Raw genomic sequence first — 72,089 nt, 5'->3', positions numbered from 1 at the left:
TGGACTTTGAGGGTGGAGGGAGACAGCCTTCACTTGAGCCCTTGCTGCAAAAAGGAAAGCATGACCCTGATCAGGCACCTCTGGGGGTCTTCTTGATGAGAAGATGAGAAGAACACCACTCGATGAACCGGTTTAACACATGAGCATGTCTCGCAGACAGTGATCATACCAAAGTGATGGCGTCAACTACCTCTTGGGGGAGGGACCAGACATGAAGTTTCCAGAGGTCTGGACATGGGGGCCATAGGATGCCCCATCTCTGAGTCAGTCGATCCTTCCTCAGGGAGGGAACCAGGTCCGAGGGGGCCAATACGTTGCCACAAGTAAGACCTGCTCCTCATCCTCCCTGAGTTTGCACAGTGTCTATGTGAGAAGGCTCGCCAGGGGAAATGCATGCAACTGTAATTGAGAGGTCTCCGGAGAAACATCAAGTCTACCTAAGTCTCAAAATCAGCTGGACCATCCTGGGATGGAGTCGGCACTCTCCCTGGAGCACAGCTTGAGACAGATCAGCAGCCATATGGTTGAGCAGGCCCGGAATGTAAATGTCCATAGGAGGAGGTGGCGGGTGAGTTGTGACATGCGACGAGAGTGCAGACCACCTTACCGGTTGATGTACCCAAAATTAACAGCTGTTTTGACGCTCGGACACTTCAAAATTTTCTCTTCTCTTCTTAATCCACCTCCACCACCTCCTCCATCGACTCTTACAGCGGACAACCTTTTCTTCACAAACGACAGTTTTTTTCACAAATAAGACAAAAACCATTAGTGACCAATTCTCCACACCACAGACTGAGGATAACTTCACAATGACTGATGCACAATCTTTCTCCTCCTTCTCTCCACTCTCAGAGATGGACGTTTCCAAACTTATCCTGTCCAATCATCCTACTACTTGTCCACTTGATCCGATCCCCTCTCACCTCCTTCAAGTGATCTCTTCTTCAGTCATACCTTCATTACTCACATGATCAACTTCTCTCTTCATTCTGGAACATTTCCTGCAGCATTTAAGCAGGCTCGGGTAAGCTGACTGCTTAAGAAACTATCTCTAAATCCAGAACACTCCTGTGGTTGAAGTCCTACCTCTCTGATAGATCCTTCAGCGTGTCTCGGAGGGGTGATGTTTCTGAGTCACAACATTTTGCTACTGGGGTTCCTCAAGGTTCCCAGTGGCAGTGGCGTTGGGCTTGCGGCCATCATGGGCAGCGGTGCTGGGCCGGCGACCATTCTGCGCAGTGGCGCTGGGCTGGCGGCCATCTTGTGCAGCAGCGCTGGCTCGGCAGATGTGTCAGCCATTTTAGCTAGTGCTGTTGAGGGGCATAACCCACTTACGCCCTTCTGGTTTTGAAAAATACTGTAGGCTCTTGTATTGTTCAGAGCTATAAGGGCGTAAGTGTACTTGCGCCCTTCTGGCTCCAAACAATGTGTAGGCCATACATGTGTTTTTTAGAGCCAGAAGGGTGTAAGTGGACATACGCCCCTCTGGCTCCAAACAATGCTCAAACTTTTGTGTTAGGTCTTTGTTGTTTTGTTGCTTTTTTCAATACAGTTTGATTTCTGATGTGTCTTTTTGGCACAACTAGATAGAGCTCATCAAGACCTTTAATTTGATATATACTGTAGAACTCATTTTTGCCCAAAATGCCACTTACGCCCCTCTGGTTCCAAGCCCTCGATATGAGGATTTCCAGTCAGGATTTAGACCGTATCATAGTACTGAGACTGCTCTCCTTAGAGTTACAAATGATCTGCTCTTATCATCGGATCATGGGTGTATCTCTCTATTAGTTTTATTGGATCTTAGTGCAGCGTTTGACACAATTGACCACAACATTATTTTGCATAGACTTGAACACTTTGTTGGCATCAATGGAAGTGCATTAGCATGGTTTAAATCATACTTATATGACTGTCATCAGTTCGTAGCAGTGAACGAAGAGGTATCATATCAATCACAAGCGCAGTATGGAGTACCTCAAGGCTCAATACTAAGGCCGCTTCTCTTCACGCTTTATATGTTACCCTTGGGAGATATCATCAGGAAACATGGTGTTAGCTTTCACTGTTATGCTGATGATACTCAGCATAGTCAACATAAAAAACTGGATGACGAGTAATTTCTTACTGCTAAATTCTGAAAAAACAGAGGTATTAATTATAGGACCTAAAACCTCTGCTTGTAATAACCTAGAACACTGCCTAAGACTTGATGGTTGCTCTGTCAATTCTTCGTCATCAGTTAGGAACCTAGGTGTGCTATCTGATCGCAATATTTCCTTAGAAAGCCACGTTTCTAGCATTTGTAAAACTGCATTTTTCCATCTCAAAAGTATATCTAAATTACGGCCTATACTCTCAATGTCAAATGCAGAAATGCTAATCCATGCATTGATGACCTCAAGGTTAGATTATTGTAATGCTTTATTGGGTGGTTGTTCTGCACGCTTAATAAACAAACTACAGCTAGTCCAAAATGCAGCATCAAGAGTTCTTACTAGAACCAGGAAGTATGACCATATTAGCCCGGTCCTGTCAACACTGCACTGGCTCCCTATCAAACATCGTATAGATTTTAAAATATTGCTTATTATTTATAAAGCCCTGAATGGTTTAGCACCTCAGTATCTGAATGAGCTCCTTTTACATTATAACCCTTTAGGTCCGCTACGTTCTCAAAACTCAGGCAATTTGATAATACCTAGAATATTAAAATCAACTGCAAGCGGCAGATCTTTTTCCTATTTGGTGCCTAAACTCTGGAATAACCTAACCTAACATTGTTCGGGAGGCAGACACACTCTTGCAGTTTAAATCTAGATTAAAGACCCATCTCTTTAATCTGGCTTACACATAACATACTAATATGCTTTTAATATCCAAATCAGTTAAAGGATTTTTAGGCTGCATTAATTAGGTAAACCGGAACCAGAAACACTTCACATAACACCCGATGTACTTGCTACATCATTAGAAGAATGGCATCTACGCTAATATTTGTCTGTTTCTCTCTTATTCCGAGGTCACCGTAGCCACCAGATCCAGTCTGTATCCAGATCAGAGGGTCACTGCAGTCACCCGGATCCAGTACGTATCCAGACCAGATGGTGGATCAGCACCTACAAAGGACCTCTACTGCCCTGAAAGACAGCGGAGACCAGGACAACTAGAGCCCCAGATACAGATCCCCTGTAAAGACCTTGTCTCAGAGGACCACCAGGACAAGACCACAGGAAACAGATGATTCTTCTGCACAATCTGACTTTGCTGCAGCCTGGAATTGAACTACTGGTTTTGTCTGGTCAGAGGAGAACTGCCCCCCCCCCAACTGAGCCTGGTTTCTACCAAAAGTTTTTTTGTCTCCATTCTGTCACCGATGGAGTTTCGGTTCCTTGCCACTGTCGCCTCTGGCTTGCTTAGTTGGGGTCACTTCATCTACAGCGATATCGTTGACTTGATTGCAAACAAATGCACAGACACTATTTAACTGAACAGAGATGACATCACTGAATTCAATGATGAACTGCCTTTAACTATCATTTTTTTTGTTTAACTATTAACTATTTATTTTGTTTAAAGCGCTATATAAATAAAGGTGACTTGACTTGACTTAAATGGCCAGTGACTACAGTTAGGAATGGCCTGCTTCTAGAGTAAGGAATGGTTGGAGGCTTGAGTGAGGAATGATCGAGGGCTAGAGTAAGGAATGGCCCGCGTCTTGAGTGAGGAATAGCTGAGGGCTTGAGTGAGGAATGGCTGGTGGCTAGAGTTAGGAACAACCTGTGGCTAGAGTGAGGATGCTCCTACTGTTTTATTTATTAACTGTAAAACTTTTAGATAGACCATAGAAACATGCAATTTCACTTAACAGGCTTACACAACAAGTTTACCATTTTGTTGAGACACCAGCAATGATACAGAATTTTCACACACAAAAAAAGAAATATATATATATGTGGCTGTTACTATGACTGTGTGTGTGTGTGTGTGTGTGTGTGTGTGTGTGTGTGTGTATATATATATATATATATATATATATATATATATATATATATATATATATATATATATATATATATATATATAACACACACAGTCATAATAACAGCCATGTTTTGGTTCCCTGGGAAACAAAATATTTCAGAATGTCAGCATACTTACCTTCAATCCACTTAAACAAATTAATGTTCAAGGGAGTTTGAATATAATTAAACATTTTGCATCAAAGATGTTTCATGTCATGATGATGTGTTTTTATTGTATTTATTTATGTATTTTAAATGTTATTATGTGTAATTAAATGAGGTAGCCTGCATGTGGATGGATTAAATTTATGGATATAAATAAATAAGATGTGTGTGTGTGTGTGTGTGTTTGTATAATAATACTCTGTTCAGTCTAATAAAAGATTAGAGAATGTCCTAATAGTTTTTATTTATTTATTTGTAAACTATTGTTATTATCATTATGAAATCATCTTTGTTTTCCACACTGATTCAAGCCATGGATGATTGACTCCCTCTGGTGTTTTCAGTTCTCCCCAAATGTTCTTCTTAGGAATTTTTCTTTGCTTGCAGGCTTGAATATTTATTTATTTATATTTTTAGAGAGGTACAGTTTATGATCACTCTGGAGTCCTAAAAACAGTTCAGTTATAAAGCAGGTGTCCCAATATCTGAGAGTTCCCTTATTTCCTGTTGTCTTCCACATGATCACAGGATGCAGGTCGAGTCAGTTCAGCTTTCCATCCTTTTCACCACATGTTATAAGATTTATATTTATTTACATAATGATTTAAACAAGTAATAAACAAAAATAACCACAAGAGCACACAAAGATACTTTTTGTTTCTGTAAACTGAGATGCTTGTGCTGTTGACTCATCACCCAAATGGACAGTGTGACGGCAGACTAGCATTGTGTCAAGGAGAATTTGTGCTTGGATTGTCTTTAGGAGAAATGCTGTACTGGAGAAAGGTCAAATACTAAGATGAGTCAAGTCAGCTAGTCAATAATGACACTGTTTGATTTAAATAAGCTTTTCTATATTTATGCACACACTGAAATTCTACCAGAGGATGGTCAAGTTCTGAATCGCTGTTAACTTCTGTTATATTCAAGAAATATAAGGAATACGTTTTCTGAATATTTATATTCAATATGAATGCATTCACTTAGCTCATTCACCATCATACAATTTTGTTTTAACTATCATGTAATAATGTGAGGGTTGGAATCTTAAAGGGAATTACTCACATCATTTTACCATTGTTTGAAATAAAAATGAAACTCCTTTAAACCAGTCAGTGAAATGACCTTTCATTCGAAGCATATTGTCTTTGTAGTTTACATAGAAATTCAAATGGTTTGCTTGGTTGAATGACTACATTTCTTACTTTTTCTGCAAATAAATTGATTAAAAAATAACTGTATTTACAATCAGATTTTTTATTTCCCATAACTCAAAACAGTTGTCATGTTAGGTCATATACTGAAGAAAAATAATAACCGCTCCATTGCAGTTATGCTTAAAAAAAAATCAAACTTCATTCTGATTATGACTTCTATGATGTAAGCATTAGCTTAACTTTATTTTTTAAACATTTTTTCTTTATTGATTATGTCCAATGTTATGTTATGAAATTCAGGGTCCACTTAATATATGCCTAAACTATTCAAGAAAGCACTTAACTTTGAAACTGTTATATATTTATACTATTATTATTATTTAGTGTATTTTTATTATGAGAGTGCTTAAATATGGACTCTGGTTAGTAAGAGTGTAAGTAATAATTTAGTGGTCATGTATAATCAGCAAATTGTATATTAAATACCGTAATATATAAATTATCTGTTGAAATGTTCCGTGAAGGCGACGTTTGATGACAAAATAATAACATCATGGACGCTGATAACACTTACCCACTTCGATATCTGTGCTCTGTGTGATGCTAAGGTTTTGGTTTGTGTGGACCAATTGCGCCTCTCTGCGGAGCATGTCGTGAACACCAAAAAAAAATCATCATGGCATCTAAATACCTCGCTTAAACACAGCATTCAGTTTTAATTATATTATTAAATTTCAATAATATAACTACTTCTTTCGTTTAGGGAGTTTCTACCGTTTAGGGAGTTTTTTTTTTTTTTGTATCGTTATTTTCAGCATGAAAACTTGACTATTCTTAAACTGGTCCTCCGAAGTGAACAACATTTCTAGTCCTTTCAACGGGCTCTGTCTCCATCTTGTGGCAAGTATATTGGTGAAATGTGATTTGGCCCATTTCACATTGAAAATGCGCTCATTTTGTAACACATTTGAGATGGTGGTTGAATCTAATCTGTATCTTCTATTGGCAATAAAATACCAAATGACTTCCTTCAAATGTTAGTCCTGCTTATTAAGGCGTTGAGAACCCTCATTTGGAGATGTGGATGATAAGAAATGATTCATGTTGAAGTTCAAAAAAATGGTAACAGTTATCTGGATCCATGGACACCTAAGTGCACACTTCCTGAAATATCCCATTTGGAGGCGTGAAAGGGTTATTATCCACGCGTTAACTTCAGCACACATTCAGAATCGTTTTATGAGCGTTTGCGAATCCCTTACCTTTGATTTTTTTTTCTTCGCTAAAATACTCCTCAACCGAGACTAAATCGAGATAATATCCTACAAGGTTTTTTTTTTTTTTTTTTTTTTTTTTTTTACACAGAAAGTGTTTTTTCTTTACCACCCGAGGCATATGTCGTGTACTCAGGAAATTCCATGGAACCTTTATTTTTGTTAGATTATACGCAAGATATTTGGTGGTTTATCCTTTTAAGTTTAAAAAAGGGAAAGATAAAAATACGTGATGCAGTTTAGTATATATATATATATATATATATATATATATATATATATATATATATATATATATATATATATATATATATATATATATATATATATATATATATATGCTACAATTTGCCAATTGCCGCATCGCATGTTGCCTATTTTGCAATAGATAGATAGATAGAAACCAGTTCGCATCTGCTTTATTAAATGCATGTTTAGCATTTAAATAATAATTGTACATTTCCATTTGCAGAGAAAAAAAAATAACAACAACACGTAGGGCCATTCACTTGTGCTGGACAGGAAATAAGAAAGTATCTATGAAATAGTTTTGAAGTTGTAACGCTACAGACTTTCCAGAACAGACAATAATCATTCTCTTTCAACGTCAAGAAAAGGGGGAGTTTATGAGAGGGTTAAAGGAATGAGAGAACTGTTGTTAGCACTGCTATATCAAGGAAGAAGGACTCCCTGTTATCTGTGAATGGGTTTGCCTTCTTTTCCAGAATAGATATAGCACGAATTTTTAATTCGTTTTTCTTTGAGAGACAACAATGCTGCGTTTGAAAGCGGGACACAATTTGGGTTTTGTGAGGGATTCCTTTCTCCTCTTGCGGGCCCAGCTGTCCATATGGAATAGAACGTGTACAACAAGCACCACAATGGCACCAACTGACAGGCGCTACGAAAAAAAACAAAAAAACAAGGATATATCTCCCTGACTCAGGGATGCACTGGTCCAGATAAAGGACCTGAATAGCACCAAAAATGCGCACTGTCTTTCTCCCTCTGTCCACCCGGAGATACACTCCCCCTGTTAATATGCACGCCTCTAACATTCACAACAACCGACCCTAAGCTTTGTTAGGTTTTGTGTCATGTACTGTATATTGTGCTACTATAGACTGCTCAAAAGTGCCTCGCCACATTGTTGACCACCAGTTCAACATAACTGTGGCCACGATTTTTTTTTCTTCATCTGAGCGCAGTTCTGCTACAGTTCTTCTTTTTCGGTCTTTCTCTGACGTTAAATATACCGTCACAAATTTCTTATAATCGACAACAGGTGCACGTACAATTCTGTAATTTTCACACCACCTTCTCCTTATAAAACAAAAACAATAGCGGTTTTGCAATAACTATAAAAAATATTAGTTAAACATTATATAGAGTTCTGTAAAAACATAAATTAATAAAAAAGCAAAATATCAAAAATCCACAATCAAACCAACTGTAGAAAGCATAAGGGGAAAAGATCGAGCCGCTTAAAGATTAATTCTGTAAATAATTAGCACAATGATTCTATTCCACCGTTTGTTTAATGAAAGCTAAGTTTACTCTCGCATCTAATGTAAAATATATTTTAAAAACTAACCATTTCGGATTTTGTACTGAACCATAATATTGACCCAAGACAGTGATTTACGATAATCCTCACCAGGAAAGCAACCAAAGAGAGCTATTGCTATTGCCTATTTAAAAAACAAAACAAAACAAAAAATTCCTGTAGTAATTTTGACTTTTATGTCTTAGCTGCCATCCGACTCGAATGCGGCGGTGCACATCAGTTCAAGCAAATAACTTCTTTGACACAAAGTGTGGAAAAGCGTAACAACACATTTGTTTAGTTGACAATGAAATATTCTAAAATGGCATTGTAAATAGTAAAATTACATAATATTAATCTAACAAAACTTTGTCACGTGTGTTTTCTCTCTTAATGTGCCGTTTTAACACCCGAGATGTCAGCCGCGGAGCCTGAAAAGGAGAGAGCGCCTGAATGAAAAGCTGCTTAGCTGAAGAAGCCCTCTTCTATTAAGTGAGTGGATTTTTACCCCCATTTCACAAGTGACTTTAGCCTTCTTATTGCTGAAGTGTTCGTACAGATAAATTCGGAAAAATGAAACCAATTGTGCTGCTGATGAAGTGAAAAGAGGGACAGGCTGTCCAAAGCAACATTTGCGCAAACACAATGGATTTACAAATTAGCATATTTATATTATTTGTATTTATTCGTTCTATTAGTTTATTATAAAGTGTTTGTATTCATGGGAGATGGCGAAGTAACGATCCATATTTTGCAAAACGTGTCCGAAATCACTGAGACCAAACGCAAAACAAATCGGAATTTCTGAAACACATCATTTTATTAAAAGTCTTAATAAAAAGAATTGTAGACCTCCCTCGCCAGCGCGCGGTGTTACTGAAATGAACATGAGGGATGTTTATCGACAACTGATGTTCCATTTTCCCTAAATATCGGAGACATTTAGGCTATAGCTTACTGAACGGTCAAACATAATATTGCAAACAGTTATCACAAAATATTTACATAGAAAACAAACCAGTGTAATAAGCTAAAGATTGCCAATGTTTATTCATGGCCATAAATATATTCGGTCCATTGTAAAAGAAAGAAATAAAATTTTCTATAATCATAAAGTGGTTTTGCACGTGCTTAGAACACGAAGGACAAAAGGAAAACATTTCTACAACACACAAACATACTTTACAAAAATTCACAAGAGCTTTAACATTCTTAAATTTGGGGAGAGGCTTGACCCGGTTTTCTTAACGAAAACATGTAAACATGGCGCACACGTCAATCCCCAAAATAAATTGGTGAGGAAAGGGTCAAGCTGCAAAAATAAAAAGTCTTGTATTTTTTTGTTTGGAAAGCTCCCTACCACGGTCTTTAAAATGCAGCCCTGCATTCGCAAGTCAGGATTTGTTCACCAAGTCCACTGTTGCGTTTGCACCAAGTGATGTGCTGTTGGAAACTGTGGCGTGGTGGCGGCGCTGTAATGCGCGTTATATTGCATGTGCTGGAGAGACTGGGCGCTATACGCGGAGAACGGAATTCCAGCCTGAAAAGTAGCTGCCAAGTCCTGAGCTTTTAGCGTATGGCAGGGCTTGCCATCTCTGACTAACACAGGCACGGCCACCCGCCTAGGAGAAGGGAGATGGGTCACTTCCATACCTTTCTCCGCCCGGGCTCTCTTCATTTTGTATCGATGGTTCTGGAACCAGATTTTCACTTGGGTTGGAGTCAGGCGGATCAAACTGGCGAGATGCTCCCTCTCCGGGGCTGACAGATACCTCTGTTGTCTAAACCGGCGCTCGAGTTCGTAAGTTTGTGCCTTGGAAAAGAGCACCCTCCTTTTGCGCTTCTTACCGGAGTCGCTGCCGTTGCTCGAAGTTTCCTTGTCGTTGTCCGGCGACTCGTCGGCTGAAGGTTCCGGGGATTTTGCAGACGGGTCTTGAGAGTTTGCGGATAGGCCGTGTACTGGTTCATAAAAAAATATATATAAAAGGAAAGGGGAAAAAAAAACTACAGTTAATACCACATCAAATAAAATGTAATTGTAAATCGCAAGAAAGTGTGTATAGCTATATGTGACAGTTCTTTGTATTTATCTTCAATTAATCAACCGAACACATATTTGCCAAATAACATTAGAATAAGTCAGGCGGACAAATAAATCTGATATTGCAAATCTGTTCATAACAGGAGCATGCTTTTTTATTTTAATGGGCCTTTATTATCACAGGGCGTGTGACCCAAACGAAACGATGATTTAGCCGTAGAGTCGATTCAACAGTTACTGATCAACAAAGAGGAACATCTAAGCGAGAACTATCAGTCAGCAAAGCTCCCACAAAATGTCTGAGAAATTAAAACAGGATTTCTGATACACACAAAAAAATGGAGTGCTGGTAACTATTTTAATGACAGCTATGGCCACAATCCAGAAGCAGATAATAGGTTACGCCTTAGACAAGCGCAACAGTGGAAACCTACGGATGAACAGTTGTCTGGATTTTGTAAGATGATATCAGCAGTGCAAAATCGAATATTTGTGACTAAATAATTATTATTATTTTTATTCAAAACCGAAGACACTTTAAACTTTGCGTGAATTCTTGCTTACTTACATGAGTATTGGATGCTGTCCGTAGTCGCGAGCCATCTGGTATAAGGATTGTCGCTACTATCATAAAACGGATTCTTTAAAGGCAGGTTTGGAACATTCTCTAAAGGACTTTGCACTAGCACTCCAGGCGTTTTAGTCGCCTCGGAACCCTCCGTGTCTTCCTCAGTCCCGGTGATCGATCCTTCTTCATCGTTAGTATCAGGGAGGTCCAAAATGTCCTTTACTGAAAAGCCCGTCTTTGTGTTGGTCAACGACATGTTCTGGGGCATTTGATGCAGTCAAGTTGCTGCACCAGTTTGGCAATCCTCTGTTTAAAAAAAAAAACACACACACAAAGCACAGTTGATTTAGCGAATATAGGAATCGGTGCGTATCAGCGCGAAGTAAACTGAAGTCGACGCATGAGGCTCGATCGGTAACCGTTGCTAGTGGGGAAAAAAGTAGGGAGAAATCAGTTCTGTAAGTCCAGGAAGAATGCCAAAGTGACTGAAGTGGTATATCTAGCTCGTGGATATTGCGCTACTGCTGGGTGTTAGGGGGAAATAAGCCATTACCAGACTGATCAGTCCATATAAGGTTGGTCTCAACACATGAACCTGCAGTGAAAAAGCATTAAAAACGAAAAAGGTTGGCCACGTGTGGGCGGGTCTTGGGAGTCAAGTGGATGAAGACAGTGTTTGCCGATGTGAAATTGTGGGTTTTGGGGAGATCCTAGCCTTATACCATTGGTGCTTCAGAACATGATGAGTGGTATAACGTGTCAATTAATTACAAAGATGGGGAGGGCCTTTTTACACCCTATTTACATACAAAGAACCACCAAGTAGCTTTATACACATCACAGGCCTTCTTGAACTGGAAATGGACAAAACCTGTGCATATTCCTCGGTAGTAACTTATAACGCAGATGTATATAAAGCAATCGTGCACTGACAGTGCTGTTTGGATCCAGCATTTAAGAGGATGTCTAATCCCCCAAAATGTTTATTCTATAAAAGGGCAACGAAATCGCCTCTAGTGCTAACAGACTAATTTATGCAGGTCAATATTTTGGTTCGGGATTACGGAGAAGGGTTGTTCACTGGACATGATTAAGACATCAAAAAAGAAACAATTAATGATCTCGTTTTTTATTCTATTTTTATTGATTGTTAGCTTCTTCTTATTTTTACAGAAATTGTTATGACTTAAAAAAAATAATAATCTTGTGCAATTTGCATAATTTATTATAGTTAGCGCACGTTAAAAGCGAAATATTACTCTTAACAATTTTTTTTTTCTGCGTTTCTCAAAGACAATCGAGATGATTATGTGGGTAAACAGTAAAACTATGTTCAAATTACATGAACGACAGTTTACTGCCTCCTTTTTAAAACACATTTCTGATCATTATATTTGCATTGCTTCTTTCCGTTGTCCGCAGCACAAAAAGTGGAGCATTATTGTTGAGTATTTTGCCTCTCCTTTTCAACTCTCAGTCCTATCTTTTCTTTTTTGCCTCTTTGCCTCCTATCTAGTATGTGATGTGGGTGACAATGTTGCACGTTTCTAGCCAGTCCTCTGCTCATCCTGGGTGGTCGAACCCGGGCAAACACAAATACAAACCGATTGCTAAGCTGCAGACAATAGGGGAAATGTAGACAAATGTCCGGCTCCTGTTGGAAGCCTTTGTCCGGCCGTAGTTTTTGCATTTATTTAAGGGCCAAAATAATAGATGATTGACGCCCCTGTACAATACGTTCTAACTGTTTGGAATAAATCTGAGGTTGTTCCTAGTTGTCATGGCATTCACTGCTTTCAATGGACTATCTCTTCATTCATTTCTGTACCCCTTCACAATATCAAGGAAAGTCCTTCATCTCTCTCTCTCTCTCTCTCTCTCTCTCTCTCTCTCTCACACACACACACACACACACACACACACACACACACACACACACACACACACACACAATTTACGCGCACTTTCTCCTTTTCTCGCACGCATGCAAGCATTCAAGATGGTGTTAAGTGGGGTACAAATTAGATAAACCTATTTCTTTATATTTTTCATTATTAATTATGTGTTGAAAATATATATTATTGCTGTTGTTGTTATCACTGAATAGCGAATTTAACGTTCGCTTTCTGCAAGCGAAATGTTTAAATATTCGATAGGATCTAAAAATGAATAATGAAAAATATCCTGTAGGATTCTGGGTTTAGCAAGATTTACAATAGCAGCAATCACATCGAAAAAATGTGCATGATATGGTAAACACGCAGGTAACCAAGCATATTTTTCATCCGATGATCAGTTTCAGAATCAGTTACCTGATAGGTAAATACTTAACCAGAGTTTTACGTAGAATTAATCATGCAGCGACAGAAAAATCAGACAATGGGAGCATTGAACTGGACGGGCCAGGAGCAAAGTCGAACTGTGAACGCTTTTCGCAAGGTCACTCTCCCAGCCTTCCCATGCCGCAGAGACAGGTTAGCTACTGAACACATCCCTGTAACCACGAAATGAGAAACTAAACACAGCATACACTGTTACTGTTATAGCCTACTCTTTGTTTGGTAGCTATTAATGCAGTTTCGAATTATACTTCCAGAATATCATAGGCTGGTGAATATATATATATAAAAAAATTAAACAAAAAATAAATAAAAATAACTATAATAAATAATAATAATAATAATAATAATAATAATAATAATAATAATAATAATAAATAAGGTATTAATAAATATCCCAGTCTCTTTTCCAATGCAACCAACACAACACTCCGCGATCGATGGCAGGACTCGTGGTTTGTCTGTGGCCAGTGATTTGGGAATGTGTTTGAACAATTGAACCGAGGAGTTGGGTGAGGAGAAGTAAATGTGCACAGGCTGAGTGGCTATACTTCACTTCAAGAGCCATTTCCTTCTGTTTACCTGTTTACTTTCGCAGGTAGCTCAAATAGACAGTTTGTCTTTGCGCTTATACTGAAAAGAAGAGCGACAGTATCTTAGCACACCGATTTGAGTTAAACTAGTGTAATTCACAACAGTGTTTACATCGCAGTCGCTGTCTAAATATTCAGTACTTGAGGACCCCTCAGCAGTTGTGAGCACTTAGAGTCAGATTGGCTACAGAGGGCAGAAAAATGTTTAGAATCATAATTTTCAGTATAAAAAAGGCAACATTCGTTTTAACAGGAACATTATTAATAAAAATAATAATGCGCGCTGAGTAAAACGCCCACGATTTAAAATTATATTTCGGTATTATGAGCATATTTTCAATTTCAGAAAATAAAACCTTACACAAAGTATCACTTCAATATAAATAATAATAATAAATAAATAAATAAATTAATTAATAGGGGATGTTGCATGTTTACACGCATAAAATATATGCATATATGAAAACTATTAGGAGCAGGCTGGTGCCCTTTCTAACGCGTGTTTGAAATAAAACCAACAAATCATCATAAAGACTGCTATTTTCTTTTCTTTTTTTCTTTTTTTTTTTTTTTTTTTTTTGAGGAAACAACTGACGTTCTCTGCAATCTGGCATTGTATATAGTTAGCATGCTTTAGATTTATATTTTAAAAAAATTACAATGTTTCGTAAATAAGATGAGACAATAGCGCTAAACATCCATAAATTAATTCCTTGTCGAACAAAAATGTCTGAACCTGTCATTTTATGGAAGCTATTGTTAATAACTGGGGACAATAAAAAAGACCTTTATACGCTTGATTAAAAAGAAAATCCTAAAGCTGCCTGAAGGCCAGTGGACTATAATAACGTTGATCATTTCTTGCTTTAATCGACGAATTTCAGCGTATTCCGGTGCCCTGGGCGAGCAGTTAAGCTTTGATAAATGTAACCCTGTTTCCCTCTAGGTGCTCATGATCAATGTATAAACTGACAAGAGCGATTTTCTGCTTTTCCCCTGCGATTAAAAGGCCATAACAGCGAAATGTTGGTATAAAATAAGTCTGGTGGTTTGTGGGACTTAGCCGCTGCCCGAAGAAAATGCCCCGCAGCACAGATCGTTCAGAGCTGGTCTGATTCTCCTGACTGCAGGGCAAACGCTGCTCCTTTATTCGTCTCAGAGCCTCTAATGATTAAACATGTCGGAAGGAGATTAACACGGTGCCCATGGCCCAGGGACATGCCTTCATTTGTTTAACTACCAGTTTAAATGTAACGGTGAATTTCATGGCGCATAGTGTTCAATTCTCCGTCCTGGCACCTTTATCAGACTACCCAAAACAAATTGGTTTAAGGATTATCATTTTAATCACGCTATCTTATAGTCCACTGGGACGTTTGTCTCTATTTTTGCAATCCGTTTGAAATTAATTATAGATTAATTGAAATAAAATGGCCCTGCTTTACGCACACGCGAAGTTAGAAATAGCGCATATTTCAGAGCGAGATTCCTTTCTTTCACACCAATAAACTATACTTGCATCCAGTCATATGATTTCCACTGAGGGTGATGGTGGAGATGGGCAACGAAGAGGTATTTCTGATACTCGGGCGAACTCTGCCGGTACAAATGCGTATAGCCTGGAATAAAATGAACTAAAATGAATGCATCTAATGGCCTTTTCTGCGACATAGAAACACCGTTATTTTACGCGCGTGCACGCATAAATAAATACATAGCCTATAGTTATAACTAACAAAATACACAGTAGCCCAAGAGCAACATATAATAATAATAATAATAATAATAATAATAATAATAATAATAATAGTAATAATAATATAAATCTATGAATAGTTTTATTTCTTATGGTGATATAGGACGCAAATATTTCAAACTATGTCATGTAGCTATGCTTTTTTTATATCCAGAGATTGCTATATCATAATAAAATAAAGAATTTCTGAAATGATTTTCTAATATGATTAGTCGTTAACAGTAAGCGGAGGATTGCACACATTACAAGTTTACCTTCAGACTTTATGCTTTTAATAGAACTCACAAGTGCTTGCGCGTGCGTCTGCACGAGCGAGCACACACACACATACACACACAAGCAAGCATTTAATCTTTGCACAACCTGGCTAACGCACTGTACGCGGAGAGGTCGAGTGATAGTAATAAACGCTCACCTGGCGGCTGACGGAAGAGGGTAAGTGGTGCAGCTTGCGTTAAGACACCGCACCGTTAATGAAATATCTCCAAATGAAAGTAAGGACGCACGCACCGATAAGTCTGATGTGCTTTATATACCCGGGGAGCAAGCACTCCTCTCCTGATATCGTCCAAGTACGTTTGCATAGCTGGCGAAGTGGCTCTGCCTTAGATTTGCTACTAACATTACATGATGTTTGTTTTCCCCCTGCAATGACGCGAGACAAAATATTGGCCATATGTTCGTCTGCAATAAATTGGTCATGAGAGCAAACATGGTTGCCTCATAAGAGCGCTTTTAGCTGATCCGTATTCACCGATTCATGCTACACTGTTGACCAAAGTGCTATTACTGCCTTCTGTGTCGTTTTGATACACCCAGGCTGTGAATTGTCCAAAGCTGTTTATTAAATCAAATAGAAAAAAAAGAAAAGAAAAAAAAAAACACCTTTGTTCACGTGGCTTTGGTAAACCTGCGGCTAAGAACGTCTCTGCCAGAAATCTCTACAATAAATCGCTTGGTTGCCATGATGTTGCACGGCCAAATGAGCAGATGTGGCATGTTGTGTTGGTAAAAGCCCCGTTTACTTAAGATACCCTTTAATGCAGTTGTTGATATCCGAGGTCAGAGGACTCAGCTCTCATCTGTGGTCTACTCAAGGTGTGAAACCAGAGAGTACCTACATTTTCAATCAATCCAAACAGCTAAAAGTTTCTCTTGAATCTCCACTTTCAGTCTGTCTGCGATGTGCGTAATCGATTCATTCCGAATATGGGTAATTAATAATTAATTGGCAGACTTACGAAAAAAGTAAATATAGATGTGTAAAGTTAAGCCTCAGTAGTAATTGAAGTAGGCCTATTACAAATTCCACAGATGGCTAATACTAAGAGCAATGCTTATGTAATGCTTAAATAGAAAATGTCTATTTAAATGACATGCATCAATATTTATCATAATTTACTAAATAATACAGCAGTGCAACTCTTGAACTGTAGCCTATATTTTATTTGCTTGCAATGAAGAAATAGCTTTGTTAGAGTAGAACTTCGCTTTGGAAAAGGGTAGGTCAAATTTCTAATAAATCTCTAATAACTTATAGCTGTTTCAATAAAACAGAGGTCTTGCTTTAATGTCACCTTTATTTTATATAGTGCTTTAAACAAAAGATAATAATGTAAGATATATATCATAGGATCTTCCATTAAAATATTAAGATAACCATGTTGTGTAGTTTTTTTCTCTCTCACAATATGTAGGCCTGCACAAATAAAATGTATTATTTTATTCATTTATTTAGTTTCCGTACAAGGAGAGCATCTTCCAAAACGAACAAACTCTATTCTTATTGACAACTGCAACGAGTCTCAAAGATTGTATTGTGGCCAGCTTGGAATCTTTCCATCACAATGATAGTTTTGTTAAATACGGAGGGAGCAGCCATCAATCAGCAGAGGAATACATTACCACTGTTTTTTGTTGGGCACCACTTTAAGACTAAAAGACTGAGATTAGCCTCATGTTATCCATGCTCTTGAGAGCAATGCCAACGAGTGATGAATACACATAAATAAATTGGACTCATCACTGCATTCAGATTCCATATTAATCTAAAGTACCCAGTTTGACGAGCAATGTACTTATGAATCTCCTTGCCAGTACAAAAATCCTTTCCACTCATCCTGTTGTGAATCGTTGTGCAGTGGGAGTCCTATTATGGGCGCTCAGAGGGCTCCCTCAAAGACCTTCAGAGCAAGAATGGAGATGATAGACCCTTGTGGTCAAGCTATTAAGATATATCCCTTTCCAAACCGTGATGACTGAAACACTTCAAATGAGCTGGACGGGCGCATAAAGACACCAATGGCATGCCTTTCTTGTATCTATCAGTTCAAGTTTTGATATATCAACCACTTGAGAAGGGTCGCTCATACAGAGAGAATGCTTCTCCAAACACAAATGCAACTGAGAGCTTCATTCGTTCTCAGCCAAGGGCGCACTTTTGGGAAAAATGTTTAATTAACACCGGGGCAGCCCTGTGCATTTTCACTACAAACGAAGATCCTCTGCCTGGGAGCTGTCCACTCTTTACTTTTGGCTGGTTGTAATGGCCAGTGCTCTTCACTAAAAAGGTGGCGTTTTATTTGGTCCTCTAAAACACCATCCCGTTAATCGTTCGTGAAGATTCCAGGTCACATGAATGGGGTTTCTGTGGTGCAGAGAGTAATTGTCCGAAAAGAAAGTGTTTTAAGTGATAGGCCTGACACTTGGGGCTTTTGAGTACTTCTGCATGAGATGAGCATGACAGCCATGGATTGCGCTAGAGAAACCAGACGTGTGATCAAGAGGAGTTGAAATGGGTAGAGCTGCTTATCAACCGTCGCTCCTGTTGCTAATGACATGTGTTGTTAAAATAATTAATACTCGATGCATAATCTGTTCCATCAACATGGTTATGGGAAAATAGGAAGTGCATCCAAAGCAAATGTAAAATTGTTCACAAACTCTTGAATTTGTATATACAATATATTTAAATTGTAAGAATGTTCTTGTTTTTTTTGCCTTCGTTGGCTTTTAAAAATGGACACATGGGTGTTTAGCTTTTTTCAATCATATAGCTTTTGAGCAAAGCTTTTTGAAACCTTAATTTCTTGGTGGAGAAGAGAGAGTATAGTAAAACTTAGGTAGCTTCTTGTAAAGTTTCCACTGCTTACTATTGAAAAGCTTTCATTCATAACAGCTGAATTCCTCCGACTAGCAGCAACACACACAAAAAAAGGTAAAATCTGGACAATTGTTGGAAGAATCGATTGCTGAAATCTGGTTTATTTACGAAGATCACGTGAGGTATATTTCAATCACCAGAATGTTCTGCAGTTCAGAGTATCAAATAGTTCAAATATGAAGAGATTCCAAGCTTTTGTTATTGACTTACTTCCACATATGTTCAGAAAACAGTAAAAACAATTGCGCCAGTTCAACAGGTGACATTTTGCCAACTTTCTGCAACTTTTCTGCTGCACTATTTCAGTTTTCAAGGTCTGATACACTGAAATGATCCATCTTATTTTTGTACGATCTTAAAACTATATATATATATATATATATATATATATATATATATATATATATATATATATATATATAATTTTTTTATTATATATATATTTTTGTTTTTGTAGAAGACTTGACTGTAATGTTCATGCAGTACTATATGGTGGTCATTTCCACAAAGCTTCTAACTCTCTCATTCTGTACGTGACTCATCATGCACACATGGTAATCATTATTAACTCTCTCTTTCTTTCTCACACTCTTTACCTCTGCTCATGCGTCTGTGTGTAAAGCAGTTAAAGGTTCATCTCTTTTGAGGCCAGGCTACTACGCTCCTGCTCTTCTCCAGGTGGAACGACCATAAAAAAATAAAATAAAAAAAAGAGATGACCATGGTTTTAAGGAGGTTGTAAGGCTCTCCTTGAACCATACATCACCCTAGAGAGACACGTTACCCATCTGTGTTTTCTGAAGCCTTTAATTAACACATCCCAAAAAAGAAAAGAGGAGCACAAAAATTCAATGTCCTCTCCACAGATGGGCAGCCAAATTTCAGGATAATTATTCTGGAAATATACTCTTTATACTCTGCCTTTGAGGGCAATTAGCATTTATTGTGAGAAGGTGAAACTTTCCCCAAAAGCGGTCAAGATGACAATTTCGAGTGAAAGATGGAAATCCATTTAGAAAGGGAATAAGACTTGCGTCCCCATTTTGTAATACTGAAAAGGTGCTTTTATAAGATGATATCTATTGAAAAATAAAATGTCAAGGGCACAAGGAGAACTCAAGTAACCTTAATTGGCCATCTCTTTTTTGTTGTTGCGTATAAACACGAGTACGCACTGATGTCCCGACCACATTTGGTGCTCAATAAGGCAAAACACTCTTAAGCTTTGATTTGTATGATGGATAACAATGGTGAAAAAAACCTTAATAGGACATTTTTTGTGTGTGTGTCTCAACAATGTAAGTATGTCCATTCTGGGAAACCCAACCAAATTATGCTGCTTACCAAATATTAAATGTAAAAAGCTTAGTTGTTGTCAGTGCAACATCTCTGGAGACTGCTTATCAGAATAAGATTTCATAAATAGATAACTTCCTGTTAGTGTTTTATTCAGAGCTCTCCATGTTTGTCTGAGGTGATTTGAAATAAATAACCAAGGATTTTAACCGATTTGCCTCTTTTCAGCTTCTAAAATAGAATACAGTTTAGTGTATTTATTTTTCTTTTCTTTTTTGAGAATGGAATGAAATACCCCAGGGCTTCTAATCAGGCATTTGCAATGTTTGATTAAATATTGTAGGCCTATGAGTTAACCAGTGAATATAGTTTTTAGCCAAAAAGGAGTGTTATGATGGACACTTGCAAGCTTGAAATGTGCAAAAAACATTAATGACATTGGAAGCAATGCCAGTTATTACACATGCATTTCTCAAAGCAATAAGCGACATTATAATAAATAACAGAAAATGACTGTAGAGGCCGTAAGCTTGTGAACTGACGGAGAACAACTTCTTAACTTTGCTGTGTGCAGTATATGCTGCTACACCTAGGCCTGAATCCTATGCACAATATTTGGGAAGCATATGCATGAAACTATACTGTTGGGAAGCTAAAAATGGAAAGGACTAGAGTGATGCCACTAGATCTCTGCAGGAGCGGCCGTACTGCTGCCATCTAGTGGCACGAGCGTCACCATGCCCCAGGCCTGCTGTTTAGCAAAAGTCTAGCAGAAGTACTGTATGCAGCACCATGTCTCACCATGAGGTAATTATTTCTTTTATCTACAGGTCACAGACTGCCACATTCTCATTGGCCAGCACCTAATGGGCCATTATTCGAATAAATGGGGGTAACAGGGTGGGGCCGGTGACCCCCGTCAGTGCCATGAGCCTCTCCATATTGGCACACCTGCCGAGACAAGGTAACGTTTATCGGTGACACCTTCCAGAGCAGGAAGAGAAAGGAGACCCGATGCTGCTGTCAAGGTCAGGGCTCCAGGTCCAGCCTGGGCTCACCGCATCCCCAAATCATCCATTTGATAAAGCCACGCTCTCCTGGTTGCCTGGCTACCAACTAATAAAGGTGACGAACCGTGGCATCATGGAAAACAGATGTAAGATGTTGACTTTGAGATAAGTACCTCTTGAAATTAAACAGTACCATCACATCACATTCTAAATAGCATTTTCAGAGGTGAACTTTCAATGGCCCATGAGCTGAAAGGGGGTACAATCTCTGTGTGCCGCAACTCACACAATAACTCGCATTTGCATAGCAGTTAGGTTAGTTAAAAGCAAATACTTATTAATGTTTTAATTATACCAAGTGAATGGGACAATATCATTATTCCTGTTTTGGGCTATTTTTCTAGTGTTTGAGAGTGTGTGCGTGTGTGCTTGAGGCTGGAGCACTCGGATGCCTCTTTATTAAAGTAAACAAAAAGATAATTATGTGTTCTCCTCGATAAACGGTATGGTGTGACGGGTGCTCGCAAAATCAGGGTGGAAATGGTAACTGGAGAGGAAATGGCTCTTATAGTGTACTCTGTGTCTGTTCCTGTCTCTTTCAGTGGTGTAAAGGTCAAGGGTGAGGAAAATGTTTTGATGGCACTTATTATAACCAATCGCATCTGCCACAAAAGTGACTCAGAGTGAGTGAGCACCTCGAAGTGACTCTGTTTGGGCCAGAGCGAACTTTCTCAACCCACACACGTTCTGTGCATTTTGCCCACAACTAAAACAGAGGGAATCTTCAGAGTGAGTAAACAGAACATGCAAAGGGAAAATAAAATCTTGGGGAAAAAATAAACATTTCTATATCTCTGACTCAGATATACTCAAATCTACTAAGAGATGAGACTCAAAGCACCAAAGACTGGTATTTGTTTCCTTCTCATACAATGAAAGAGCAATGAAAGTGTCTATGCAGGCGTAAAATGTGTGGCAGACTACACTCTATGAGAAGTCTGTAAAAGTGGGGCCCATTGTTTTTTTCTGTACTGATAGTGTTTAATCTTATTTGGAATTACATATTGTGTTGTATTTTGTGATTAAAGGAAATGTCTGTAAACTTAACAGATAATGAGAAAAATTACCAGTACTTTTGCAGATTTTCTACAGATATTTTTTCACAGTATATATATATATATATATATATATATATATATATATATATATATATATATATATATATATATATATATATATATATATATATATATATATATAATAGTTAGTAAGCTAGTTGTTAAGTTCTCAATCTAAGATATGGTAATGCATAATAAAGCATTAATATGTGCTTTATAAGCACTGATAAACAGCCAATGCAGTAATATGCATGCTAATAAGCAGCTACTTAATAGTGAGAATTGGTCCTTAAAAAGTGTTTTAAAGTGTTACCCAATAAAAGCCATTTTTTTGTCAATCCTCCTTCCTTAGGCTTTCAAAACATGCAAAGGTATCAGCAAAATGTATAAAAGAACACAGTATTTGAATTTACAGCTGATAATAATGAGAAAGACCACACCTCCAATTATGCTGCCAATATAGAATTCAAAACCATATAATATCTGCTGTCGTGTCCATCTCTCCCACGGTAAGCATTCCTTTACCTGGCCCGGACCCCTCTGAAAGTGATGTCATCGGCAGGGCACATTGACAGCCTGAGGCGATGCAATTAAGAGGATGAAAACACCCGGAGCAAAGGCTGTGTACATAGAGAGAGACTTAGGACAATGGCCAGGGCAAGCCCTATTCAGACCCACATTTCTCAAGCACTGGCCTGGGGTCTTCCCCAAGCACCAAGAAGGGCCATTGAGAGGGCTCCTTGGGTGAAAAGAGGATGGTTTATGTTGGGATTTAAATGTGTGACCAGGGAGGTGGACAGAGGGTGTTGCTAGGATGTTGCAAAGTGGCTCTGAAGGGCCCAACTCTTGTTGTTTGTGCAAATCGACGTGTCAGGCAATTATGCCGAATGACATCTCAAAAGATGGCCGATGGGGGTAGGCAGAGACTTGCTCTTATTACCGACACGTTAACCAAAGGCACAACTTGGGATGGATTGAAAAATGCTAATTGCAAGCTATTTACATGAGCTGAAGGACACATTGTAAATCGTGCATAGTTTGAAAAATTACTTTTTACTCAATAAGAAGACATTATTCTCGACATATGATCTGCTACATTGAATAGTTATTCAAGAATAAATGAGTTAACAAGTATGTCCACATCGCCAGGGTTTGGTCCAGCAATGAAAAAAAAACACGCTCATGTTCTCAATAATAGACAATAAATATAAAAAGTCCTTGAAAGGACCTAATTCAACCATCAACCTGTGTGAAACACAGTCCGTTAATGATTATTTGTCATTGATGATATTATCGAACTGCATGACCCAAGCCGCTGGTTTAAACTGTGTCAATGCTGTCACCCAGGTGTCCAACGCTGTCTCATGACTGTATGAATTTTATGAGGTGGCTAATTTGTAAGACTTCACTTGTACGATTTTGTATGACTTGTCTAGAGCCAAGTGACAGGTAGGTAAGGTTTAAGGGCAGCGTTTGGTGTAGGTCATTCATACAAATTCATATGAATTATGAAACTCGTAAAATACATATGATTTAGAACAAAAAGTTAGTGTGAATGAGGTCAAACGAGCTGTATTAATTAGCCACCTCATAAAATATGTACGAACTGCAGTGAGATCGGGCTGAGGTGTCACACCCACACACACACTCTGTTTCTTCATCAAACAGTTCTACATTAGCATTTTTTCATTAACAAGACACTCTTATCATTCAAATTGTAGATTATCACTTGTCCTATAGCAACACAGGTTGCCCTTGACAACAACGAGGAGGTGATGTTAAGGAGCTGTCTGGCAGATGAAGGGTACGGCCGTTTAACCAGCTCTGGACACACCACAATCACCATATAGTTTATTACACAGGTTAATAAGAAACGGGAAATATTGCACACACTGATGATGAACATCGCAGATTTAAAGGTACTTTACTGGTTCCATGAAGCACCTTCAACATCCACTGCAAAAGATTCTTTATAGTAGAAGAAGGTTACTGGGATAAAATGTTTCTTCTAGAGCTGTTTGCTGTCAAAACTTCCTTTTGCAATGGCTTTCTTTTCTTTTCTGGACAGCAATTTTCTTGAAATTTCTGAGAGGACCTCCTCTGTTAGGAGCAGCGGGATTTATAATAAAGAAAGAGTGGAAGATAAAATCTCCCCTTAAGTCACATAAACATATATGTCCACTAATAGTAGGCATAATGTAATAATAATATACAGATATATAATTACACATTGCAACAATAAAACACTTCAGAATGTACCAGATCAGACTACATGCAAAGATTTACTTCATGCTAATGAACAAAGGGTTTCAGAAATCATTTTGTACGTAACAGCAATGCACAGTGTAATATACAGTATGTGTCAGAATGTATCTTGATGGTTACCTACATAGCTATAATGTTATGAAATTGTGAGAATAGCAATAGTGTGATTTTTTCATGTGTGAGACTGAGTTTCAGTGTTGGAAGTGCATATTCATTGTGTTTGTGATATTATCCATGTTATTGCGTTGGTGTAGTCAACTGGCACATGTTATAGTTTTAGTGAAATGTTTAAATTTATGCATTTATGAAGAATTGCAAACATGGAAAAATATTGCAATCCATATTATTTTCTGTAGGTAACATAATGTTTTTATAAAGAAAGAAACAATCTAAAATTCTGTGCTTCATCCAGCTGTATCTAACGTAACAGGATTTCGATGAAATTCACCAGTAGGTACATACGAATACAAGACAGAAATGTGATAAAACAAATGATGCACCCTCAATACAATGCTGTTCCATTGGAGGTTTTTTTTTTTCTTCTGTCATGTGTCACGTATATAGGTGTCACAGTGGGCTCATTCCCTCAGCGGCAGTTTGTGACAATCAGTCCAGCGCAGATAAGAAGTTGATGGATGGTCTGTTGGAAATCACCATCTCATTAAGTCACGCAAACTAAGACAATGAGTGTACATGAGGTATCAGCCTTCTCTTTAAGTGAGAAGAAAACAAAACTTTTCTTTCTAAAATATGTTTATGGATTTTTAATTTGTGTGCTTTTATTAGCCAGGAATTATCACTTCAAAATGAATAGCACATTATTAAGTCTTCTAGTGGCTCTTAGGGTGTTTTATCAGGGGTTTGTATCAGCGTGCAATTCATCTAAAGCCATTCTTCACTCTGAATATGTTTTATATGAGGCCCCATTTATCATCGCCTGTCAGCTCTTAAACGCAGCTTTATTCGGTGTAGAGTTATAAATTGGAATCATTAAACAGTTTTTCATTTAATCTGATGCAATAACTGCCTCACTTTTATTGCCCTGTGAAAAGAAAATAGTAAATACAATTGTCTGTCAAGATGAGCTGAGATAGTGGCGAGTTCCTTGCTCTCCCGGGCATTTGCTGTTGAAATGAAATTAGGCTGAGCATCATAGGATCAGTGTCGTGGGGGGTTTTGGAAAGAACTAGGCTGAAATCAGAACATGCAATTGGGAGAAGCACAATGACACTCCACTGAACTCCATAACAAATTCAAAAATTGAAATCTTTGTTTTGTTTTGTTTTGTTTTTGTCTGGAGTCAGTCCAAAGGGCTGTCTGTAGTTTGAGATATGAATGCAGCACACACCGATACAAAGCAAATATATAAATATATACCGTACAGTTGCTGGCCTCTTGTCAACTCAATCAGATTTTAAATCGCAAACCTGTTCGAGTGCACTGACCTACATCAGGGAAATGTAAAGAGTTTGACTGGATCCTTTATGAACAACATCTATCAGTACAGTTAAAAAAACTATTGTGGTTGGTAAGAGTTGTTGCACTTATTTGACCCACACTGATTCATGATATGAATTGCAGCAAGACACATATATAAGCACCATGGAGAGTTCAACTCTTCAGTGAGACAGTTACATTTCAGCCCTTTTGAAAAGTTGTTTTGTATTAGCTTTATTGTTGAGCATAAAATGTATTCAAATAAATCAAATACAATCTAAAATTCTAAATTAGAATATTTAGAAGTCATCTTTAATGCAATACAAAAAAATGCACTCTTTATAGTCTATGTTTGTTTAGATTAGTATTCATGTTTGATGGGAGTTCGGTTGAAAAATCAGCTGTCAGAAGGTGTATGCAAGCAAACAAGGCTTGAGTGAAATGTCAAGGTTATGGGGGAAATGCATAGGTTATTTGGAGTGACATCCTTTAAAGCTAAGTTGTCTTTCAAAGGACAGCCAACATTTCTGAAAAATGAATGAATGCCTGTGGGGATGTTAAAGAACAGAATTAAGGGATGTGGAAGAAATGCAGTGCACCTCTAAAGCCTCTCTGGTTATCATATGGAGCACCCTGCATAAACCCAAACCTTGCATTGCATATGCATGTATGAGACTAGAAGATAGGCCTATTCCTAATTATGGAATAAGGTTTTCTTGATTATCTCCAGTTATTAAGGCAACGCACTGGGCTACCGTTAAAGACGATATAATATGAAGATTTACGCATTATTATATATTTTAGAGGTTTCATTGCTCGCTTGACAAAATATTTCAAAACGGGAGAAGACTGCCACCTTCTGGCCAGATGTTTTATTTCACATTTTATTTATTCATGTTATTTTATTCTTTAATTCACTAATCAAAGCCAAGTATTTGTCATTAGCGGAGAGATCTGTGCAGCCTTTAGTAAATGCGTCTCTGTGCTCTTTACTCTGCGCTTCACAGGCAGCTTCTTTCATGGCGCTGTAATGAGGAACACAGGCGAGTTTAGCCTAGAACCCTTGGCCTTGTAAACACTCAATGAGAGAAAGCGTGTTTCTTTGGTCAGCACACCAACAACTTGAAAGCGAAGAACTCAATTACAGGTGTAGAGCAGCATGTGAGGGTCAGCCACTTTTATTTCACCCCGGTTTATTTCTGGCTCACGCTTAAATGGCAGTCTAACAGAACCTGGGTCCACTCGCTATCCTTTAATGCCATCTGCTGGCCGTTCAAATGAAGACTTCTACATGAAAACCTGCAACACTAGTGGGTGAATTTGGGGCAAAAAAGAGTAACCAAACAAATTTTATTTGTATTATTTATTTTATTTTTTATTTTTTTTATTGACAAAACCAAATTTCTTTTCAATATGCATGTTGTTTTCCGTTGTTTCTTCAAGCAGTAGGCTTATGCACATTGTTCTCTCTCTCTCTCTCTCTCTCTCTCTCTCTATATATATATAATATGTAGCTATAGATAATGCATTAACCCAGTAGAATAAAAGTATTTTTTGACAATACAAAGCTTAATTTCAATAACCATGGTGTTTTTTTTTCCCATTGAGTGCATTGTGTTGCACATTAGTTTTCACTGTACACTGTAAAAAATGGTAACTGTTGGTACTTGTGTATGCACGCCAACAATAAAAGTGTAACACAGTTAAACCCAGGGTTGAAAAACGACCAGTTTTGTTTGTTTGTCTATTGTGTTCAACTCATAATAAACATTAATCAGTGTTTTTGTGAAATTGCCATTCATACATATAGGCAATAATCTGCTACTCTTATGATAATAAACTTATTTAAAATGTACTTTTCTAGTACCCAAAGCATTTTGTTAATTCACAAAAGCTCTGTGATGAATGTATTAGTTTGTTTTGCATATTAATAATCTATCTCTAACTGGAATTGAAACAGATCATTTGCCACAAAATGGAAAGTGTGCTCTTTCCAAGACAATTAGTGGAATATCTATAAATGTCTTTAAAGTTCCTCAGTCATCCATCTCATGAGAACCTTTTTTTTTTTTTTTTTTTTTTTTTTGGAATAATAATTTAAATGTAAATTCTACTAATTTACAAACAACCAGCATTAATGCAAGAGTGATTAAATGTCCTTTTGCTGTGGTGAGAGATATCTGACATTGATTGCTCAGTTCTACTGAAGTCTAAACTTGTCCCAAACATTCCACTATTATTGTTTCGCTCTTTATTATTTATTTACCCATACAGGCTCACATTTCCACCAACGGGTTTAAGGTGTTTAGGGGTAAACACAACTGAGATTGAGAACTGTTGTACATCGACAAGGCTTTATGACCCAATCCTGCCTGCTTCCCACTTCCTAGTTTCATCCTAGAAAGCTTCAGCAATGAGTTAAAGCTATTAACTCTTACATAAAAACTGCAACATAATAATATATTTGAAATTAATAATACAATTATTAGTTACATCAAAGGTGCTTTGATGCTTAAAAACTATAGCCTTTCAAAGAAATCTTTTTTTTTTTTTTTTTTTTTTTTTTTTTGGCACAGCATTTAACAAATGCCATTGGTATGTTTCTATGCTGTAAAAACAAATATTTGTCGTCATAAAATATGTGATTTTAAAAATAAATAAGCTATCATACAAATAAAGAAAGACAAACGATGATATGAAGAATATATAATAATATATGTTTTCTCTGCCATTACTTTAAATCTTCAAAATAATTTAAGTTTAAATGACTTATATCCAGTTTGACTACACTTAAAATAAATGTAAGGCAGCAAATGAACTGGAGGTTTTAAGTAGAAGTTTTTTTTTACCTGATGACTTTTTGTGAATGTTGTAGCATACTTCACCTAATGATGTGTCTCCTTTATAACCTGATTGCTATCATGTCATCACTCATACCGTCTTATCTAGATTCTCACTTGAGAACTTGATATGACAGCAGAAAGGGGAAACGTTTTTTTTTTCCAACCAGTGTGCAAATATTGAGCCCTTATATGCTTCTTCATCTCTTTCTGTCACTTCTATCCTTTTTTCAGAGTCAGTCCTTAGCCACTCTTATTGCTTGACCAAAATTTACACAGTGCACAATACACACATAAAGAGGATACAGCTGGGGACTTTATGCTGCTTAAGATGTCAAACTCATTTATTTATTTTTTTATGTTTATTGTTAGGTACAAAGAAAACACATAAGAAGAATCATTAATCATGGACTTGCTTGTGGTTGTTTGGGCTCAAGGTCAAAAAAATAAAAATAAAAAAAACAAAAGCTGATTTAATCCATGACTTAATGTAGAGACAGAGACAAATCTATGTCTAACCTGAATTCTATCCTGAAGTAATAACAATGAACTGCACTTACACTGGGCCTCAAGAGATGGCACCTTGATAAACAAGTCGGACAAGTACACTTGTCACGTGACTTTCAACAATATGGTTAGCATTCTGTCACAGGGCGCTAAGAGAGCACCATAGAAAAACAGGGTCTGGGTCCAAATGCAGGAGAAACTTCTTATTAATTTAATAAACAGTAAGGCAGGCAAAAGAAACAACACAGGTTACAAACTGAATGACTGGATAAGGATACAAATATGGCACAAGAGCTTGCATCAAACAAACCTTCAAACAAATAATTACAGTTACACTTCAGCCAGGCAGAGTGATGGGAGTGTGGTGTATGAATAGTCCATGACAATAAGGAACAGCTGAGGCTGTAATAAGTGACAGGTGTGTAGCATTAGTTTGGGCATTAGAGTCCACGAGATGGCGACCTCTGGTGGTGAGAGGGAGAAACGCAGGGCCCAGACTCATGACAACATTCATTAAAAAGTCATTCAATCTGGAACGTTTATTCTGATATTTTCTTAAAGATATATTTTATGGACATTAAATAAATACTAGACACATTTAGGGACAAATTGGACAACATTTGGAAACACAGTACTTTGATGTTCATCAGGGAAACGTGATCCAGCATTCAATATATTGTTCCTCTGAATTTATATAACTAGTAGCCTGATATACTAGTATATAGTAGTGCCATGCACAAGACTAAAACCTAGCTCAAAGTTATATTACACAAAACTTTCATTATTTGAAGAGGAGTTGTAATTATATTGTTATAGACACAGATAATGGCCAAGTTTCCTGGTTTCTTTGTGAATCATATTTAGATAATCATAACTAACATTGTACTTCATGTCAGTTTCCTAAGACAAGCAGGTAGCTAGCTCATTAAAGTACATTGTTACAGGACGTGCCTGCCATAAATGCTAAACCTAAGCAGATTCATACTAGAAAGCTACAGGCAGGATACAAATGCTGTATAACTACTAGACATTAAGTAGTTGACTGAAGTTATCTGCCTGACGTGATTTGACTTGACTTAAAATACTGAAAATCATTAATACTGTACATTTCATTAATATATTTCATATCACCAAATTAAATCAGAAATTAATGGCAACACTTTCGCATTTATATTTATTTATTTAGCCTTTTTTATTTATTCAGATAAAAAGAAGAAGAAGGAAACTCAGGTTGATTCAGCTTTTGTAAATACACAGAACGAAGCTGTCATATTGATCCTTGCCATTGAAGTATTGCAGATTTCTTCTTTCCTCCTTTACTGTCTCTGGCTAAACAAAGGCCAAAACTTCAGTATGGAGGAGTATTTTTCCAAACATGAAAATAGTGTTAATAGACTGTGGATGAGTCTTATTTGAATAACTTATTAATATTAAAATCTTATTTTAACTTCGAGGAGGATGTGTGTAGATGATAAAATACTTCCTCTTATCCCAGTGTAATGTGAAGAAACATGTGTAAGTACCGTGTACAGTAGGCCATTCATAGAGTAAGTTGATTTCCCCAAAAAGTGTAAACACTGTGTAGGGCTCTGTGAAACTTTAATCATTCCTCTGTTTATCTGGGGTGGCCTGACATCAACTGACTCATTCAATCATGGGGTCTGTGGTGGGACTTCCTGTTTGACTGACCAATTCCCTAAAAGTGTTTAGGAAAATCTGTTTGTAAACAGTACTTTTCTTTTGCACGGTGTGTTTGTCCAGCGGCTCCAAAAATACACACTGCACCTTTAAGTTGCTCTCCTAGCATTGTCTGGTGGGGATGTATGTTCATAAAGATAAGTCGTTTCATCCAAGTCTTCTGAAGAATTATGATTACAATTATATGATGAACAGATTGAACTTTTATTAACATACGAACACTGATCAAAACACATACACACAGCACATCAAATATGGCCAACGGAAGCTGAAAAGTGTTTGCTTCACACACAACTACCAGTGAGCAGTGTGCTGTCGTCTTCCATCAAGGCTTGCCTTACACCTTTCCTTAAGGAGAAAGGATGATGTATGGTCTATATGTGCTTTTGGACATTACCAGAGTTTAAATTTTAATATCCTTTTTTTTTTTTTTTACTAAAACAAGACTACGATAGAGTGGGAGATGCTGACCCAGCCTTGTGTCATCCATATCACTTCATTTTATGTAATTCAGTGTTTTTACTGCAGAAAAAAAAAAACTCTATGTGTGTGCAAATGCATTCATATATGAGAGAGGGGTACTGTACCGAAAGATCGGGTTCACACTGACAAGCCCAGGCCGGCTTCTGGCTCCTTCTGTCTTCACTCAAAGGAAAACATGTTTTGCTTCTTGCTGTTTTTCCCCCCATTTCGCCCCCCTGAAGAATAGTTCCATGTCATCTTCCTTGCAAATAGTGGAAATCCCCTTGTGTAGATGAATTTGTATTATTTATTTGCTCAACAAGATCATTGAATTAGGAATTCACTAGTGAATATCAAAAGTAAACATGTTGAAAAGCAGCAGGTTTCGCCAATGTGGAACGTCTTGTCACGTTCATCCTCTTAATTGCTGAGCATAAAAGAACTGTGAACAAAAGAAGAAAAGTTGTTAATAAATACTATCATAAAAAATTTATATGGAATGAGATCTCACTGATGAAAAAAAAAGGTATTTTTTGAAGCATGGCAGCTGGTTTGAGCTGGTTTAAGCTGGTCCTTAGTTGGTGCTGAGCTGGTTATAACCAGCTTAAACTAGATATTATGCTACAAAACATACCTAACAGGGCTTGATCCTAAGAAACAACCCATTCACAGACAAGCAAGAGATTTTATACAATTCTACTATATTTAATACGCGCACACACACACACACACACACACACACACCAGTAAACAGCCTCTACCTTTAACCACCGAGATACAGTTAAACCACTTTCATTCAAACATGATTTATATTGAAAACGTTTGAGCTTAACCGAGTGTTTGCCTCAAAACAGAGGCTGCACAAATGTATATTTTTATTGGCAATTTAAGTATAGGATTTTTCCAAAAATGGATATTACATTTATTCAGCATTTTCCTCCACAAGAGTGGAGTTTGATGAATCCATGTGTGACTGCACAAACAAGCTGCCATTATGTGGACATGGGGCTTAACATATGCAGCTTTCAACAAATCGTCCGAATGACAGACGACTAGCGGCGCAGGTTTGTGGGTATTTCAGGAAGTCAGTAGCGCTTTTATGTGAAACGTGGAAGCAAGACCCATGCTGAACACCCAAAACAAACCCATGGCTCGGGCCGGCTGGCACCCACACAAGGGCAGAAATAAGGGATGGTATTTATATATGTCTGGCAGAAGCCTGAGAATGGTGAGGGGGAATTTCTGCACGCACAATGTGTCAAAATCAGGCCAATTTTTAGCTCCTTATACCAGAGAAATTTGTAAGTTAGGCAAACCAAACATTCTAATATTTAATGCCAATTACCTCAATTCTAACAACATTTTCAGTTAAATTTTTCATGCAAGTGAATTCTTTTTTGTTGAGATATGGACATTTAAAACCAAGGCGATGTCTCCATGTGAACTCAACACAGTAGGTTGTTTAAAGCACAGGAACTGAAGGACAACTGATGAATGGTTGAGAATTTTCCACCACTGAGCTACTACATTAACTCTCCCTTATACACAGAGAATGGGATATCTGAGCTCGTTCAACTGTGACATCAATACTCACTTTTAACTTTTGTCTTTCATTCTTTCTTCCTTTTTCTTTTAATTCCAATGTCACAGCTATGTTGTTGTACTGGTCATACTGGCAGATATCCAGTGTGGCCTTCAGAAGAAGACACAAGGTTCTCATAAGCTCATTAATCTTGAAAGGAAAAACTGTCAAAACCATACACTGCCCCTGTGCCTGACATAAAAAAGGCACATTTGTGTCCTTGATTTTGGTTTTGTTGGAAAAAGATATCACACAGCCTGTCTGTCTGTACAGTACATCTTGAGAGTTTTACATTGTTGGATGGATTTTCTGTAATGGACACAAAACAACACATCTTCTGGATAAAGCTTTACTGAGCTAAAATTGATAACAGGTAACTCTGAACTGAGTTACTGAATTATTAAAAGGATAGTTTACCCCAACATAAAAATTGATTACCACCACTTTTTGGGTGAACTATCCCTTTTAAAGCTACGGTAGGGAACTTTTGACACTCTAGTGGTTAATAAACAGAACTGCTTGCATCTTGCAGAAGAACATCATAGCCGGAACTACTTCTCTCTGTCTATGTCTATGAAGAATCACAAAGGTACTGGGTTACTCCGCCGCGGTATCCCCGAAGCAATCTAAAATAGTCCGAATATAAACACTTATTATAGGTGCACCCTAGTGATTCAGGACAAGCCAAAAACACGCTTTGGAAAATGGATTCATGGTGTACTCGCTTATTATATACATTTTTCTACATTTTGAACACAAACAAAGTTAAGGACCGCAGCTCTGATTGGTTATTTTTTACCGGGAGCGGATGATTTTCTGCAAATGGCAATAGGACACTGGGAGGAGCCAGAGGAGCTTGATTTTTTTCACAGATTATCTGTCTCATATTCTACTGTCAGGACATAATGACAGGTTTAACAAATATGTAAAAATATATATTTACAAAAGTTACCATACTGCAGCTTTAAGTCAGAGAATAACTGAGTTAAAGCCCATTTACACCAAGTCTGATAATATTAAGTGTGAATAGTTCCACATAACAAGTATAAGGACAGACAGGCACCATACCCTTGGAATTATTATTGGAATTATTATTATTTTATTTTTTTTTCACCAGCTGATGAACAATAAAAACATCGACAGCCAATCAGAATCCAACAGAGTTTGAACAGTTAAAACAGGTGTGTGTGTATCTGTGTTTGTGTTGCTGTTGTTCCAAATTTAATTAGGTTTAAGTAACTTGTAACTTGAGCAGTGAAGCTGTCTAAATAATTTTATGAGGTGCAACTGCTTAAAAGAACAGCTTTATTAATGCAATTCCTATTTAGTCTGCAAACTGTATCACATTCTTTTCATGTTCTGTTCTCGTATTCCTACATGGATAGAACACAAGGGTGTGTTTCATGTATGACTATGTAATTTTCTTGCTGTAACTGTCTTCTTAATCGACCGATACAACTAAATATGACTATCTTCTTAATTCAAAGTAATAGATTTTTCATTTTCTGCAAAGATAACAGCTATTCAATTTAACAGCATGCAATTGTAACATGAATCACATTTTGAATGCACCGTCTTGAAAGAACTCCAAGATTCAGACAGAAATGTCCAAAATATTACAACCATTTCCAGTCTCCACTATTCGCAAAACAGAAAAAGAAGAAGAAAATAAACACACCATTGGATTACAAGTTTCTTCAAATTCCATTCTAAATATTTCAGTATCAAGAGAATAAAAGCACAGACTTTTTTTGTTCATGAAAACGAGCTAAAAAATAATCTGACACTCTATTTTAAATCGATAAATTGACGGACATAGTCAACCACAATTTGATGGTATTTACAACTCTTCTGCAATTGTTGAACAAAGGTGTTTCAAACAACAGATGTGCAAAAATATACTTCGGCTTCGGGAAAAATCATGCCTAGTTAATTTATCTCATGGTTCAGCAGTGTTATGTGTTTGTATGCCAGAATCCACGACTCAATCAAAAAAAAAAAAACGAAATAGTCCTGAAAGCAATAATCTGACAACAATTTGATCTGGAACCAGTTAATCAGTCAAAGGTATTTATTCCACCACCTTTGTGACTTAATTAAAGCTACAGTTCCAAGATACCCCATCTTTGGATCCAAATTACCCCATCTTTGAACTTCTGCCATATGGCTAGTGCTTCAGAGCTGCAGATAGCACGACAGTCAGGCACAAGAACAGGTTCTTCCCCCAGGCAATCTACCTCATGAAAAGTTAAATGTTCCCCACTTACGCAATAAAAATGTGCAATAATCTTATTTTATTTGTTGCCCCTCCATCCTAGTTCATTCCTGCATCTTACTCAATTCTATTCCATTATCATCTATAGCACAACTGTTCATACAATTTATATATTTGCAATAAATAATAATAATAATAATGTGTGTGTTGTCTCTGTGCACTGCTTAGGTCACTAAAACAAATTCCTTGTATGCACAAGCATTCTTGGAAATAAAGCTCTATCTGATTCTGATTCTGATACAGTATGCCTATTTAACTTTTGGCCCTCTAGTGGTTAATAAATACATTTGCATGTGTCTCGCAGAAGCATGTTTTTGGTTGTGCTTCGGCTCTGAGCGGATGTATGGGGTTTGTCATCCGAGCACCAATGTGCACACACAATGTACATGTAAATCTATAAAAGATGTCATCTGAGCTGCTGTAGTTTTCAACAGGTCTAATGGGTAACATTGATGTTTTAAATTGTGGTTACAAAAGTTTACAAGTTGTTGGCATTTGACATAATTGTTAATAAGGTCAAACAAATAATTGCAGGATATTCTGCCCAAACAGAGAATGGTAATAGACTAAGTATTGTCATTAGGTATGTTTGCTACATGCACTAATTTTCATGGTAACACTAATTTAAGTCACATATAGGCATTATTCTATAAGTAACCTTGCCACTCATGTCAACTACCGGTCAATAGACGATCTGTAGCCTGCTTAATATCTGATATTACTTTTTTGCTGCTGACCACAAGTATCTTTGCAAGTACATGTCAACTTATTCTACTTTCCCTAACCCTACCCTAACAGTCTACTAATACACTAATAAGAGTTAGTTGACATGTTAGGGCTGCACTAATTCGAAATCGAATTGAAATCACAATCAAATCATCACAAAGGCTGTTATGCGCAGCTTGTCAGTGAAGTACGGCTCTGTGATCAGTATTAAATGCTGCTCCTTCTGAAGGCATTGTGTGTTTGAGTCCCTTAGATGCATCTGAAAAAGCAGCATTACTCATCTTTCCAAACATATGAAGCATTTATGAACCTCTTTTTCAACCCAGGCTGTAACCACGATAGATATTTAACCACGTTAGATATTAAGGGGGCAACCCCCCCCCTCCACCAAAATGTGAAATTCTTGCACTGATCTGCTGCCCTCCACTGCTCAATACATTTTCAGCCTGGACTGCCTCAGCGGACTAACAGTGCTGTTAGTCAATGTCAAAACAGTTGAGATGGCCATCAAAGTAGGTGGGATTAACTGTTCACAGAAGCAGAAAGCAAATTTCAACACAAATCGTCAATTTAATGTTGAAAGATTTAAGTAATTTTATATTAATCTAATTTTTATTAAATGTTTCATGATAGATATGTTTAATGCTATATTCAGTGATGAAAGCTACTACATTTTTCCTCATCTATGGCAAACTTCAAGGGCAAGAGAAAGAGAGATTAAAGTTGCATGTGTGAGAATTTTCATGAGTCTGTGCATCTCTCTACAAACAATGCAGCTGAGTTTTAGTTCAAAATCAGTAATATTTATATACTGTCAAATAATTAATTGTGATTAATCGCATCCAAAATAAAAGCTTTTTGTTTACATAATATATGTGTGTGTTCTGTGTATATTTATTATGTATATATAAATACACAAACATAAATGTATTTAAGAAAAATATGTTTATACATTTAAAATATTTATATAATAGCAATTCTGTTAATTAAATATATAAATGGAAATACTTGGAAATATATATATATATATATATATATATATATATATATATATATATATATATATATATATATATATATATATATATATATATATATATTATAATCCTTCAGATGATTTAGCTTCTTACACCGAATAATGCATGCAACATATGCTTTTGTAGTATTCTAAGCAGTGATAAAGGCTATTTCAATTAGCACTGCATTACACTTTATTAGAATGAAAATTACACTAAGAAGAACTGGATGAAAGCAGTTCAATATTCTGTTTATTCAGCTACAGACATAATCTTTAATTTTTCTTGCATATTTGGAGTTTCACCGGGAGAGCGCCATCTGGTCCTCGATGGAGCCGTATTTACTACTGATCACAGAACAGGGCTCCACTGACAGGCTGCTAATCCCGACTACAGTTTCATTTCGATTAATAGTGAAGCCCCAAGACATTGCAAATCTATACTATATTAAGATATATTATAACATCCAAATAAAGTAATTTTAGTCAATAAAAATTAATCCAATCCGAATTGAAGAAAGCCACCACTTTAATGTAATCGGTGTTACAGGTTACACTTCCAAAAGTGTGATAGTATCGTCCTACGTTATAAGTATCATAGTCATTCATTTTAGTCATTTGTAAAACCGAGAGACAGAGTTTAATTTATTATGAGTTTCACCCACACCTAAATTTGCAAGGCATTTCATAACACCACAAAAACTCACATTTCAGCTGTGGATCACAAAAACCATTATATGTGAAAAACACATTTTCTCTTTACAGTATCACCTAACTTTTCCAGTTCAAAGGCCTTTCACGAGCTGATGTCGTCAGTCGTCTTTTTCCATCTCTTTACTGTCTGATAATGTTCTTAATTAATTTGGCGGAAATTTTAATGATGCTAATGATTAAGATTCTGTATCTATCATTTTTGGAGCGCTCCTTTTGTTTGCCCCACTTTCACGCGCGCGCGCACACACACACACAGCAGCAAACTCGAAGTGTAGGTCCTGAAGCCCAAACAGTCCGTTCTAACTTTGTCAAAACCTGTCCAATTCATATCAAATTCAACTCACAATCCAAAGCAAAGTGAATAAAGTATATACTAGGGTGTATTTGGAATAATAAATAAATAAATAAATAAATAAATAAATAAATAATAGCTTATAACTTTGACATTTGTTCATCCATGTGTTCGATACTGCCTCACCAACTGAAGCAATTAGTCGCCCTTTTTCCACATGAGAAACATTTTTGTAAAGGTCATAAACAATTAACCAGGCTTAATGCACTCACATTGCTGAACTGGAGGTGGAGCCTTCAAACCATAAAACCAGCTGCCTCTTCTCTCCACTGTCTCTCAGATCACATTTTCAATAAACTCCTAATGGGAACCTTTTGTCTTTTATCGAAGAGGTCATGAATGGATGATAGTACCAAGATACGTCCAATTTTTTTTTTTTTTTTTTTTTGAAAGATAATTTTGTACTTGCACACTGAGAAAAAAAATCTGAAAAGAAATATGGACTTAAATCAACTGATTTCTTGATTTCGTAATATATATAGGAACCATTAAGATAATTTAAGGAAGCGTAAGACACATTTTGTTTGTTTTATGCTATGAATATGTCCAAATAGTCTTTATTATTATTATTATTTTACTAAGCTGTCTGTTTTAAAAGCTTTCAGAGTGACCCTGTATGAATTATAGATTATATTTCGTACACTTATAGGCTTTGTGTTCTTCACCCCATGTTGATTCTCATCTGCTGACAGCACGCAGTCCAGGCCTAGTCTAATAATTTCCATACATAGCAATGAGATCACAAAACTCACAAACACTAAATCAAAACCTGAGCCACAGCGGCTCTTTAATAAAACCGCGCATAGACGCTCCATACAGGGATAAAAGAAAACTGAGTCCATATAAAATCAGAATATATTTCGTTCGCATCCATGATTTAAAAGCTTTAATAACAAAGTCACATTTATCATTGCAATAGCTTTAATACACATTTTATATCTTTGATAATCAGAACTATAAATACATAACTGATGATAAAGACATTTGATTGTGCGTAACACTGAAAAAATAAAAATAATAAGAAATGGAATTCAAGTGATTTGCAAGTGATTTAACCCTTTGTTTTGCTGAAATAAAGTAATGTATAGATTGAATCAGTGTTCTTTAATATTTTCCCCAAGCTGTGTTAACAATGTATTATTATTAATAATATTATTGAAGGAAGAGTTAGAGCTATCACAAAATAATACAAGCGATAATTCGTAATAAATTTACTTTATATTAGTTTATAGAAGTAATAAAAGACTACGTTACTATATCTGTTACATAGATGTGTTTAAATGTCTTTACCAAACCAGACATGAGTTCTGTTTTCAGTTTGGCAGAGTCTAGATAATGGGGCAGAGAGCACACTTTGTATCTGTACTATCTTAAAGCATCGGTCTTTATCTGTGGATTGGAAGAGTAAAAATGACCAGCAAAGTATGATAGCAGATAGTTAGTTTATTTAATTCATTTGACGGGAGGAGGCGTGCTGTGAAATGATAATCAACAATACATACACACTGTATGAACATAAACAGATATTCAGTTTGAAAACATATTGCACAAGCGCTAGTTTATTAAATGATTTATGATTATTTATATAATGCGGCATAAAGAATGAAACTGCATTTGTCACAGGTATTAGCTATATTTTAAACAAGCCTTTGGATACAACTAAACAAACCACAAAGACCTGACAGCACTTGTAGGTCCGTTGTACTTCTAAATGAATGCGTGAAGCTGTGGACGCATACAAGTGTCAGGGTTAGATTACTGTCCTGTTTACTTTCTTAAAGTAAAACTACATGACCCAATGAATTAGACAAAAACGCCACAAAGACGGGTTTCTTGTCCTGTGGAAAATTCTATTATGCCTATTTTTAACAAAAGCGTTAGTCCCATTAATCAATTCCTTAAATTAATTATAAATAATATTTGAAGAAAACCAATATTTCTATTTGAATCATAAAAGAGATTTTAAAACATCGCAGCGGCCTGTACAGACTTATTATTATTTTTTAATTTTTTTAGATAAATAGACATTGATAAAATTCAAGGCATTAATCCTTCAAAATAATTATTTTTATTTTTTCACAAATGAACAAAGCCTGATAGCAAAGAAGGATGTCAAATGATGTAGCCTATTATAAACATGCATTTTCATTATGTTGAATTGTCATTATTGTGCGTTTGAACTGTAAGGATAAACAGTCAACTCTATTACCACTGTAACATCTGCCCCTAAATTACGGCTCAAGTCATGAATAAAGAAAGAAAGAAAGAAAGAAAGAAAGAAAGCGTGATACAATGGTGCGATCTCTCCCTCTCAGGTAACCGTTGTAAACAGCCTTCTTCCAATCTCATGCATGTGGAAGAAGCCACCATTCTCTTTCACATCATTAAAACTATTTAAGAATGATTTACCGATATGCATTACAGCAGCAGTCATATAGCAACGGGCTGTCATCTTTTGCACTACTCTTCTTTACAATATCTTTCCATTTAAATGAAGTCGGTAAAGCTGAGTGTGATGAACCTGCATAGGTTACCTGAGAATCCTGTGAAGACACCAATGAAGTGAGTTCGTCGTCTGCATCTTTCACAAATGTTCTCGTGAAGCAAATTCCGATGGCCGTTTTCCCTTGCTAACCTCATTGCGTATCCACAAAATCTGACTACAAAGTGCAATTGCTAAATTTATCCAGAGGAGGGAGACTTTTGGCTCTCTAGTCTCAATATGTCCCTTGTTAACGAGTTTTGACCACGACTCAAGCCTATGGGAGTTTTTGAAGGGTTTTATTTTTGACTCGCAACGCTCACCTTGATATGGCAACCGTGCCCTACTTTACACGTTGTGGGCATAATTACAACACGTAGGCTATATGATACTGATGTCTAGTAATAATAGCACTGTTTTGTGACAATAAAGGCTTGTGTTCTCACACTACAACAGCAGACTAAAGACTTTTGCTCATTGATTTCGTTACATTAACCTAAGCTTTTCCCCCAAATGTTGTGTGATGAGCTCGAAAGATGTTCTCCACGTGTTGGAGTTGGAGACGTGTGATCTACACACATGTACGGATAGTGACACCGCTTCTTGTTCTATTGGTTCGTCTGTAAACTTTAACAAGTGACATTTTGTGAGCTAATAAACTATAGCTTCTTTACTTCCACAGGAAACTCTGTGAGCATGCTGTGATAGTGTTGGCCTTCGGAATCCAGTCAATACCCTATATACTCTATACAGTATTCACGTGACAAAGACTCCTGCATTGAATCTTATTTGGAACATGTGGGCTGATAAATTAGGTTGGTTAATGTGTCTTTAATTATTATTATCATTTGTTTATTTTTAGCAAATTGTGTATGTGTAATTGCTAGTGATTGTTTAGACACCAGAAGTGTGAAAAACACAAATGAAGAGTTTGATATTGCAGGGATTCAGTGTTATTCTTATATGGTAGCGCATGGCTAAATCATCAAGCTTTCACTAGGTGTAGCTACGAATTTTGCTCTTTGTTCAGAAATAAAATAAAAATAAAAAAAACCCCGCATAATTAGCGTTAAGAGTGTGTGCAAAAATATACGTGATACTCTCATAATGTATGTCTCATTCTCATAGAATAGGATACACTTTCCGGAATCAAGATGCCTAAACAACTCTATGTTCCCCAGACCACCCCTTTCCATAATCCAAAATTGCATATAGCCTTTTGCTTAATGTATCATCATCGTAAGAAATGCGTCAAGTTTAAACGAAGCTTTGCTTTTCCTTCTAATCTGAATTCATATATTGAAAAGGTTAAATTGTGCATGTTGGATACGCGCACACGTGCAGCCTACTCGAGGAATCCTGGACCAATGAAATGAACAGATCGCTCTCCGCGTAACCAGTTAGATTGACGTGGAGGACGCGTCAAATTAACTCCAGCAAACTTCACCCTGCGGGATCAGACAAATCCCTCTTTAACGGGAGAGGATCACTCGTATCCCATTCTACCCTAGACACGTTTGGCATGTAGAAGTTTTGCAGCCGGAGTAGACAAAAGTTTGTAGAAGTCTTCTGAACATCCCAAATCTACTGCATGCTGCAGCGTTCAGCCGTCGAGAGAAAACTTTTACAGACACGCATCGCAAGAGCAAATGGGTGAGATCTCGTTCGAATCTGCACGCTTATTTTGCAGAGAGATGTTTTATTTAGACCAGAAATAACTGTATCTCTGAGCCACTGTCAAATGTTTGCTTTGGTTATGAGTAGGCTATTTAAATAATTCAAATAAAGCTACGGTGCGGTGCTTACCATACAGCGATTGTCTTATTAGGTCAATCATATTGATTATTTCTACAGACAATTTCGAGTGTTAAAAATGTTGGAGAATGCAGAAAAAATCTCAATGTTCATGGAAAAAATCTTGGATTTGCTGAAGTCACTCAATATTGTACATAATGTGCCATGCTGTTTTACGACATTCACTTCCCACAGCATAGGTTTAATGCTTTTTGTTTCTTACAGAGCAAAACTACGGGGAGGTGAACCAGCTCGGGGGAGTTTTTGTCAATGGACGTCCTTTGCCCAACGCGATAAGATTACGAATCGTGGAGTTAGCCCAGCTTGGCATCCGACCCTGTGACATAAGCAGACAGCTTCGGGTGTCCCATGGCTGTGTGAGTAAAATCCTTGCGAGATACAATGAAACTGGGTCCATTTTGCCGGGCGCAATCGGTGGCAGCAAACCACGAGTGACGACGCCGAATGTAGTAAAAAACATACGGGAGTACAAGCAAGGAGACCCGGGAATTTTTGCATGGGAGATCCGGGACCGTCTCCTCGCGGACGGAGTATGCGACAAATACAATGTTCCCTCGGTTAGCTCTATCAGCCGGATATTAAGGAACAAGATTGGAAACCTCTCCCAGCCTAACCAATATGAAAATGGCAAACAAGCACATCCGCAGTCCAGCATCTCCTACAACCCTATATACCCGTATCCATACCCCAATGCAATGTCTCCTTCCGGGACCAAAATGAGCAATCCCCCCGGTGTCCCTGTCACGGGTGGGCATGTAAGCATTCCCCGCGGCTGGCCTTCGGCGCACACGGTCAGCAATATACTGGGTATTCGGGCTTTCATGGATCCTTCAGGTGAGACTCATTGTAAAACAATAGGTTTTGACAACAGATCTTCAGTGTACCTCAAACAGTCATACAGGCCTCAGCCTCACTATAGCTTGATTTGCGATGCTTACACAAAGCAAACCGAAGAGGCCTAAGCAATCGCCTAATGTGTAGCCTATTACAAACATTGGAACCATACAGTTATATACATTTTAAAATTAAACTTTTGACATGAAATTTGGAAAACAGAGTATTATTAAGAAGTATCCTTGCACACATACGAATAACCGAGTAGGCCTTCGGGAAAAAAGCGTAACCTGCAACTGTTTCCTTAAATAGCTGTTTCTACCTGATAAAATGCATACAATTATTTTTATGTATTTATGTTGACTGGATCATGTTAGATAACATTTGCGACTAAAATATTTTTAGATGATTTTTTTCAGTCTAAACAGAGCAAATTATATAGTTTTAGATTATAATTATAATTATGTATATAAATAGGCCTTGTTTTTATTCCTCAAATGTAAGTTGTAACGAATAAATGCACGCATTAAGCGACCGATTATATAGTAGCTATAATAACATCACATTTTAATGTGCAGAATTATAATAAAACGTGTTGTTAAATATGCTGTATTAGAATATGATATATTCTTATATAAGAGAATATGTACCATATATTGTCACTTGGAGTGACTAATGATAATATATTTATTTAAAATCCATTTAAGCAAATATGAATTTTCGCTTAATATGTATGCATTTTACGTGTGCTGCACATTTGTTGTCGAACGTTTTAAAATATGTAGTTAAATCGTCCAATGACAAGGAAGACTATCGCTGACATTGGTTAATTCTATAAGTAATGCTCTATTCCCCTTGGGAGTGATTTTGATTTAGCTGGTAGCAAAGTACAACAAAAACAGAAAGTTAAATGCATTTAAATACGTGTTTTTTTTTTTTTTTTTTTTTTTTTTTTTTTTTTTTAGCTATTGCTAGCGCTGAAGGATACGCACCAAAAATGGAGGACTGGGGAAGTGTGAACAGAGCGACATTTCCCTCTGCTCATGGAGTCAATGGAATAGACAAATCAGCTATTGATGCAGACATAAAATACCCTCAGGTATCAAAGCAATTATTTTATTGTTACAGATACAAACTATGTTCATAAATCATTTGGATGGCATAGTTATCTTTCATGTCATTTTGTAATTGCATAAATACTGTGTAATAAAAATGAAGTACCTAAAATATAATTGTATTTATTGAGATGCTTATACAATTAAATTATTTTGCACGCCAATTTATATGTAATATAGCCACAAAACCGAAAAAAAACAGCGTTACCTTATCATGTATTATTTGTACACATATATATATATATCGTTTTTTTCTGCTTGCTCTGTTAACGTTCTTGTTTTTCTCCTGTTTCTTCAGCCTTCGTCGACTTTGTCTAGTTATGTCCCAGCATGCGCGTACTCTCCCTCCAACCAGTATGGCGTGTACAGTGGCCCGGCAGGCAGTTATGTGAGCCCAGGGCATCACTGGCAGGCCCAGGGCACCAGCCTCTCCCACCATGGCGGTGGCGTAGCGATGCACCCGAGTGACATCCATTCTTCTATGGCGTTCAAACATGCAGTGCGAGATGGTATGCACATCATACTTTGATATCGGTCACACTTCAACTGATGTCCATTATCAATGAGATTTGAGTATAGTTGCTGATAGAGCGATTTTTCTGCACGGGCATGTTAACTGACTTTAAAGTATTATTATTTTTTTTTTTCAATTACTAATTTTAAGATATTTATACACTTCTTAAACCCCCATAATTAGATTCATATTATCATTCACTTTACTTTCTAACAGCTAGAAACAACAACTGGGGAAATAAACAAATAAATGAATGTTCCAACTTTTATATAAAAGCCTGATAGGCTAGTGTTCTCAACCAAACCATCAGGCATGCACATAAAATCTCTTAAGACAATGAGGTCATGCAGGGTAAAGTGAGCGGTGTAAGTACGCTCTTAAAAAGAAAGGTTCCAAAAGGGTGTTTTTGTAGTGATGCCATAGAACCATATTTGTTTCCCCAAAGAACCTTTCAGTGAACAGCTCCCAAAAGAAGGTTTTAAAAATTAAAAGAAAATGTTTCTGCATTTGAAAGCTTCAATGGATGTTCAGGGTTCTTCACTGATGCCAATAAAGAACCTTTATTATTTTAAAGAGTTTTATTATAGTAGACTATGATCCCATTTGCGGCCTATATGCTTACCAGAATGACTGGCCTTATTAAAAGGTCTGTGTGAAATGCATTTCTTTGAATAATTACTATGCATGTCTATGATTAACTATTGTAGGCATTACCTATTAGCTTACTTTGACAGAAGATACATTTCATAAATTCTAAATAAACAAAATTGAATGAACGGTCAGTATTTGTAATACGTAAATATTCAAAAACGTTTAGCCTATTTTAAAATATAAAATGTATTTTAGAGGAAATGTAACATTGGCCTATTTTTGAAAATCGAATCGTCTTTTTTTCGTGCGCCGATCCCGCAGATTTACATTACACAGAAAATGCGTGTGAGGAGAGTTACGACTTGTTTTCTCTCTAAATGTGTTCTCCTGTTTGTCCTCCGCAGGAGACAGAAAACCACCGAGTCCCTCGAGCAAGCAGCAGCACGAAGCCTTGAGCAATATACACGGACTCAGCCTTTCTACCTCATCCTCGTAACAGCACAGATAGCCTACATCAGTTTAGAAATGATCACATTTCAAGAAAGCAAACCGTAAGTTCCACCAATGCACATGTTTCGACGGTGTTGTGCTGTTCCAGGCCGCGGTCAGCGCTCTCGGAGAATAAGATCTCTGTGAAGCCGAATGAATGTATCCGACTTTGATCTTTACTGTAACTATAACTGTCTCCAGGCTGCGTTGTTTGGTGGTTGGCTGTTTAACCATTATTCTGTCATACTGGGTTTGTCTGTGCTATTTATGTCAGAGACAGTATAGCGGATGCAAAAATGAGATTTTAAAGTCTTAAAGCTAAATCACGCATCAGTACAAAATACTTTTTTAAAGAATGGCAATGCATTACATAGACGTGTACAATAAATAAACCCCATGTGAACAAAATAATAAATTGTTAATGTAAATATGAATAAAGCTTTAGTTATATATTTTTATAAATTCATGTGTAAATATGCTAAATAAAGGTATTGCATAACATCTCAAGCCAAAATCGTTATTGTCTTTTTATGAGAACTCATTTTCACTAATTCCACAGATGTATGGACGTTTCTATAACAAACTGCTTTTCTATGCTCATTCTGCCTATAGTCTTTTCAGCACATTTGTGTCCTCTGTGAATTATCAACAGAAAGTGCTCTAACATCTGAATTCTTGCTGAATTTTCAGTAAGAGAGTGTTTCACGCAATGTGCTCTGCACGGAGCGAGAAGGCCATTTTGCTGTTTTCTCATGTGCGCTACTGAGCGTAATGGTGCTTGTCCGCATTTGGCGCCTCCAGTGATGCTATCTGTATTGATGCTGGATCATTGCCACATGCACGGTGCAAAATCTATTACGATTTATATATATATATATATATATATATATATATATATATATATATATATATATATATATATATATATATATATATATATATGATACATATATAGGATTAAATAAATATTTATAGATATAGATAATCCTCGATTGGGAAAGTTGCTTAAAACGGTTCTACAGTCATTTTGCGCAGAGCATTTGTGATGACGGTTGATATTTGTTTGCAACCTTGTGGAAGATGCAGGCTCGGCATACAGATGCAGATCTTCGAGTCATAGGCCTAAATGCATAATAAAAAACCGTTTGCATTTCATTCGACGCGATGATGATGATTATTATTATTATTATTATTATTATTATTATTATTGCCAAGCCTATACTTCGTTTTATACTATTAGTTAAATAACTGTAAGTAATTCTGATGGCTCAAGTATATATATATATATATATATATATATATATATATATATATATATATATATATATATATATATATATATTCTCTCTTCATAAAGGATCTGGGTCGCATTTCTCAAGCATCATAAGCCAAAGTAGATAGTAGAAACAATAATTTCAATCCCTTTAGCCCATAAAACTTTTCTCGAAATCATTGTTAAACTGTAAGCAGGAGTCCTTGAAAATCGTGGTAGATCTACGAGCGCTCTCTGTTGCAAAAATAGAGTTTTAGGTGTATGGTAAACTCAGTTTCTTGCGATCACCTGCAGGACAACGGTGAAATTACAGCTAAATGGAATACAGCCTTACACTTCGTGTGGCAAACATATTATGGCCTTAATATCATAATACTTTATTTTATACCTCTACATTTTCGTAAGAAATGTTAATCGATTATTTAAAATAGTTTAAAGCAAATGCATAAAAAACATACAAATTAAATAATAGATCCTTCAAACTAATAAAGCATTGCACCTGATTTAAACGAAGTTGCAACTTTTTGCGACTTCGTTTAAATCAGGTAGCCTAACGTTGCCATTTTCCCTCCTCTTCCTCTTCTTCCCCATCACCGGAGGAGTAAAGAGCACCACTTCATTCCTGGACACTGGAGTTAACTGGACTAGAAACGTACACACGGAAAACGAAGGCTATATAAAAATAGGCTACATAGGCTAATCTCAAAATTGTATTTGATCAATTAGGAATGGATTGCTGAGAAAATGAGTTTCAATATTTCCGGGGGAAGACAAATTGCAAATATTTTAAACAAACAAACAGTTTTAGGCCATAATGTAACAATGACAAACAACTGTCATTTCAGTTGTGTGAACATTCAAAGAAACGAAACGAACGTTGGTGCCTTGACACCAAGAGAACAGAAAGAGAAAACAGGCCTTTCATTAACGCACATCACTACCGGTGTGATATTAGTTTGAAAAGGTTATTAATTGTTACAACAACACCTTTTTTATATGCCAGATATTATGCCAAAATGAAATGTGACCTAAATTTCTATCGTTAAAAAAAATAATAATACAGAAAATAAAATAAAATAGTGTTTCGAATGTTATCGATGGAACTGTCTTGTCGAGATATCAGTAAGTTATACTGATATACATCGCCTATCAATATACTATCAATATTAACTGATAGTGTCGGTTCAAACATTAATTCACGACCATTATAAGATAGTTTCCGAAACTATCTTTTCCGAATTCCTAATATTATTGTGTAATCACAACAAAATATCCCAAAACGACAGTAGCAAACACAACTCCATCACGATCTCTGTTAATACAATTAACACAAAAATAACTACTAAATTATGCATACATTAATGACTGAATGATCGATTTAAATGTCAAAATCTTAATTCACAGTCTAATCAAAGATTCAAGCACGCGATGCAAATATTTATATAAGTAATCTTATATGGCATAGAATCGTTGGTCGACGTGGAACATAGGCTACACTCACGCGAGCTTGTGAAATGTGGTTTTTCTAGTTCTGCACTGTTGTTGTTGGAAAACAGAAAAAAAGAGAAGAAATGTGACAAATGTTTGCTGAATGAGAATGAAAGTCAAAGATCGGTGTTAACTGATGGCTGCTTGTTAATTTTCATAAAAGGTTGTTTGTTTTTCACAGCTAAATTAACAGTTAAAATATTAGTTCTAGTTCAAGTTCTGTTATGTTCATTTCTGGGCTCTCTATAGCAGAAACGTACTAGAGCCTGATGATTTTAATGATGGAAAGATCTCTGTTACTCGTCCCTGTAACATTGCTGACACTCTATGAATGCATGTACTGTACTTTGCGGCTGTATTATGCATATAAATATTTCAATAACACCATAGACATAAGACTGGTAGTCAGCAACATAACTTAGTGTATGGTAATAATTAAGAAATGCAGCTTTTTCCCCATTTCAGGTTTTCCGTTCTTTCAAACATGCCTCTAAAACGATTTTATTTGTGCATTTTGTAACCAATTCATTTGCTTATATTCTTCGGCTGTTACGATTATTGTAAAAAAAAAAAAAAAAAAAAAAAAAAGGTTTTATTGTATTATTGCTTTGACTAAAAAAAGTAAATACATACACAAAACGGTGGGAATAAAACAAAAAGGTCAAACTCACGTTTTGTGAATGAATATAATATTGTAGCGCTAACATGATTCTGTTAGCTATATATCAGCTTACCAAACATCTGATCTTTCTTTCTTGGGGACTGATATGGAAATGATATGGAAATTTCATAAGATGACATTTCCGAAATAGATAGGGTATTACAGTCAAACAAATATATATAGACCTGTATTATTATGATAGAATACTTGTATTTTACAAGAACGTTTAAAAATTCATGACCTTAATAGAAAACCTCATTGTTTCACATGCATAGACAGGTGGAGAAGAAGCAAAATCCATTATTAAAGTGAGTAAATTATAAGACACATATCCAGTATTGCCAGAAATGGAATGATCTTTGCCAAAGCCTACTGATGTCTGTTCAGACTAAACCATGTAGCAGCACTTGGTTGAGCTCTGATTTAATGATGTAATGCACAACTTCTGCAGGATTTACTTCCTCGCTTTAAATTAGTTTTACTTCCTTAAATGTGTAAAGACATGTTCCCACGCTGAAGAGATTTAACCTGCTATAACTGTAGTCCATTACCTTCTGTCATTTGATGTACTTGTCTGGAAATTAAAGGGTAACATCATCACACAGACTTTTGGGCTAATAATTGAGATGGTGATGCTGCTGAAACTTCCAAAGTGATGTCATCTTTGTCTTAGTATTGTAGTTATAGGTCATGGCTCTTTTCTCAGGGAATACATGAATTGATAAAATATTGTTGTTACATTGGTGCCGATATAGGATGCATTCATAGTGTTACAGTTTTTAAGCAACGTTTAACATGTGATTTTTTATTTAGTTGTTAAGGGGCCTATTTTTTGTTAAGTAGCTGCTTGCACGTTATGAGATTTCATTACAAACAACATAAAAAAATACTAATTTCAGAAACAATGCACCTAGAGTGCAGAATAATGTTCAGAATAATTTAATAAAACAAACAAACAAAAACAGTTTAAATGTAAAAAAAAAAGAAAGGAAAATCCCAAAATAAAGCAATAAACGTGAATATAATATCATTAGGTGTAGCATAAAACTGTAACTATCAACAAAACCAATAAAACCAATAATTTAAATGAAATACCATCAAATGTGAAGTATCACATTGGGATTTCAGGAAATGTCATGTTGTTGTTGTTTTATTTGTACTGTAAATTATATATATATATATATATATATATATATATATATATATATATATATATATATATATATATATATATATATATATATATATATATATTACCTTCAGAAGCTGCATGCATAGCAGAAAACAATGAATTTTCCCATAAGTCATTGCTCTTAAAATGATCTCCAGGGTATCTGTTACACATCAAATATAAGATCAGGACTATATCTTATAGTCATGCATTGAGGATCTCAGAAATGACACTCAGGTTAAATATTTAACATAACATTTTCATCAAACAGTATGCTAGGTCAAACTGATTGTTATAGAATTGTTGTAGATTAAATTAGTGAAACCACTACAAATATATATACTTTTTGCTTTAGCTGCTACATTTTAAATAGCCAACATCAAGTCCAGTTAAAGGTTCTCCTTGACTATAAACTCTCAGTTCAGGAGTTTAGTCTATACCTCTCTCTGTCTAATGGCATTTTTATGAATTTTATCTTCACTATTAGTGTTTTGATACTCATATCTAAAAATCTGGTCTGGCTTTATATTAAGTGGCTTTAATTACTATATTTAAATGAATCATTTAATACAATATATGTTGTGAAAATACTGTACGTGTTTTTACATTGTACTTATATATTTTTTTTAAAAAGTATCTGCATGTCATTACATCTGTAATTAATTCCTGTAATTACATTTATGGTTATACTGTTAACCCAACCCTTACTCCTTAACCCACCCTTAAACCGACCCATACCACCAAACCTGTCCCTAACCTCACCCGTATCCAACATCAATAGAAGCAGAAGTGTTTTGCAATACAATATAAACACAATAAGACTACTGTACTCATTTTCTGATGTACATAGTAGTTAACATAAAGTGGAAGCAGAAATCCTGTATATGTACTGTAAATCTCTAAAGTGAAGAATGTTGTTCTCCTACAGGCAGCTGTGGAGCAACAAGCTTAAACAGATACTCAGTGGTGAAACAAATCTCATCTGTTAAGCCAAACAATAGTAAGAGGTATGCTTTTACCGAGTCAGATCAGTGCTCCTATCCTGAGAGTGAGTGATTTGTCATTGTCTCTGTTGTGTAAAGGAAAGATACTGGCCTTGTAGAAACAAGTGCTCATCATCAGCCATTGGAAGTGATGCAGCGGCTTCACATTACAATGCTATTTAATGTTAATGTCTGTCAGTGTGAATCAGCGCTTCTGAATTTAGTGAATTTTGCACTACTGTCTGAAGTCAAGGATTAGTTAATGTCTTGTAACTACAGTATGTCCGCTTTCCGAAAAGCAAAGCTCAAACAGGTTTTAAACAGTTAGTCATATCCTAAATGCTGATTGTTGTCCTCTAATATAACAGAGGACTCTCTACTAGTTTTCAGTGGTTGCAACCACTCACCACATCAACCGGTCATTCTGAAAGCTGAGACACACAGATGGGACAGTCACATTTATCTTCACTAATTAAAACATAACATGTTCATGTCCTCTCTGACTTCCTCCTCTCCACAGGCATGATTCTTAGATGAATAATTTGTTTTGGAGACAAAGGCTTTGCAGGCTTAAATGTGTAAAAAAACACAGTTTCTCTTTGATCATAGTACCTAAATACTTGATGAATGATGACTGCAATCATAATTACTAGGCCTACAGCAGCAAGACATTTACATTGTCAGTTTCTGCGTTGGATTAGAATGATAGTTCACCCAAAATGCACAGTCTGTCATCATTAACCCTTAAGTTGTTCCTAACAGCAACTTCTTATTTTCCCACTGAGCAAAAAAGAAGATATCTTGAAGAATTTCGGTAATCGAATAGTTACTGACTTCCATAATATGTAAAAAATAAAAATAAAATGCTATGGAAGTCAATGGGCAACAATAGCTGTTTGGTTACCCACATTTTCTTTTGAGTTCATCAGAAGAAAGAAATGCATACAGGTTTGGAACAGCTTGAGGATGAGTAAATGATGACAGAATGTGCATTTTTGGGTGAGCTTATCCCTTTAAAGGTGGTTATGTAAATACTGTAGCTTAAAATCGCCATGTTTCACGAGTGAAGATGAGAGAAATGAGAAAATATGTGCTCTGGAAAAAATGCTTTTGCGTCCGTGGCTTCTGGTGCTATGTGTGGTGAAAAGATCTCTCAGAATGGAAGAAGATGAGTATGATCCCCCCTAATTTTCAGGGGCTAGAGAATTAATCATCTGCTAAGATGCCCATCTGTGATTTATTTAAGGAAGCGAAATATGTTATGTGCATGTGCTTCCTGCCATCTCATGTATTTCTGCAATTGCCATCAAGCTGTGTGGCAACGGATTTGACTGTCTCTGAACTAATTGTTGGCACCAGTTCTTATGAGGTGAAAATAAGATGATGACTTCCCTCAGAAAAATATTTTTTGTGGTTAGCCACTGTTCTGTCTTGGTTTTGTGTCTGGTTTATTCAAATTCGAACAACATGAGGAGTACTTAAATGGGCAAAACAGGAATAAAAATGTTGTCGTTTTACCCCAGTAGTTTTTATTTTATTGATTTATTTATTATTCATGTATTATGCAAATTGATGTCATTTAAATTCTGGTAATAAAGCAGAACATTGACCTCTGTAGCAGTTTTGTTGTGTGAAAATCCAATGTTTATAATGGGGATAGTTGAAAACATTATGCCATCATGGCTGAAAAATGTTCTCAATGTTCTTTCAAGGAACAGTTCTTCTTCAAGGACCATTGGATACCATTTTTGTAATGTGAAGAACCTTTTTCTCAAAAAAAATTAAAAAATAAAAATAAAATAAAAAATGGAACCATTGATACCAATAAGCATCCATTATTTGTAGGAGAAGCAAGCCTTGTCCTGAGGTCACTGCACAATTCAGAAAACACAGTTCTACTTAAAATGTGTGACCTCAATTGTAAATTGACATTAGAGGCACTCAACTTGTATAAATGCATGAACTGAATTCAGAGGTAAATGTTTTTCAACTGGAGTGTCTGGTTATGTGAGAGATGGTGAGACAATGCTTACTGCAGTGGTGCATAACTCAGCATTATAGTGACGACAGATAAAGTAGGTAAGCTAGCAAGAGATTAATGTGTGATGTAAATACGAGACTTGCACATCCATTTTTTTTATTTTTTTTTATTTTTTGCTGTGCTAGTGAGAAGGCAGTCTCTGACTGAAGTAAAGCATGCGGAAATGTTTCCAATGGGACCTGCCAAGCAGCCATGATACACCATGTACACAATGAAGCTTGGAATGAACACTGCCACCATCCTGACAGCAACAAAGGATGAGACGCATTAATCATTTCTGACAGCATGCCACTCCTAAAAACTTGAAACTGACTTCCCTTAGCCAACTTCATCATTACTTTCCTATCATGCATATCTCGATTAGCTATGACTTGGCATCCGTGCAGTGCTCCACGTCAAAGAAAGAAAAGTCACTGTGAAAGGATTGTACTTTTTATGCAAAAATTCGAAAACTAATATGTACATATGTATACAAAAAGGTGAATGATTTTGTACAGCCAATAAAGTTGCTTTTAAAGTGGCTTTAAGTGTAGTGGTTTTCATTTTTAGCACACTTTAGCAACAAAAGTAACAAGAAATATTTTTAATGAGTGCTATAATGGCAGAAAAGGAAATACAATATTTATGGTAGATTTGACATAATAAGTCAAACATTTTTTTGCATGCTTAAACTCTCTTAAGCATGCAGAACAATTTTCTATCAGATCTGATCTATAGCAAACTGACGCATGTATCACTCTTTTGAGTCAAATACTTTGACAGTTATGAATTGCCATGACTGGGCTTTACTAAGTGCAACACTTGAATGAGCAGAGTCCATTTTCTCAAAAATAACTTGATATTACCATCATAGTAAAAGACAATATGCTGGTTTTACCAAGTGTTGCAAGCCTCAATTAATTTATTTGATGTTGGCTTACTAAAATTAAATGTTATTAATTTTGTGTATTTCATGCAGAATTATGAAATATCAATTCAAGTTTTGCCAAGCCAAAATGCTTTACTATTATATGTTACAGAAAAGATTTGAAAGTGTGTATTGTGCGTTTATGAGACTTTCAGGTAGCTCAAAAAGTAGAGCATGGCACTAGCAATGCTGAGGTCATGGGTTCATTTCCCTGGGAGAGCAAGAATTGAACTGATAAAATGTAGATGTACCTTGAATCTAATGTGAGTTGTTTTGGATAGACGTGTTGGCCAAAGACTCCTCTTACTCATAAATTAATCATTATCACAGGACAGAATTATGTATCAAGACAAATGTGTTCTTGGTTAATCATTGAATGAGCTAGTTGTAATATTGCGATAAATAGAAACTGGTATGATCTCCAAATATGACACCCCCCCCCTCACCCCAAATTAGTTTTTATGGCCCTGTTGTGGTTTTGATGCACCGCGTCGCTCACTTGCAACAGAATGGTGTTTTACACAGATGAGTACATGCGGTAGTCCTCTGAACAGCCCCTAGCAGTTCCACACAGATGGTTCCACGAGTCTTTGAAGAGCACGGAGCGTGGCCAGCCGTGGAGAAGCGGTCGTGTCCTCTTATTAGTGAAGCTACTGCAGTTCAATCTCCATCTCAACATTTCCAGCCTGTAGACTGACTAATTCAGTCGAATGTTATCAGAGAGAGACAAGTTCAGATAGAAAAGATACTCGCACACCTCCTGAGAATCGTATAATGCCAGATGCTAGTCATAGCAGGAGTTCTTGATCAATTTTGACAGGAATCTAAAATACAGAGGTGTGAGCATAAGAAATGGGGTTACATTTTTCATTAATGTTTCATTTTTGAACTATATGTTCAACTAATAATGAGCATTACATATTGTTATTCCATGTTAGCTCATGTCCATTACATAACAACAATAAATACGACTTTTGATGTTAATAACGTAGTTAAAATATATAATAATGTACTTGCTAATGTCGTTAACTATGGTAAAATAATGGAACGTTATTGTAAAAAAAAAAAAAGATGTTTTATTGTGTCTGCCTTTGATGTGATAATGTGATTTAGTTTTTTGTTTTTTGAGTTGATATTTTACAATTAAAAACCAGATCTTAAATTAAATGAACTACATTACACCATTATATATACTAACTAATGGTTTAGGTTACCTGCCTCATTTACCAGAAATGTGGCTCAGAATATACACTTTATTTATTTATTTATTTATTTTAAGTAAATAAAAATGAAATGTAAATAAAACAATAATTATCGGAAAAAAAATACGGTTTCAGTCTTTATACTTAAAAAATTTAATCTTTAAATTTATGTCTGTTACATGCTTTGTCTTTTCAATTTTTGATAACTTCTGAGTGAAAAAAAAGAAAAGAAAATCATTGCAGTACAGTTCCCTTTATATTTCTATATTAATTGTTCTTTTTTCAGTTGTTCCCTAATTAACTGAAGAAAAGTTTTCCAGTAGAGCACTGACCGTGTCATTATAAGCATTTTCTTCAAAGTAGTTTATTTGTTGAGTTTCAGTTTCTTCTTGGCAGTAATGGGGAAAGCCACATGATCCAAGAGCAAATAGCTTTATTTGAGCAGAGTCACATCATTGCAGAGGTCAAACCATGCCTTTGTACGAACAATCTACTGATCACACTATGCAAACAGAGCCCAGAACATCCTTTCTTCAGAAGTGCAGGTCTCCTCTGGACTTTGGAGGACCTTAGATGTTTGTTGGGTTGATCAAGCTTTTTATTCATTTCTTGAATGTTACCACATGAATGACCTGTGAAGGCTAATCTGTTTTCTTAGATGAGCAATTTTCATAGAGTTGGCTGTGTATCCTGAAAATGTTTCATATTAATTGTGACTGAGGTATCATAATACACAGTCAGTAGGATTCACCTCAAACCTTCGGGACTGTGGGAAACAGGAGCACAAACTCCAGTCACTCGTTATCTGTGACTCCCAGCGTCTCCTCATTCTTTTGTAGGTGGGAACAAAAGCTTTGTGTCAGGAGATTTGAGGAAGTGCTTTCAGCCTCATCTTGTGGTCTGCGACTCAGGTATCTGCTTTGGTCTTGAAGGGCAATTTCCTGAAGAAAAGTTTGGGATCGTCTGAGTAAATTCTAAGTCTGCCTTTCAGTTTACTTTGCACCTTTTTGTCACCCCTGAAATGCAAAGCAAACAAACAGAGTTGAGCAAGCCCTGTTAGTTAGTCTATGGTGTCAACAGGTGACTAGCATAGTGGCTCCACACACCCACAGCGGCATTTTATTATTGTGGGCAAATGGGCTGTGTTTGAGAGAAACAGACTATTATTACTTTTGATTGGATGCTTTCAATAGTTTGGTTTCTCCCTAAATGTTGAAAAGGTGTCTGATTGGTCTATTGGTGGCAGTTTACTTTAGACAGTTTACTAACTACATGTCAACTAGACTATCTGCTTAATATCTGCTAACACTTTATATTTATGTTTTTTCAACAGGTATTCTACTGACCATAATTACCTTTGCACGCATGTGTCAACTTATTCCTCTAACCCTAACCCTATTCTATCAATATACTACATGTAGTCACAAAGTCAATTATAGCTAGTAGTTTACCATCTTATTTACTGAATCACATTGAATGTTTAGAGTCATCAGTATGCATCCTGCATAAAGGTATTTATGACGTACATTGCAATGCATTATATCTAAATAGTTAAAATGCTGTATAATATTTACAGATTCATTTTCTAAAACTGGTTATAAGTCATGCGTTTTTATACAGTTAAGGCCCGTTCACACCAAGAACGATAACTATAAAGATAACTATAAAGTTTACGATATTAGCGTCCACACCAGCGAACGATATTGTTTGTGTATTCTAAGCGGACGCGCGTCTGCTGCTTTAAATTCTGGAGCTCATTCCAGCAGGATTGATTCTGATTGGTTGCAATGTTTTTATCGTTCATCAGAAAAAAAAAAATAGTTCCGAAAGTGATTCCAACGATATCGTTTTTCTGTGCCTTTATCGTTATAGTTGTGGTGTGACCTCCGCTATTCTTTAATATTGAAAACAATTTTTAGAACTATTGGTTTCTTTATAGTTATCATGCTTGGTGTGAACGGGCCTTAAAGGTGTAAAAATTAAGTATTGTAATGTATTATAACTATGATTACAATTACTCGTGAGATCATGCAATGTGTTTTAAGGCACCATACAATGCTTAATCAATGTATTAGAAACAGGCTTGAAATAAAATGTTACTGAGTGGTCTTCTAAGAAATTCAGCGCAAATAAAAGCACAGGAATATTTTTGGATGATTCGTTTTCAGCATGCATTTGTACTTCTCTCTCTCTGTCCGCACCTTCCTCTCTTCTTACTGACAGTGGTCTCCACTTTCATCACATGGAAATAATAAAGAGGTCAAGCAAATACCCCTCCTCGTGAGTGTTGATGGTGGGGATAAAGGAAGATGGATGTCCCTGGTGTCAACATCGCAGGTGTTTGCTTTTATGACCAAGCATAGTCTGCAAGCAGTTTCTCATTACAATCTGGAGAGCAGGACAGCCTTCGAGACTCCTCCGTTCATTCAGTGTTCCTTGGACTGTGTAATTTAAGAGACTAATTTTAGGGGGAAGCAAATCTGATTTTATTCAAAGCAGATCTATGTCAAACGGAGATTCACCACTGTGGTCAGACTTCAGACCAAGCTTAGTGCTCTGCCTTTTTTGTGTTCTGCAGATCTTTCCACTTCACTAAAAGAGCTCACTTCAGTAACTCCCTGTTTGGAGTTTGTAACACAAGAAGTAAATAGTGCAAGGAGATAAAAGCTACTGAACATGTGATGTTACTAAAGCAATATTGGAGGGATGAGGTGAATTCTACAGAAAATTTCAATTGGTCATAGAAGACGTAGCCATTAGAGACAACAGTATTTTGTTCTTCAAACCATCAGCTCAGTCTTTTAAACCTTAAACCTTGAGCTAAATATACATACATAGGTGAAATAGAGAATAGCATGGAATGTCATAGTTGTTACAGAACTGTCTTTTGGTCTGCTTGTGGAATTGGTTATTACACAGTGGTTCATCTTACATCAGCCAGACTAATAAAGACAGCACATTTAACTTCTGAACAGCCTCAAAGGGCAAGGATTTTCTCTTCAGATTCTCAGTCTGGGTTTATACACTGTTCCTTTCAAAACATCTGCAAAGAATTACGGCTTTACTATTAAAATTAAGATGGAAAACCTTGGCTCTGAGGTCAAGAAAAAATAAGGATGGACTAACAAGGATGTTCAGTCTTTCACTTTGATGTTCTGCATCATCCCAGTCTGGTGGTCAGTCAACTGCTGCTGACCATTAATAAAGGTTTAAATAATTAACATAATGCGTGCATGCAATTTGTCTGTTGTGTTGTATATATATATATATATATATATATATATATATATATATATATATATATATATATATATATATATATATATATATATATATATATATATATACAGTCAATAGTAATGAGTGAACTCGGTAGTTACAGTCATGAAGACTTTGATATCTTGGCTATACTATTCAAAAAAGAAAAGAAAAAAGTAATAGTAATAATACTGGCAGACAAAAAAGTCTAAGCCGCCAAAACAAATATTTACGTGCTAAATAAAAACCAAGTTCACTCACGTACAGTAGACATAGACTAACACAACTTTAGCTGATGTATCATCAGACTTGAGAGAGAAAACCTTCAAGCCCCAGACACTGTCTAATGTCAGAATCAATAAAGCTAAAACCCTATTTTAAATGATAATTTACTGGAAAATTGTTCTAAAACAATTGTAGTACATTGTTGCATTTTTTTTTTACATGCATGTTTTATAAAAAATAATAATAATAAAATAACACAGCACAAATTAATTGACAGTGCATTGTGCTATAATATAAATAAAGGTGTAATAAAATCAGTTTACATTTTAAAAAGCTCACATATACGTTCGTAGGTGTTAAAATGGCACAGACACTCTCTATTGAAAATATTGTTTGCAACACACATTTACAAATTTCAGTTTTGGTTTAAAGCATTGTTGAGATATTTTACAGAAAGAAATGTGAGATTACTGAGCCTTAATTTGCTCTCAATTTAATAATAATAATAATAATAATAATAATAATAATAATACATGTGATAAATTGAAAAATACATTGAAAAACTATACTATTCTTTTCTTATAGAGGCAGGAAATAAAGTACGCTACTAGTCAAAATTAAGAGAATTACACCTGCTCTGGTCTGTGTACAGTAATTCTCAAGTCGAATGACCACTAATGATGTGTGTGTTTGTGTCTGTGTGTGTGTGTGTGTGTGTGTTCACTGATAACAGCTGACAGATAGTTATTGTAATCTACCAGTGACTGGATATTTAGGGCTTTGCAGCCATATGGAGACGATCAAACCGAATAGCAAAACACGTAAAATCCCGAAGCAATCTTGTTATGTAAAGTTTATTAATAATGTAGTGTTACCATCTTCTAATTATTAGTTTTAAAGCAATAATAATGTTTTAGTATTGATTTATATGCTTTTTTTTTATATAAAACTTAATATGGTGTTATAGTGTTTTCACTAAATGTTTAACTCTTAAATGTGTTTGCTCTAGGAAGAACTACTAAACAGTGTCAAACATCACAGTCAGAATGAGATTTACTACCAAGTAAATAAAACATTTGATTGATTGCCTGATAAGTTTATTAAGGGCGATATTTACCTGGCAGGATTATTATGTTATTATAACTGAATAATTTATTTAAATAAAACAAATGTTAAATGATTTTTTTTTTCATATGAACTCAAAATATATATATAAAAATAATAAAATATATGTTAAAAGGAATCACATAAAATATGTTAGTTATATGTATATATATATATTGTTTGGAACTGAAAGAGATTTGTTTTTATGATTGCGTTTATCATAATGTAATATTATATGACAGCCCAATGCTTTAATTCCCAGACTTTGGCCTTGTTTCTCAGTTTCTCCAGCACGCACCAATGATGTGATTTCTCCTCTGTGCTCATTTCTAGCCACATGACTGAACAAGTACACTAGACTACACCAGAGGTGGAGGCGGCTGATCTTTCTGAGTCTGTCACCCTCGAAACGCCTCTCTCCTCCCTCGCTCTGATAATCATCTCTAATGAATAGCTGTGTGTGGCTGGAGTGCTGAATGATAGCGATCATGTCAAGGAGGGTAGGGTTCAGGTCTCAGAAACAAATCACAACATTCCATCTTAACCATCTGGATGTCTTCCATAATGCCACACACTCACTGATTGTGCTTGTAATGGACCTACACCAAAATCAAACTTGGCACCACCCGAGCATTCTTGGCCGTGTCCCTGTTGCTCTGCGTGTGAGGTGGCCCATATCAGGAGCGTATGTGCTGCTCATTGTGTGTGTTGTATTCTGATGTGAGGTGGAGATAGAACACAGAGCTTGTGTGCATGTGCATGCATTTTGATTGTGATGTTTGTTGTTTGTGTATGTATGGTGCACTGTATGTATATAGGGGTAAGTGTTGACGTGCTCATGCTTGTGTACGTGAGAGGGTATGTAGTCATTTATATGTGTGTAAATATATGTAAACTAAAAAGAATAATCATTTTATTTTCTCTCTCAATTTAAGGCCAATCTGTAAAACTTAGAGAGAGAGAGAGAGAGAGAGAGAGAGAGAGAGAGAGAGAGAGAAATCAACTGGAGCTAGAAAAATCTCTTTGTATCTCTAAGGTCAAAACTGGCCTCCTCCCAAAAGTCTGTGTTTCAGAGGAAAGCTTATCATGAACATGGCTAGAGACAAGGGGTAATTAGCAGTGTTCTGCTCCGATATGGCTAATGATGTTTAATAGCTTTTGAGACTGTTAAGATTTTTTGTGGTGACTAAGTCAGTAATCGATGTCAAACGCTGCCTGTTGAGATACTGAGAGGCAGAACCACAATCCATCACGTGGCGGCTGCTGTTATGTCAGGGTTTGTCACGGATCTAATTATTATGTCAACTTAACTTGTGATTCACCCAAACAGAACTGTAAAAGGGAATTTCTACTTATGGCTTGATTTGCCCTCAAGGATACACACATGCATAATTACTCCCGTCACATTTTGACAAATCCCTGTGATCGTCTCTATTACTTTGACAGAGGCTGCCTCGATCATCAGTCTTTTGCTGTCACAATCTGATTGGTTGATGATGTTGCAATAATGTCACTAATAGTGAAATTATCATGTCAAAATAATATGTACAGTGTCATGTAAATCAGTGGAATACCATTTTATACTGATACATTCAGTGTTTTTTTTTTTTAGCTGTAGCTGAACAAGTGTCAGGAATTATATTAAGAGTCAATATTTACTTCCTGGAATCGAAAGGGAATAAAAAAAATAATTAAAAAAATTAATATATATTTTTTGGTTTTCTAATCACACAATCACTACCTATCTATCTAACTAACTAAATACAAACATAATTATACACAATGCACAATATAATAATAATAATAATAATAATAAACAGCTAGAAAATATTTTACTTGGCTTAGAATATAATATTTCATCAAATTTGTTAAATGTAGTTTTATTAACCATATTTCAGGAATTTAAATATTCACATGTTTTCCCCCTTCATATTATAAATGTCTGGATCATCCTGCTCTGAGCTATGGATAATTTCTGACCTGGTTTTATCAATATTGAAAAGTTTAATGCAAAAATGAAGTATGAAGTAAATTAAGTTTTTATTTATTTTTTATTTTTTAATAAATCAAAATAGACAGGGAGGTCTTAAATATATTGTTATAATTTTTTTATTATCATCAGTTAAAACGCAGTTTTGACAATAAGTAAGTATATGTAATGCTTTACCTAATATAATGGATGTCGAAAATTCCTATTGAGGACTGAGCAGGTCCATTTTTCTAATCTCTGCGTGAAAAATGTGACCTGCTGGCACAAAGCTTGTTTTTTCTCAAAGCTGAGACAACCCTAAAAGCTTCCTACCTGAATCCTTTATCCAAATATTGAGCGAGACCCTCTTGATATTCTAGCTGACTGCTATTTACTCTGAGATTTCAGGGATTAACACATCACTAGTCATTCCTTCGGAGAGAGTGAGGATAAGCTTTCACACGTTTCACCTGTTCAACTGAAACTGGACAACCTTCTGGAATAAAAAGTAGAGATTAACTGCAGTTAAAAGGGGAGATAACAAATCACTTCCTTTTAGATGTGGGATATATTATTATATTCAGCAATGCATGATACTGAAGCAAAAAAATAAATAAATAAATAAATAAATATATATATATATATATATATATATATATATATATATATATATATATATATATATATATATATATATATATATATATATATATATATAATACACATTTTCTCACTTTTAACCAGCATGCATGTTACTAGCATGTTGGTTGTTTATAAGTACTTATAAAGCACATATTAATGCCTTAGATGTTAGATCTCTTAATGCTACCCAACTATCTTACTAACTATCAATATGCAGCAAATTGGGTGTTTATTGTGGCAAAAGTCATAGTTATTAGTTAGAACTGGACCTTAAAATAGTGCAAAATAAAATAATATAGTGAAACTCAAGTAGTGTTATTAGTATTAATTATTACTACTAATAAAGTGTTACATTTTGCTATATTTTACCATATACAGTATGGTCAGAAGTGTGAATGTTCTAAGCAAGGTTTTTCTGTTCTTCTGTTCTGATTTCTCCATCTGGAAAGTTTGTAGACCATTGGATGACTAACCCCCCTTGAGCGCAACAACCCCCCGCTGGTTTCTGATTTATTCAGCTCTGTGATTTACTTGATTTGGCGAATGTACTTTAGAGTATATTGATGTAGTGCGCAGTATATTTATACATATGATGAAATATGGTTAGTCAGCGTTTGACTTCCTCTTTGAGTTGTACCTGTTTGTTGACCTGAACTTCTCTCTGTTGGAGACGGCACAATAGGTCGCCTATTCGTAACAACTGACCCCTGCAGCACGTCCTGCCATAATGGAAAGTGTCCGCTTCCAGCAGATGCTTTTTACCTGACTTCAGCTCTTGAGCTCATGAGGCTGATGATGTAGAAAAGTCATGATGCGTGCAGGTAGAACGCCATCAAACGGGAAATGGAAAGTGACGGAAGATTTCATGGATTTCAATAGAAAACACATCCTGGGATTTTCTTTTACCTCAAATTGTGCACCAGCTTTTATTGTGAATAATGTAATACGTTAACATTAGCCCGCAAGAAAACTGCAGTTATCCGTGATTGAGTATGGAAGATTGGGGGATGCATTTCCTCTGTCATACACTGAGTGGCAGGAGATCTGTAGTGATTTTTTTCCTCTTGTGGTAGGTCTTTCTTTCCAAGGCCATTTCCTCTAATGCATCTCAGCTGCTTTAACTCCCATTGTAACATATACCAAGGACTCAAAATCAACTGCCCTAGCACTGGAACTGTTTTTCATAAGGCATGAAGATCTGCTGTGAGTTAAAAGTGTGATGCCTCTTCTATTGTTATTAGTAACATTTCCTTACCCGGCGTGCCACACAAGCAGGGGAACGCCAATGAATCAGAGCATTTTTAATGGAAATGATGTTCCGTATATTAGCCCACACAGACATGATTTGAGTTTGACGTGTTAAAATTGATTCGTTGTGAGCAAGATTGATTAGGCATAGTGGCATCATATAGTTAGCTAAGGTTAGGCCATTAAAAACATCACATAATTTTTTTTTTTTTTTTTTTTTTTTTTTGAGGGGGGTGGACTGAGAGCGCTGGTGTTTGTTTTTGTTTTATTTGAGAGGTGTCCAACCCTGCATGCACCATGACCTACGCTACCATTACTCATCTTGAAAAGCTTAAATATACACACCTTTATAAACTAGACACGACTTTTCAAAATATATATATGAGTTATGAACCTCCTCCTCCTCGTTTTTCCCTCCACTAGACAGCTTTCACGTTTGACATTACTGAAAAGGAATTTGTTATCCAGGGATTCTGCGCTCCTTCAACGGCTGCGGCTGCGTATGGCACTGCTGGTTTTCCAAGCAGATGAATCCTCCTTATGAATCAGAGCTAGGTTTCGGGCCAGAAGTGAATGTGTGTGTTGGACTAAGCTACACATTTCTGAAGACCACACAGGTTTCCAGCCTGACATCCAACTCTCTCTGCTGCCCTCCATCTTTGTCTTGACATGTCTTCATGGAAATGAGGTCACAAGTTCAACAGCAGCAGGGGGATGGACAAGACAGAAGCCCGGGCAACCTGCAAATACCCACTATTGATAACAGAAAGACCGTCTATGCCTCTTTGAAAGCAGCAGTAAACTAGATTAATGTAGCGTACTGTTATCAACACAAACAGTAATATCGATGATTATGATATTGCTGTAAACAGGAAACACATGGCAAGATATGAGCCTTATAACACATTACTATGGCAACTTAATCCATTATAATTTAAGTGGAAATTAAACATGCTTCATAAATTATACTTAAAAGTTATAACTACTGCAAAAAATAAAATAAAAATAAAAAATCAATAAAAAAATAAAATAAAAAGAGAAGCATTATAATTTATTACAATTTTAAAAATCAATTTTTATAAGGCATAATGCATGAAATATAATACCATACACAGAAAACATTTTCACTCATACATTACTGGTAAATTTAAAAAAAAAATGTATAAAGAAATTGCAAGTAACAGTGGATTAAATGTGATTTATTATTTTATTTAATTAGAAATTCTGAAAAAGCATTTTAAGGCATACTTCTTTTACAGTACAAGAAAACATATATAATCCATTTTAAATACAGACAGATGTCTCAATTAACCTGGAGTTGCACCAAGGTGATGTTTCACACAAAATTTCTTGTTTAACCTGTCCTTCTGGATATTTACATCTGTGGCAGGGGAGTCTGTGCATCGACCTTTGACCTCACACTCCCTAAAGAGCCACTGCACAACTCCCTGCTCCCTCGTTTCCTCACACAAATTTACATGCAAACAAGTAATTTCATTATCCTCCGAACACCCGCGAGAAGAAGCGGAAGAGTCCACAGAAGGAGATGAGAGAAGAGCAATATGTAGACGCTGGTGATCTCATCTGAAGCGCTGAGATTTTACCATTATAAATAAATTCCCACCATGTTGTGCCATAAATGACCTCACCAGTCATGCTGCTGCAGTAAACTAAGCTAACAGGAATGTGCAGTAAGAAAAACAGAGCTTGCGGTGAGGAGCACCGCAACAGGACCGGGTCCTGCCTGCCAGGGGTGCGTTAATGCTTCACCGTTAAACCACTGTCCCTTGACGCGTGCGAGCGCATGTTAGACATAGCAGTAGCTATGAGTTGCCCCCTCTTACCCAAGAACACCCCGAGCAGCCTTGGAGGAACGATTCCCTCTGCTGTGAAAAGGGACTTCCATATGCACTTGGACTTCCAGTGGCCCTCTAACCCAGAACAGATGTCCACAGTAAAAGGCGGTGATCCACAGAGGCCCCTTCAGCGTGCAGCCGGGGCCAGATTCTGGACGGTTTACTGGGGAGAGCCGGGCCAGTCAGCACCTGATCAAACTGCAAGGTTTACAATAAGGAGGTGTAAAAGCATCTCCCCATGCACTCTTGGACCAGAGGCCTTTCAGAAACAGCAATATTTTAGAGTCTAATTGGGTAGAGCAACAGACTTCGGGCTCCCGAGGGATCATTGTGTGAACTGTTACAACCCACCTCCTGTTACAAGCTTGGCTGCCACATAATGACCTATCAACTATCTCTTACAATCTCTCTGGAGAAATAAAAACGTACCCTCCACTCTAATATATAATGTAATGTCTTTAGTTCTCTTTCCCCTTTGGTTCCATTTATGCAATTAGCATTTGAAATATAACATCCTGACAGCCTGTCAAAGCTCTTATTTGTTGGGGAAGTGGGTTACACTTTATTTGGATAGTCCACTTTAGATATTCTTATAACTTTAAGTAAATTTGCAACTACATGTCAACTAACAGTAATTAGAGTATTGTGGTTAGTAGATTACATTGACATGTAGCTGAATAGTTACTTATAGTCAGTAGAATGTCTGTTGGGGAATATCAAAATAAGTGTTAGCAGATATTCAGCATTCAGTCTACTAATACTCTAATGACTTCTCGTTGATATAGAGTTACTTATTGTAGCTGAATTTCTTAAATTGACTATCCGAATAAAGAGTTATCTGGAAGTGAGGTGCCATGCTGGTTAGCGTTAATCAGAATCTTTTAAAATTACTTCTATATCTCAACGTAAACATCAAATGTCAATAGATTTGTTTTATTTGTTTTTAATTTTTATTTGGTTTTTCATGTGAAATAAGGAATTTTGTGACCAAAGCGAAAGACAAAAAAATTAAGATAAACACTATTTCAGGGATCTGTCATCTCATGAACAAGCTGATTGTCATCATTAATGGTGCATTAACAAAAGACACAAACTGAGCAAACCAATGACAACCAGGCATGCGTTTTGTTTAAAGGGTGGTCTCCTTAGATCGGCCAATGAAGCGAGGTAAAGACTTGTTCACATGCTATTAAACAACATCCAGGTCAGATAAATTTGGTAATCAGCTCAGTATGGACAAAGTTTATTTTGCAGAGAAAGCTAATCTAAGCTAATATTTACAAAGAAACCGTAGCCAAATAACCAGTCTTTTTTTCCCAGAACTGCAGGCAAATGTTTAAACTCTTACATCGTCATTTGTGATATGTGTCAGTGTGTCTATAAGTGTCATTAAATGTCCCCAGATTATTCATATTTTCAGGTTACCTCAATGGACGCCTTGGTGGTCCCACTATTGGTCACTATTAAAATGACATTATTTTTCTTCCCCTTGACCCCTGGCCATGTCTACAACATGCTGATGCCCTCTCCTGGAAACGGCAGCTGTCTGTAGTTAGTGAACAGGAAGCAGCTGTCAGAAGCGGCTGCTGTGTGCGTGTAGCTCGGGCCATTCCCGGGGCAGTCCTCTGCAGGTTTGCCATGTTTGTTTGCAGAGCATGCATGATTTGGGCAGGGACACTCTGCTGGCAATGGACTGGAGGTATACTTGTGCGCACGCAGCACATGTTTTCAGTGTGGCAGAATAGGACCAGCAGAAAACATGCCCATTTTGACCAGACTCTCTACTTTTCTGCAAGTCCTATGCAGAAATGCAATTAACACTCTCAATTCCTACTATACTGTATTTAATACACACATCTCTGAAGCCTCTAAATGATCAACATCATCAAACATTTGCTGAAAAATGTGTTACACACAATTTACTACATGTCTACTGTCATTCAACTGATAGTTTCTCTTTTTTTTCTTCTTTTTTTTTGCAAATAAAAGGCTTTTAGTATAATTGTACAAACGCTCACCTTCAGGTTGTGGTTGTAACGAGGAGACAGTGGCTTTAGGATACATGTGCAGGTTTATTAGTTCACAAGGCAGGTCATACAGGCATAACTCAGTAACTGGCATCAGATACAACAAAGGCTGGGCAGATTTATAAACAAAATCCCTTTCAAAGGAACTTCGAACCGTGTCCTCTATGGGTCGCTATGGGTAACACCTCGTTGCAACCCGTGTCTGAAGCATACACTGAAAAACACCAACACACGTTGGCCAGCACATGACATCACTACCAGTGCGACTATAGTATAAATAGGTGTTGGGAGAACACATCATCCTCTTCTTTGTCGTCATTGACTGTTTTGTTTAAAGTGTACAGCTTTTAGGAGTGCATGTCACCAGAGGCTTTGCTCTGACTCCTGATTCTGCTCTGCTGCACTCATGAAAGTGAAAAGACATACAGCCAAGTATGGTGACCCATACTCAGAAGTGCTCTGCATTTAACCCATCCAAATTGCACATACACAGCAGTGAACACACACCCGGAGCAGTGGGCAGCCATTTATGCTGCGGCGCCCAGGGAGCAGTTGGGGGTCTAGTGCCTTGCTCAAGGGTACCTCATTCATGGTTTTGCCGGCCCAAGACTTGAACCCACAACCTTAGGGTTAGGATTAAACTCTCTAACCGCTAAGCCACGGCTTCCCCCAAAATTGTGATGCATTCACCACTACTGAGGGGAATGTGAGTATTCACCATTAACCCGAGTTTGTAGACAATGTTTGCATGAGCGTGGTCGCCTCTAGTGGGAATAGCGATGCATTCATGGCAGCAGTGTAGCTCACACTTGATTTATCTGGTAACCTAGCTTTTGGGCGTTTTGGTGTGTTTAGCTCCCACAGTAGCTGAATGCATGCTGCGCGTTGCTGCACGGTTAATCATGGGTTAATTAGCATATTTATGACATAAGTGTGTCGGATTTTATTGCCTCTCTGTGCTCACATACTGCAATTTAATTTAGCCATTTAATTTAATTCTCAATAAAACAGTTTTTATTACTTTATTTTAAGGGTTCTTTTCATACAACAGAATGAATATTATAATTACTGAAACATGGTCCATTAAGACTACATAACCAGCTCTCAAACATTAATCTGCACTAATTAAATCAAATACACATACGATAAAGTCAGTGGTTGTGCTGTGACGGCTATACTTGCTTGTAAAATAGAGTTAGAAGCAACAGAATATCTTTTTTTTTTAACTGAAAGTGCTGCTCCTCTCTGCGCTCGCTGAGCACAGCAGATGCAAAGAGAGAGGCTCACGCTGGGAAAAGAGACCTCACGCTCGTGCGTCAGCACCAGAGAGTCTCAGAGACTAAATAATGATTATCCAAAAAGTCACTTGATTTGTCGCTAGTCGCTTTTTTGGAAAAAGTCGCTAAATCTAGCGAAAAAGTGGCCAAGTTGGCAACTCCACTGCCCAGCGGATCGGCTTTAACCGTCTCTCAAGTGTTGATAGTCTATTACTCGTGAGGTGTGTGCTATGTTATGTGTATGCCAGGTTAAAGAGATGGGTCTTTAATCTAGATTTAAACTGCAAGAGTGTGTCTGCCTCCCGAACAATGTTAGATAGATTATTCCAGAGTTTAGGCAGCAAATAGGAAAAGGATCTGCCGCCCGCAGTTGATTTTGATATTCTAGGTATTATCAAATTGCCTGAGTTTTGAGAACGTAGCGGACATAGAGGATTATAATGTAAAAGGAGCTCATTCAAATTCAGGGCTTTATAAGTAATAAGCAAAATGTAAAATCTATACGATATTTGATAGGGAGCCAGTGCAGTGTTGACAGGACCGGGCTAATATGGTCATACTTCCTGGTTCTAGTAACTCTTGATGCTGCATTTTGGACTAGCTGTAGTTTGTTTACTAAGCGTGCAGAACAACCACCATTTATGAGGTCATAAGTGCATGGATTAACATTTCTGCATTTGACATTGAGAGCATAGGCCATAATTTAGATATATTTTTGAGATGGAAAAATGGAAAGGATTCTTTGGGTCACCTCTTAAGCAGGGCTCCAGCGCGGGAACGTGACGATATCCTCACCCAGACCTTTCAAATATATTTGCATGACACTGGGCCTTTCACCAGTGGTGGTATGTAAGATATTTTATAGTCACATCAGGCAAGTGGATTCATGATAAGCAGGAAAATTGCACAGTGTAGTCTTTATCCAGTCATAAAAATGTCACTGAATTTTTCAAACTTTAAATTAATTAAACAAAAGCAGGTCATTACACTTAAATAAAATCACGATATAAACGTTATCTGTAAATATAATGCTGCAAAAGTCATTTTAAATTATGAATCCTGCATGTTCTGCGTGTCTCTGTTAATGAATGGCGCAGATGCATGCTTACATTTACTACACATATACCCAAAAGTGTCTGATACTCGCTGTGATTTCAGCATCTGCCGTCTCACTAAATGAGGACTTGAACACATGAACAACATCTCCAGAACTGCTCTAAAAGAGTCACGTTTTAATAAATACATTTTTCTTAATTTTCAATAATTAAAATCTAAATGAAATGAATGTTTTATGCCTTCATCTGATAACCATAAAAATGTAAATACACAACACAGAATTTCTGAGAGAAATAAAAGGCCACTTTAAGAAAAGAAAAAAAAAAATATTAAGTTGTTTAGCAAGGAGGGGCTTCTTGGTGACCTTCATAACCCCTCTTGCTGAAGCATCACACGGGAAGTATAAGTGGCATTTGCGAGAACCTTCTTTTGTAATGTCGTCTCGGGCAGTGCTCCCCTCACCTTAGAGGGTTGTATTTGAGCTTGCCTCTCCTGTTCGGTTTAGTACCTCTGGGTATCTGTGAACAGATGCTTGGGAAGCTTTAAGTACACACACTAAGCTCTGTGTACTTTCTGAAATGCACATGGTATTAAGTGTGCACATTGAACACTTTGGGCACTTTCTAAAATCCACATAATTGGTGAGTGTGCACACTGAGCACTTTGCACACTTTCTGAAATCCACGTAAGTGGATTAGTGTGCATGCAAGACTCTGTGAACTTTCTGAAAGCCTGTATGGTAAGGGTTACGTGTTAGCTTCATTCCCTTTCACTAAGTTGGTTAGACCCCCTTCTGCGGAGTTGAATTCCTCACTCCGTGGGCTAATCTCTTGGTTGTTTGGCAGCGCTACCCTTTACCAAAAGTGTTGCCTTTGAGCGTGCTACACCTTTCTGAATTCGGAGTTCTCCTCTCCATTTTTTTCAGAGCACCAGGAACCAGCAGCATTGAGCTCCCCTCTTATTTGAGAGCTGGGTGTTTGCTCCTCCCTTCAGCTAGATATTTACTGCTAGCCACTCCAGCATTATACCATAGATCAATGCCTAAGTCTTCCACGGGATCTTGGAACAGGTCTATCTGAGTGGTCTCTGTGAAAGTTTGTGTTAAGAGAGGGCTCCAGAATATCCTCTCCACCAACCCAGGACTGTTCCTCTGGACCATACCCCTACCAGTCCACTATGTACTGGATCGTTCTGCTCTTGCAATGAGAGTACATAATCTCCTGAACTCGACACGCCTCCTCACCGTCAATGGTAATGTGAGGAACCCTCAGGTCACCAGCGTCCTCCTGGTCCTCGGCTCCTCTCAGACCACCAGAGTTCTCAAGCAAAGAGACATAAAATTTGGGGAAGATACGACAATGGGAAGGCAGAGCCAAACAGAATGAAACAGGAGTTATTTGTTATTTGTTATACATGTGACAACCAGACCAATTGACCCGGGTGATAGATGGGATTGGTGCGCCAATGGCGATTGGCTTGTTCCCTTGTTTGATGAACTGCTCTTTGGAGATGAACATGAGCCTCATTCCATGTGTCCTTGCTTTGTTGCAAGCATGAACAGACAGCAGGAAGTTCTGATGGTTCCCCGGATCATATGAATAGTGTTGTTTGGAAACCCAGGACATATTGGAAAGGGGTGAAACCTGTTGCAGGTTTGCGCAGTGAGTTCTGAGCATACTCGGCCCATAATAGGCAGCGGCTCCAGTCAGACTGATAATGGTGGCAGTATGATCGGAGGAGTTCTTGATTGAGGTGTTGGAAAAGTAAACAAAAAAACTGTGAGGATGGTAGTGTGACCCTGTGAGGCAGGCAGATCTGTTACAAAGTCAATGGCTATGTGAGACAAGGAGCGAAGTGGGATTGGTAATGGTTGTAGAAGGCCAGCCGGCATTTCATGAGATTATTTGGTTATGTTACATGTTGAACAATTTCTG

At 36.7% G+C, this 72,089-nt stretch overlaps 2 protein-coding genes and 1 long non-coding RNA gene across 5 annotated transcripts; 1 reads left to right on the top strand and 2 right to left on the bottom strand.

The window, feature by feature from the left end:
- Positions 1-8,971: 8,971 nt before the first annotated feature.
- nkx2.2a (NK2 homeobox 2a) lies at positions 8,972-16,118 on the bottom strand. Of its 3 annotated transcripts, none has more exons than XM_026285369.1 (3): positions 15,883-16,118; positions 10,780-11,085; positions 8,972-10,129 (listed from the first exon to the last, which is right to left on the bottom strand). In XM_026285369.1, the coding sequence occupies exons 2-3, from the start codon at positions 11,045-11,047 to the stop codon at positions 9,576-9,578; spliced, it is 822 nt and encodes a 273-aa protein (XP_026141154.1). In that variant the 5' UTR covers positions 11,048-11,085; positions 15,883-16,118; the 3' UTR covers positions 8,972-9,575. The 3 variants fall into 3 exon arrangements, with proteins under 3 accessions (XP_026141154.1, XP_026141155.1, XP_026141153.1); XM_026285370.1 differs by lacking the exon at positions 15,883-16,118 and adding an exon at positions 11,333-11,644; XM_026285368.1 differs by lacking the exon at positions 15,883-16,118 and having other exon boundaries at positions 10,780-11,636.
- A 14,868-nt stretch (positions 16,119-30,986) lies between these two features.
- LOC113117015 (uncharacterized) lies at positions 30,987-40,562 on the bottom strand. The gene is made up of 2 exons (XR_003294115.1): positions 40,462-40,562; positions 30,987-31,705 (listed from the first exon to the last, which is right to left on the bottom strand). It is a non-coding gene; the product is annotated as an uncharacterized LOC113117015 (long non-coding RNA).
- Positions 40,563-41,831: 1,269 nt separating this feature from the next.
- Positions 41,832-46,270, top strand: pax1a (paired box 1a). The gene is made up of 5 exons (XM_026285367.1): positions 41,832-42,062; positions 42,429-43,058; positions 44,024-44,157; positions 44,472-44,682; positions 45,683-46,270. The coding sequence occupies exons 1-5, from the start codon at positions 42,059-42,061 to the stop codon at positions 45,772-45,774; spliced, it is 1,071 nt and encodes a 356-aa protein (XP_026141152.1). The 5' UTR covers positions 41,832-42,058; the 3' UTR covers positions 45,775-46,270.
- The last annotated feature ends 25,819 nt before the right edge of the window (positions 46,271-72,089 follow it).

The sequence above is a fragment of the Carassius auratus genome, chromosome 17 (assembly GCF_003368295.1).
Source record: "Carassius auratus strain Wakin chromosome 17, ASM336829v1, whole genome shotgun sequence".
NCBI classification, from domain to species: Eukaryota; Metazoa; Chordata; class Actinopteri; order Cypriniformes; family Cyprinidae; genus Carassius; species Carassius auratus.
The sequence above is the reverse complement of the archived record's forward strand: the minus strand, read 5'-3'. Positions and strand labels throughout refer to the sequence as shown.

Coding starts and splice junctions, on each gene's coding strand:
- nkx2.2a (XM_026285369.1), bottom strand. CDS start 11,047: ATGCCCCAGAACATGTCGTTGACCAACACAAAGACGGGCTTTTCAGTA. Junction 10,130..10,779: donor GGACAGCATCCAATACTCAT/GTAAGTAAGCAA, acceptor TTTATGAACCAG/TACACGGCCTATCCGCAAAC.
- pax1a (XM_026285367.1), top strand. Junction 44,158..44,471: donor CAGACATAAAATACCCTCAG/GTATCAAAGCAA, acceptor CTGTTTCTTCAG/CCTTCGTCGACTTTGTCTAG. Junction 44,683..45,682: donor CAAACATGCAGTGCGAGATG/GTATGCACATCA, acceptor TGTCCTCCGCAG/GAGACAGAAAACCACCGAGT.